The sequence below is a fragment of the Phoenix dactylifera genome, chromosome 11 (genome assembly GCF_009389715.1).
Source record: "Phoenix dactylifera cultivar Barhee BC4 chromosome 11, palm_55x_up_171113_PBpolish2nd_filt_p, whole genome shotgun sequence".
In the NCBI taxonomy this organism is placed as follows: Eukaryota; Viridiplantae; Streptophyta; class Magnoliopsida; order Arecales; family Arecaceae; genus Phoenix; species Phoenix dactylifera.
This window is the reverse complement of record NC_052402.1, coordinates 25,127,714-25,199,249: the sequence shown is the minus strand read 5'-3', so window position 1 is coordinate 25,199,249 and position 71,536 is coordinate 25,127,714. Positions and strand designations below refer to the sequence as shown.

General features: G+C 38.7%; 3 protein-coding genes across 3 annotated transcripts; all 3 read left to right on the top strand.

The window, feature by feature from the left end:
* The first annotated feature begins 11,182 nt into the window (after positions 1 to 11,182).
* On the top strand, positions 11,183 to 38,730 carry LOC103710517. Its single transcript, XM_008796260.4, has 22 exons — positions 11,183 to 11,737; positions 13,017 to 13,079; positions 13,486 to 13,557; positions 13,697 to 13,804; positions 13,914 to 13,994; positions 14,318 to 14,371; positions 14,481 to 14,606; positions 14,722 to 14,811; positions 14,962 to 15,081; positions 15,167 to 15,283; positions 15,748 to 15,864; positions 16,127 to 16,183; positions 16,528 to 16,602; positions 16,701 to 16,778; positions 26,224 to 26,375; positions 30,497 to 30,746; positions 31,279 to 31,402; positions 31,778 to 32,124; positions 32,252 to 34,004; positions 35,585 to 35,835; positions 37,760 to 37,853; positions 38,399 to 38,730. The coding sequence occupies exons 1-21, from the start codon at positions 11,492 to 11,494 to the stop codon at positions 37,829 to 37,831; spliced, it is 4,353 nt and encodes a 1,450-aa protein (XP_008794482.2). The 5' UTR covers positions 11,183 to 11,491; the 3' UTR covers positions 37,832 to 37,853; positions 38,399 to 38,730.
* A 2,179-nt stretch (positions 38,731 to 40,909) lies between these two features.
* On the top strand, positions 40,910 to 45,145 carry LOC103710533 (pentatricopeptide repeat-containing protein At2g22410, mitochondrial-like). Its single transcript, XM_008796288.4, has one exon. The coding sequence runs from the start codon at positions 42,950 to 42,952 to the stop codon at positions 44,978 to 44,980; it is 2,031 nt and encodes a 676-aa protein (XP_008794510.3). The 5' UTR covers positions 40,910 to 42,949; the 3' UTR covers positions 44,981 to 45,145.
* Positions 45,146 to 54,392: 9,247 nt separating this feature from the next.
* LOC120112563 lies at positions 54,393 to 55,697 on the top strand. Its single transcript, XM_039132146.1, has 2 exons — positions 54,393 to 54,961; positions 55,097 to 55,697. The coding sequence occupies exons 1-2, from the start codon at positions 54,393 to 54,395 to the stop codon at positions 55,695 to 55,697; spliced, it is 1,170 nt and encodes a 389-aa protein (XP_038988074.1).
* The last annotated feature ends 15,839 nt before the right edge of the window (positions 55,698 to 71,536 follow it).

Genomic DNA, 71,536 nt, shown 5'->3' with positions numbered 1-71,536 from the left:
CTTTGCTTGGAGCTTATGCTAAAATGATTTCAAGTGAAATTAGTGCAGATGATGGAGCCCTTCACTGCAACAAAAAAGGTATGTAGTACTGGTCAAAACCATGGGAAAAAATATAGAAAATCGTTGGTAAAACCTAGATCAATGGTTGGTAAGCCGCAACAATAGATGCCATCATTAAAAGCTATTGTCATGGTTTTGATGATCGTTAGTATGAGCAACTCTATGGTAACAGTCTTCAATCATCATACAGTGATGGTTTGTAACCATCAGTATAACTTGTTGCAGCAGATACAACCATTGCATAGATGCAATCAAAATTAAATATTTTTTTATAAATTAATGTTGCATCTATAATCGAATTTTTTATATATTAATGCTAAAAATGAGTTGGATATTACCCATCTAAGATCTTTTAGATTGTTGCCTACTACTTAGCTACCATGATAACGTTAGCTTCTGCTATGATGATATAATTTATTATGGTTATTCAAAACTTATTCATATTATAAAATATATTTATTTATATTATGGTATTTTAACATTAATAGTTAATTATTTTCATGAAAAATTCTTTTTGAAAGAAAATAAAAATGAACTGCTTCATTTTATTCTTTATAATATTTTGAAAACCTTTTCATTTAAAATATTTAAAAATATCAATAATTTCAACATATTTCTATAATTGTATATATTTTTTAAAAGTTATTTAAAAATAGATAATTTATGAATTTTCTTATTCATGTTGTAATTAAAAAGTAATGGTATTTGATATAGAATATTTTTTCTAAAAAATTATATAGTTGAACCATATTACTATTAAAATTTATTAAATATATGCAGTATATTTTTCTAAAAATTCAAATACATATTTAGTGATGAAATATTATCATCACAAAAAATTCAAATTAGTCTGCAATGATACTAATTTATCATAACATAAACCATAAATAATTAACAATAAAAATTATTCATTGTACAATAATGTATATATGGTAAAATTTATTTCATCGACAAGTAGTCAATATTCTACAATAAAACTATATAGATTGTTAAATAAGTTCTTTTTAACTAGAAAATATTATTCTTGCAAGGTACCATCATAATATAAATTTTTTTAGCAATATCTATAGATAAGCATTATAATATTATAGATCTTTTATGATGTTTTTTAAAACTATCACCACAGAATGCAATTTCTTGCGGCGATTATAAGATGCCATGCTATATATGGACTAAAATTACTACAATATTATGTATCTTTTTTGATATTTGTTAAAATCATTACTAGAAAGCATTTATAGTAATATATTTTTTGAGTGTTACTAAAATTTCACCACTATAGACTATTTTCTTTTGTTGTGCGTCTATATTAAAACCCAAAGCTAGGATGGCCTGAACCTCTAAAAAGAGGCCCAAGTGGCAGAGTTTGAAAACTTGAGAGGTATTAGATGTATGGTCCTGATAATATTGAATCTATTTTATGCAAAGCACCAAATATCATAAATTAGGTCCTCTAGACACCCCCTCCCCCTGCCCCCACCAATTTTCACAGATGAATAAAATCTTCTCCTTAAAATGGCAAGATGGCCTAATTGAACCAAAACATAACATTTTTATTTTAATTACATTTAATGATGAATTTCTTGGATTTTTCCTAATAGTGTCGTTAATTGTTGTCCTTTACACCCAAATTTCATCCTAAACTTGTCCTACCATCAATCAGCCTTTACCCGTGGCCATGCACAAAATTCTATTAAGCACATTATTAGAAGGTTTATACTTATGAGATTGCACCTACCACATGCCTTAAAAAGAATCCCAAAGCATATCTTCATCATGATATGTCCTTTTGATTAGGGTCATTCAAAGCTAGATCGTATTCTCCAGCAACCTGCATCTAGCCTTATTTTCACTACTCCCTTTTTGGCTTAGGTGTCACTATAATTATATAATCTCTATTATATTATATGCACTTTTGCTATCCTCACCCCTAATTTCACAATCCTTAACAATCACATGCTCTCATCCTTTGTCACACCCCTAAACTTTTGACATATGGCACCCTCTCTTTCTAACATCTCACACCTTCTAAAATATTTCCTTATAACTAGTTTGATTGACTCTATCCTTCTCTCCTTGTGCATGTGTAGCTAATACATACTCCCATTCTAAGCTAGTCCCCTTGCACCTTAATTTAATAAGACAAAGGAAAAAATTATTCCTAACAACCTTGCTCTCTCATTGCCCATTTAAAGATGTTTTGTGTTTGGCATCTCTAATCTTATAACCTCTCTTTCTAGATGACTATCTTGACCCCCAATTATCTCATAATACCTTGTGACCCTTATCTAAACCTCTAGATGTAGCACGGTCATGGACATGGTAAAGAGCATGATAAAAAAATTCAAGTTTACCTTTATCATTATGGAGTGAAGCCTTAAAAAACAATTGATATATCTTAAATCGGGTTCCATCTAAGGCTGCTCCTAAAACACCTTTTAAAATATAGAATAGATGGAAACCAAGTTTAAGACATTTGCACACATGTAATTGTCAAGATGTAGAGAGGTTCTATAATCCATACCTAAAGAGACTAGATGCAAGAGCAATAAGTGGTTTTTCATTGGCTATGCAATTAATTTTAAAGGATTCAAGTTTTATTATCCCTCACACACTACAAGAATCGTTAAGGCTAGAAATACAAAATTTCTTGAGAATTATAAATCCAGTGGGAGTAAATTTCCTCGTAGGATAGAATTTGAAGAAATAAGGGAACTATTTGTGGCATCCTTCAAAACATATGAGTTGGTAGCTTTTCAAAGCAATCCTTAGGGTTTTATTAAGTAGCAACTAGTTCAACAACAATCACCTAATGGAGCCACCCCATGAAAGAACTGGTAATATGAAAACTACTGTTCAAGATATACATGAAATAATGGAAGTAAGGAGATCCTCAAAAATTAGAGGCCAGCAATTTCTAGTGATTATATTATATACCCTCATGAGTCTAACTATGATGTTGGACCTAAAGATGATCCAAATTCATTTTCACAATCCATGAGTGGAAAAAATTCTACACTTTGGTATAATGCTATGAAGGAAGAGATGGAATCCATGATAGAAAACAAAGTTTGAGATCTCATTGAATTACCAAAAAGAGCCTCAATCATTGGGTGTAAATGGGTCTATAACATCAAAAGAAACTCATCTAGTAATATTGAATGATATAAGGCTAAAATCATAGCTACGGGTTTCACTCAAAAAGAAGGCATTAATTATCATAAAACCTTCTCTCCAATTCCAAAGAAAGATTCATTTAGAATAATCATGGTACTAGTATGTCATTTTGATCTAGAGTTACATCAAATGGATGTGAAAACAATATTTTTAAATGGGGATCTTGAAGAAGAGGTATACATATGTCAGCTTGAAGGTTTTCATAGTGAGAATGCTGGTCACTTAGTTTTACAAGTTAAAAAAATCTATAAATGGACTAATATTTTACAATGTTGTTTCTTCATATGGTTTTACAACAAACATCATTGATCAATGTATATACTTTAAGCTCAATGGGAACAAATACATCTTCTTAGTCCTATATGTGATGATATTTTACTTTTAAACAGTGATTTGGGCTTATTGCATGAGACTGAACAATTTCTCATCCAAAACTTTGAAATGAAAGATATAGTGAAGCCACTTATGTTATTGGCATAGATATTCACAGGCATAGAGCCCGAAGAACATTAGAACTATCTCAAAAGGCCTATATTAGAAAGGTTCTAGAAAGGTTTAGGATAAATGATTGTTCACCTATTGCGACACTCATTGTTAAAAGGAAAAAATTCAGTTTGAATCAATATCCCCAAAACACATTAGAACGATAACAGATGAAAAACATCCCTTATGCTTCTACAATAGGGAGCATAATATATGCACAAGTCTGCATTAGGTCTGATATTGGATATATGGTAGGAACGTTGGGTAGATATCAAACTAAAATGGCATAGGGTTATGATTGGGAGAGTGACTAGAGGCAAAATTTGACATCTTCAATTTAGATTAGGATTTGATTAGAGTTTGATGTAAGATCTTTTGAATATTATTAGTTATTTAAGATATTAAAATTTGGTTCTAGTTATTTAAATTAAAGTTTGAACATTGGTTATTTAAATTTATTCTATTGTTTGCTTTGTGATATCATATTGTGATGCCTTGCATGCTAGTGGGGAGAGTTTTCTTTGAGTATGCTACAATTGTCGTGACCTCCGGCTTGCAATCTCAATTCGGAGACATGACATCGATATAAAGTATATGGTTGTTAGAAAAAATATTAAAAAATAAGAAGTGGCTATTGAGCATATAAATACTGAGTTAATGATCATTGATCCTATGACTAAAGGTTTGCTGGCTAAGCTATTTAGGGATCATGTATACCATAGGGGGCTTGTTGGCTTATTTTGAGTTATTACTTTTAATTCTCTAATTGTTATGTAAATTTATAAACATATTTGGTTAATTAATGACATGATGTCTATTGTGCATATTAAGTAAATTTACAAGATCACACTCCATTCAAATCAATAAAGTTGGACCCTAAATGATTTATAAGAAGGTCATTTATAAAATATCATGAGGTACTCAATTAGAAAGAGTTATATATTGTAATACATGGAAGAAAGTTGTCACTTAGAGAGATTGACCACCATGGTTCGTGTATAGAGAATCTCTATTTGGATAATAGTTACATAACTAACTAATTAGTTGAGTGATAATGAAATGATTGTGGCCAAGTATTGTGTTAACTATCACTTAAAAGGATTATCTAACTACGTCATATGGGTCAAGTTGTAGAATATTGGATATATCCCTATGAGACTTAATATGGCCCACATATATATAGTTTAGTTGTCGGATAATTATGGATGGTAGGTAATTATCCACTATCTCTAGTTATGGCTAAGAGAATTTTTTTGATAGAAGAAAATTAATAAGATTTTGGTTATTTGATAAGGATCCCTAGCTTAGCCTATTTTTTAAGCCTGTAATATTCCATCGGTTTTATAGCTTTTACGGAAGCATAGATTAGAAGACTCCTTATTTTTAAATCTTTTTTGCAGATTTGCATAGAAAATGATATACTTGGATCAAATATTTGAGCAATTATGGCTGGAGGTATGCATTACCAATATTACTGTTGCATAAAAAAATATTTTCTTGTGATATTTTCTCACAGAACCCAGCCAATCATTGATGAAAGTATGCACATATGCTAGCTGTAAAGGGCCCTACCTGCCTCCCTGAATATGTTCTCTGGTGGAGATGTTTAGTGACACTCGAATATAAAAAGTTTCACCTTATTTGACTCATTAAACTATGCGTGCGTCATTTGATTTATTAAAAATTCAATTATTAGTTCGAGGATAAGCTCTTCATTAAGGTAAGGCGCGTGTCTTGCGTGTCATTGAATCTTATCTTAAAAAATTAGTTTCATGGCTTAGCCGAGCGGAGCCAACTTCACCTTGATTCCTGAGATATCCACAACCATGTTTTCTACCATATTCTACTCTTCGGACTGATATCAGCAATAGCACTTGTAATCTTCCCATGGTGACGTGGAAAAATCTTGCAGTCTTTTTGGAACCTTGGATTATTTTAAGGCAAAAGGATTAAAAATCTTTCAGTCCTTAATGTCGGATTTACCTGGCAACATAAATTGAATGGTATCTAGATTTCATTCATTTAATGAAATCCAGGTGGGTCAATGACCTTACTCTGAAAAATAATCTATTGATAAAAAAAATATAAAAATAATCTATCATGATCAAAAAGAGATCTCATTTTCATATGATTTTAACTTCCAAGCAGTTGATTAGAAGCAATGCCAACCCAATGCTGAAAGCAATCCCTCAAGACTTGGCATATCCGTATAAGGTTCAAAGATGCCAGGTTAATTTATTAGTCAATTCGATGGCCATCTCCCTCAAATTTGATCCGTGTTTATCTTTTCAAAACTGGTGGCGGAGCACAATTTCTCTCCTGCTACTCTTCCCTTGATTTAATTCAGATTTAGGCTGTATTGAAGTGTAACGGCTGCAAGAGTTTTCCATGAATTTTCTTTTGGGAGGGCCCATGGATTCCTGCACAGGTCACATATTTTGGTTGTTTGTGGGAATTTAATCCAGATTGGAGGTCCTTTCTGAATGGATTTGACTGATAAATACAAACGAAAAATGGAAAAAATAGCTGATTTTTGTTTAAGAAGATCAGCTTATGTGTTTAGTTATTATTTCAAAATTTTTACATAAATACCCTTCTAAAAATTAAAATTTACATAAATACCCTTTGCAATTTATATTTATTTTTGTACGCTCATAAAATACTGTTTCTGCACAAATGCCTCTAATATAACGGTTCTTCTAACACTATTAATAAAAATCATATTTATTTTAATTAAAAATAAAATAGAATTTTGAAATTATTTTTTTGTCCTCCATCACGATCATCTTATAAATGTTTCTTTTTGTACATCTATCCATTAAAAGTATTTTAGTCATTTTAGTTTGAAACCACTAATTTTTTAACTGCACTAGATGACGTGGGTACATATGCAACAATAAGAACAAAAAAGGCAGAATAGTGAAATAAGTGTTTACGAGGATATACATGCAAATATCAATTGTAGAAGGGTAATCATATAAAATTCGATATTTATGAAGTATTTATGCAAAAAATCCTATTATTTTCTAATGTAATACGGCCAGCAGTATACTTGAAGATGTAATAAAAATACGCACAGCACTACATGCACAAGTATGTGTAGATGCGGCAGCTTGAATTTAGTCCTTAGTGATCTAAAACTTGTGGCTATATGCAAAACAATCACACACCACCCATAATTAGCACAGGAGAACAAGAGAGATCAGAATGGCCATAGAGAATTTTAACTCAAAATCATTCCGGATAACTATAGATACAATGTGTTCTCCAATAAGTCCTATGCATTGGTGACATGCATACGCTACCGAGCTCAGGTTGTGTCTATAGAATTTTATGTGCAAGAAGCCTGCATCTTCTCATAGATATTACGTGCAAACAATGTGTATGCATGATATATGAAGACATGTACCAAGATTTAATTACTAATTTTTATACTATTAATGATAAAAAATAGAGCAATGGAACACATGTATGTATAATTACCCTCATTTGTAAACTCCATGTACATATAAAATTCATACACAAACGACAGTTCTTGAGTCTGGAATGTCTAGTGGCCTGGTTCCACTATGTACATCCATGAATTGCATGATGTACGGCAGCTGATCAATAGCGTCTGTATAATTTCTCTATGCGAGTCATGTTTATGTTTGCCCATGCGGGTGCTATATCCGCCGTCCATGGTCCGCAATCTTATTCTGGAGCGTGAAACTTTTATCTTATAAGTTTGAAGATCCTAATACTAGATCCCCTGCTAACCCAAACGAGAACACTTTTCTATCTGGCCGTCGGTCACTCTATCAACGGTTATTTCTATCTTCCGTTCTGGTATGGCGGATGTGGGTCCTGGCGTCCTGCATACGCGGACTAGCTTCCTGCTTGCGAATTATAATCGTACGGATTTGGAAATCGTCGGCTTTAGGGCCCCACCGGTTTTTCACTTTACTCGGGGAAAATCCCAGTGGGGCCTAGACAGTTTTTTTTTTTTTTTTATGACGCCCAAGGAAAAAAAGGGGCCCATAAGGTACGAGGTAGTACACCAACACAGATGATGAATAAGTAAAGAGATAAAGAACAATCTCGACGAAGCCTGATAGTGAAGTAAAAGAAGGATGATGACGAGGAACACATTGTCCCTTGAAGATGAGGGTAAATCTTCATAAGCCCATCATTTGCTTCAGTTAGAAACAAAGGTACGAGTAAAGCAGACTATCAGAAGGCTCTTTGATATGAGGAAGCAAGAAGGGTCATGGAGTTATTTAGGCATCCCTATTATAGAAAGGAGACTACGGATGTTGGAGTGCCTCAGCATGGTGCAACACATCCAAGAGCGGCTAGAGAGCTACAGAGCGGCTTCGTTATTCAAGATGGGTAGGCTAACGCCGATGAGGTCGGTCTTGAGCTCTACGCCGATATATCTCATGTCCAACACAGTCATTCCGAAGACTGTGTTGATGAGGATTGAGTGGTTTCTTTGAAACTTCCTATGGGACTCTTATGGCGGTGGTCGCGGGATGCATCTGTTGGCATTGGAGACGATCTACCAGGCAACTCGCGAGGGAGGGCTAGGCATCCAATCTTTTCTTATGAGGAAAGAGATGTTGCTTGCTCGGCATGCATCAGACTTGTACTTGAGCTCGGTGCTTTTGAAGTTAGGTGATGACTGCCTGCTATAGACCGATAACAGCAGGTGGGGTAGCTCAGAATGGCCTTAGGTGCACCTTCCTCTGGCGGAAGATCTACAGGTATGTGCCCATGGCACTGATTAACACTACGTGGCTAACCGGTAATGGGTGTAGTGTGGATGTGTTGAAGAACCCTTGGGTGGATACTCTTTCGGTGAGGTTCTGGCGGACCATGGTCAACGTTGAGGCTGTAGGCGAACTTCGGGTTTGCGATCTTCTCTGCTCGGATGGAGCAAGGTAGGATACCAACCAAATTGATTATTTATTTGGAGAGAACCTTGCAGAGCCAATCTGATCGCTGCCAGTTCTGGAGAGTTTTAGTCCAGATATGAGGGTTTGGTGTACGTCCTGCAGCCACAGAGTCAGAATGAGAGATTTATAGCCCCTTCAGAGTGAGCAACATCCGAGGCAGAACTGTGCTTGGATCTGGAGGGTTGATCTTTACTTAAGGTTTGCTCTGTTCCTACACAGCTTTTAAAAGTGTAGAAGTTTTCTGTACATATTTTAAAGATGGAGAAAATTTTGCAAAGAATTAAATATAATAGAAAATAGATTGCACAGAATTTAAACTCGTAGAAAATTTGCACAGCTTTTAAAGCTGCAGTATGTTTCTACACAAATTTTAATCTGCAGAAAATTTCTGCACAGTTTTTGAAGATGCAAAAAATTCTATAAAGATTTTAAATATGTAGAAAATTTTCTGTACAGTTTTTAAAGTTGTAGAAATTTGTTTGCACAATTTTTAGAATTATATGACTTTCTTAAAAGACTGTTTTTTGTAAAAAAAAAAAAAACCTTCTGAATGAAGTTAAGGCTTTTAAGTTTCTATACAATTAAATTAAATCTAATTCTATGTTATCAAATTAAATTTTGATAAACAAATATATATAGCAATTTCTAGTACAATCAAATTCACGTTCTTAGACTGCTGGAAAAATTATTTTGTCTAAAAATTGCTATATTTTTATTTTATAGAAGTATTATAAGTAAATAATCTATTAGAATAAAACCAGAAGATTGAAAAGAGCTTGCCTGAATCGAGGCGTATGACATACACTGCCCTAAAAACGTGATTTGCCCCCTACATGCTGGTTTGCAGCGATCTCGTCTCAAAGTATAACAACCCGACTCAGCCTGATCCTCCTCAAACGAACACGATCGTTGGACAACTTGACTCGACCAACTTCTTCAGTTGCTCAAAAAAGAAGAAAAGATAGAAAGCAGAAAGTTAAAGAGTGAAAGAACTCTCTGTCTATAGAATAAACTTTCGGAAGACAGAGTACGAGGGAGAGAGAGAGATTAGATTTGAATTAATCTTGGAGGAGTTTACTTATAGACTCTATCTAAAGACTGAACAGACACGATGCTTCTGAAGATATGTAATATATTAGAAACACCGATCTTTTCGGAGATCAAGGTTCTCTTTCGATAGAGTCATCTCACAAAAGATTATTTAAAAGCATTTAAAACAACTAAAAGTTTAGAGATAAAAAAAATTAATTTTTTTAATAAAACTCCAACACAATACTAATGCCTTTTAGTATTCGCTCCATTTGCACCTTCTCGGCCTGAAGCCTCACTTATCTTTTCGTTCTGATTTCTTTGTCTGCAAGTTGCACCAAGCATGCCGGAACCATGCGCATCTTTTTATGCAATGGATGAAGAACATAACGAAAAAGGCATATAGCAGCTGATTTAAAATTGAATTTTCCAATGGTGTTAAAAACTTTGGCAATCAATATTGGACCATCTGGATACTGGTTAGGAGGGAAGGTGGACAAGTCCTTCTGTTTGCTCTCCATCTAGTTAGCAAATGCAGGGTGAAATTTTTTGAGCTCTCCGCTGCTTTTAGAGTTTCGTTTTTTTTTTTTTGAGTTCTCTGTTGTTTTTAGAGATTTTTGAGTTCTTGATGTGATCATGATGATTGTATATGGTGTTTAGATTGCCGCATTGATCTATCAACCATCTTAAGAGCACATGAGATACATATGCATGGGTAGAAATACAATCATATTCACAAGTGAACTGTAATTTTTCCTTGAATGCTTGGCCTTTACTCTGGATACTGTAATAATGAATTTAATGATTATTACTACTTATCAAAGACTAAGCAACTTCACATGAACATGGGCAGTATGCAGGCCCTGCACCTCGACTGGGCAGTTATGAATTGAAAACACTAGCAGAAACAAGAAAATTCTAAAATTCAGTGGAAAATCAAAATGAGGAACCGGCCGAATAGTAAAGAGTTAGAGTCACTGAGGAGAGCCCATGCTCCGTGACATATGTAGATTTTTAAGAGAGTGCAGCTTCCACCAGACCACGCATGTATATAGGGAGGCGAACAGTGCTGCCAACTGGGTTGTCTTCTTTGTGGCTCACCATTCGGCAGGTTTTGTCTGAATGGACTATGTGTTGTTGCTAGAGGTTTTATGCAGTCTTTTATTTTCTGATTTTATTGGCCACATTCACACTTTCCAGATATGAGTCGCCGTTGTACCCAAAAAAAAAAACGTTAGAGTCACAGAGACCCTCAAGCACTCTCGGCCGGATCTGGAGTATCGAGATGGGCGGCTGGCTTGCACGCCTAAAACTACGGGCCTAAAAAGTTTTTGGGTTCTGGTCGAGTTAGACCAGAGTGGATCATAGAATTGAAAATTTAAAATTATCTAAATTTTAAATACATAGGATCAGATCAGATTAAAACTCAAAAATCCAATGCAGCCACGAAAATAGAATGGACCTAACTTTAGAAGCTATCTAAGCTCCATAGATCTCTAAAATAGAATGAATCGGGTCAGACGGGTCACGAATTAATCCCACCGATTTGCAGCCTTGGTCAACCGTCCCTTGGGGTACAAGTACAGCGATGCCTACTGTCAGATCTGGGGAAACAAAAAAACAGACGCGATATAATGGTGGTTATCGGATCCAATCGACCGCCGGGCAAATCTTTGTCTCCTTTTAGATTCGCCGGATCTCTCGGCCGCCGGAGTTAGGGTTAGGTTGGACGGGGGGTGTTAGGAGAGATGAAGATGGTAAAGTCGCAGGTGTGGCAGCCTTGCAAAAAGAAGAGGTCTTGACCCATGGAGAGGTGGGGAGGACGAGAAGGAGAAAGATTTGGTTTGTCGAAGGACTTTAGGGTTGGAATCCAGGGGACAAAGATGAGCACGGTGGGAAGAACGAGGGTGGGGAAGTACGAGCTTGGGAGAACGCTCGGGGAGGGGACGTTCGCCAAGGTGAAGTTCGCGCGGAACGTGGAGACGGGGGAGAGCGTCGCCATCAAGATCCTTGACAAGGAGAAAATCCTCCGCCACAAGATGATCGGCCAGGTTCGGCCTCTTTGCCGAAAAAAAAACCTCGACTTTTCTCTTTATATTTGGATTTCTGTTTTAGATTTTGAAAGGATGGGAGGATTTAGCTTATGCTTGGTTATGATTCTTTTATTACTATAAAGTCAAGATAAAAACCAAATCTTTTTTCCTCTCCTGATGCTCTGTTTTATAGGTTTGTCATGTATTGATTTAATTTTTTTCGTTAATCCTTTTCATGATTAGTGTCTCGCTTTAGTTCTCTTGTATGCTTTGTTATGTTAAATTTGTTGGCCTTGGTTATTTTACGATTGGACTTTAGTTATATTATATACCGACTTAAAAATGATAGAAAAGATTACGTGATTAATATCATTTGTTTTCATTTTTTTTCGTGACGTAAGATCTTTGTTTTCTTTTCTTAGGCAATCAAGCTTCTGAAATCAATTAGGCTGTCAAGCTTTGATAATAATCGATCTGGTGTTTGTCCTGAAGAGGCTATTTCTCGAAAAAAGATTTTGTAGTTTCAAAAGAGAAAGATAATTATTTTAGAATGGCCATTCACTAAAGCTTTCTGGACAATAATTTGTTTTTAAATTGTTTTTTTATTTGTTTTTTCTTCGTTGTTCTATTTGGAAAATATATTACGTGGTGATCATCTGTTTGTTATCTGCATACACTTTTTACTTTTTACTTTTAATCAGTAAGAACAGCCGGAATAGAAAATTACTTATTAGTTATACATATTTCATTTTTTTCTAGGGATTCTCTTTGCTATATAATTCTTTCTTTGCTTTTTCTTTCTCTTACCTGGTCATATATTGTCAGCTTTCTCACGAACAATATTTATGTTTGTCAGTACAGTATCCCGTTGAAAATTGAGGGATGAAAGCTTCCCAAGGATTAATTTTGAGTTAGATCAGTTCTTTTTCTTGCATAGTTTCATTAAATTGAGGTACAAATCTTGTAAGTGCTGTATTCTTGCAGTACTCTGTATTTGACATCTGATAGATGGGTTAAAGAAAAAGAACAACAAGAGACACACTTTCCAATTCTACTTTCCAGTCTCTCCTGTTTGTGTTATTTATAAGTCTGTTCATTTATACTTAAGCTGTATCTGTTATGATATTTCAGAAAGTACAATCTAACCTTGTTCTTGAAAGACCCATTACTTTTATGTATGGATCTCTTTTTAAAGTGTCCAAGTTCTTGTGGATGAGTTACTAAGTAGCCATTCAGTCATAGAGATTTTCTTCCATGTCTTACAGGTTAACAATATCTACTAATTTGTTTGTTATAGATAAAACGTGAGATCTCAACCATGAAGCTGATAAAACACCCAAATGTCATACGGATGTATGAGGTGAGTCTTAAATCTCATCTTCATTTGCACTTTCATAAAATTGTGTTGGCAGTTCTCTATCCACCAGGGCTCCAGCTAAAACTTTGGTGGACTGGATGCAGAAAATCCTTTAAATGCTGCCTGATATTCTAAAACTGGCTTGCTGAGAAAAAATTTACTTTGCTTATCTTTTATGTATAAAGTTTTTCAATCTCTTACATATTGTCAATCGTCTGTGGAGTATCTGTATCTGATATTTACCATTTTCTCTTGATGTTAAATATGTATCCTGGATTTTGTGTTATTTTGTTATATATAACAATATTGTGACTTGGGGCTTTAGTTTGCATCTTTCTTCATGACCACCTGTCTGTCATGTCATCAATAACCTGCTTTATAGCTGTTTAAGTGATCATTGCTTGTGTAGGTGATGGCCAGCAAGACAAAGATATACATAGTTTTGGAATTTGTAACTGGGGGAGAGCTCTTTGACAAAATTGTAAGATGTTCATTAGTATCACATTTGGTTACACTTTCTGGTGTCTGTGGTAGTTCTGATTGAGTTTTAATTTTTAATTTTTTGTTTTTTTGTTTTTCCTGGTGTTCTTGATACTGATGTTCCAGGGTTTTTGCTTTAGGCTTGTCATGGAAGATTGAAGGAGGATGGAGCCAGGAAGTATTTTCAACAGCTAATCAATGCTGTAGACTACTGTCATAGCAGAGGTGTCTTCCACAGAGACCTAAAGGTAAAAGATGATTTTCCCCCTCAATTTAGTAGGATTGCTGAATCTCATGATCGTTGCTCGTACTAACAAATACTTCACTGAGCATTCTAAATTGGTTTTGGTAAAACAGCCAGAGAATCTGCTGTTAGATTCAAAAGGGGTGCTCAAAGTCTCTGATTTTGGACTAAGTGCATTACCTCAGCAAATTCGTGTAAGTTAAAAATTCTTCATTCTAACCTCGTTTTGTCAGTATGGACAGATTCATTTTGTTTGAGATCATAATTTCCTTTTGTTTCTGTTTCCACTTTTTGTGTACTAGGAATTTCAAGTTTTTATATGATTTGTTTTGTTGTTAACTTCTCATATCTGTGCTAGGCATTTCTTGCTACATGATATAAATTTTATGATTGCCTTTGTATGTGATGCTTTTGTGCACTTGAAACATAACTTGAGCAAAGGATCAATTTCAGTAGATCTTTCATAAAAGAATTTAGACCAGTGAATATTAAACTCTCCTGAACCTTTCCACTGCAGGAGGATGGGTTGCTTCACACAACATGTGGGACTCCAAATTATGTTGCTCCTGAGGTATAATCCACACAAGGCTGAGATTTACAGACTTGTTAAATTCTTAACTATTTTTGCCCATTTTTTTGGTTCATTATTTCTTTTCTGATATTGGATTGACCTTCCTTAGGTGATTAATAACAAAGGTTATGATGGGGCCAAGGCAGATCTTTGGTCATGTGGAGTCATCCTTTTTGTCTTAATGGCAGGTCACTTGCCTTTCGAAGACCCCAATCTTATGTCTTTATATAAGAAGGTGAGCTTTTGATACAGATGTTCTATTGATATGATGTTTAACTAATTATGCTTTGCACTAGTCTATCACTGTTTGAAGAAAGTTCATTGCTGACTTGTTTGGAGCGTCGATGCAGATCTTTAAAGCAGAATTCACATGTCCTTCTTGGTTCTCTACAAGTGCAAAGAAACTTATCAAGAGGATTTTGGATCCCAATCCCCTGACTGTAAGTCATGTTGCTCCAAGACCATGTTGACCTTTCGAGGTTTTGATACCTAGGCATGGATTACTTCTCATTGGAAATGGCACACACAAGAAACCTGTTATGTCAACTTATTCAATTTCATCTGCCTGATACAATGTGGGCTTTTTGCAGCGCATTACAATTGCTGAAGTCATTGAAAATGAATGGTTTAAAAAAGGATATCAACCACCAATTTTTGAAGCACCAGATGTTAATCTTGATGATGTGGATGCAATTTTCAGTGGATCTGGGGTAAGTTTTGGTCATATTCCTCTGATATTGATATTCCTGAAATGTGTAAGATTGCATTTTCTGCTTTCTGTTCTTCTTTGTGCAGGACTCTGCAAATCTTGTTGTTGAGAGACGAGAAGCAGCGCCAGCCTTAATGAATGCTTTTGAGCTTATTTCGACATCTCAGGGTCTCAATCTTGGCACCCTTTTTGAGAAACAAATGGTAACTTGTCTTTTTGGTTGCTTGCATATTTTCTTATCCATTGATTCTAGTTTGCTTAATTTCCTACTCGAGAAACTATTTTTTCCCTCTGAACTCTCTGAGCATCTAACCCTGAACTTTGAAGTATACCTAGTTTATCATATAAAACAAGTGAGTAGAGGTTTTTGTTGTTTTATTTTGTATTTGAGTGCATTTGTGTGTTGCATCATGTTAAATTCTTAGTAGTTATAATTGTGCATCATTCCTACAGGCTACCCTGCTTGATACTATCTGCTCCGTGGATTTTGTTGTTCATTTAGTTATAAATTTGTAGCCTTTGCAGAGCAATATCCAACAAAATGACCCATATGCTTGTTAATACAGGGGACTGAATTTTTTCTAATTAAGCATTGGCAAGTTGTTGGGACCTCCATAACCTCCACCTCTCTCTCTAATCTGTGACTTACTGTAAGAATGTTGAACAGGGCACTGTTAAACGTGAAACGAGGTTTGCATCAAGACTTCCTGCGGATGAGATACTTTCAAAAATTGAACAAGCAGCCACGCCTCTGGGATTCAATGTAGAGAAACAAAATTACAAGGTCTGCTTTCCACAGTCGTAGGCCCAATTTAACTTCCAGTTTGGAAGGAATTACCTTCTTAGTTAAAACTCACATCAAGTTAAAACCATATATTATATGTGAATCAGTACTTTGTTGGCTTTTATGCTAGTTGAGTCAATGAATTCGTTGATAGCATATTCGCTGTTTACAACTTTTTTCTTACATTTTTCCACTCAATACTATTTGGACTCAACCCTCATTGGTTCTATATAATTATAAATGCAATTTTCATGTATACCAGTTAAAGCTCAAAGGGGAGAAAACTGGAAGGAAAGGTCATTTAGCCATTGCCACAGAGGTACAGATCTTTGATCATTTGTTTATGTGTTGTTTGGGCTGGGGGTTGAATCTGCTGGTCAGTAAGAATACAAGTTTTCACTAGTTGCAGATGCCATTCAATAAATATTTAGATGTAAAACAGCCTTAGATGCATGCAAATCCGTTAATGCTGCCAGCATGTATCTTGACATGCCTGGTGTGCATCTTGAGGTGCTAAAGGCCTCAACGAACATTTTGTGGAAATACATTACTACTCTTACTGTCCAGTGGAGTCAACCTATGTAATAATTCTTTTTATTCATTCATTTTTGATGATGCTATGCAAAACAAAACTGGAAATTCTTCTTCCTTTTTCTTCTGAAGGTTTTCGAAGTAGCGCCTTCATTATACATGGTGGAGCTTCGTAAGTCCAAGGGCGACACCCTTGAATTTCACAAGGTAGGTGGAAGAACTGTACTAGCCAGGTTTTTATTGTGTCCAGGTTTTTTTGAGATATCGTCTAATCTACTTCGGCGACATTTTTATTTTTTGTCCAGGTTTACAATAGCCTCTCAACAGGCCTAAAAGATATTGTCTGGAAGCCACAAGAAGAAGTCAATGGAACTAATGAAAATTAGATTTTCAATTTTAATAATATAAATACTGTGAGTGAAATACTTATATATATTCTCATGGCCATGAAATGTCGATTGGACATTGGTCTGTATGATGTTGGTAGGTGCAACATTTCCGTGTTAGTATTGACAAGTCTATTACTGTGACCATTCAGAAATTGTAGGGGATGCTGGAGGCCTATATATATGATGAATGATTTATGCTTTTATAGCATCTCTATTTTGTTTAAGTTCATTATGCTATTGAAATGAGCAATAAAAGAAAAGGCAGCAATCGGATGTAAAGAAATATAACAGGTGGAAAATTCAACTAGACCGGGCACTCATTCTCATAAAGCCTTTCTAATGTTCTGGTTTTCTGACTTCAAAACTCTACTATCCAACAACCGCAGCCACAGCACGTTATGTTGATGGCTTTTGTTATCAACTCTCGCAGTGCATCTGCTGTTGTGTCAGGTTGCCTTCTGGATTGTGAGGAACTTAAATGTGCATTTTTCACTATTTATTCATTAAATATTCAAATTCATTGATGTTATATGTTACAATGACTCTGGCTTCTGACTATGTTGATCTCTCTCCAAGGCATGTTCTCCCATGCACCATGTGTCATTATTTTGAATTCTTTTCCATCTTTGCTGGGATTTTGCAAACTTATCTTCCCCCTAGGCAGAGCAGTCTCAAACAACGGGCATAATCATGGTCAAACAACTGCTCATATTATATTTTCAGCAGTCCTCAAGACATCAACATTTGTAAGAGAAAGTGAAGCAAAGTGTATAGCACCGTGGCTGAAATATTTCATGCAAAAGCATGTCATCTGATATCGTTTCCTTCTCACATAATATTTTGCGGCGACAGAGCCAAAATGTTTAGCATTATTTTGGTATGGTTTTTCATGACAACGATGAGAATAGCCCCAGTGATCTGCCATATGAAAGCAGCTCATCAGACGTGCATCTATCTATTATCTGTTATTTAAATTGGTAAATTAGATTTTATCATTTTGGTTGTGGTCCAGAGTCACATTCCGTGCCTAGATGGGATAGCACCTGCTATATGTAACAGGTGAACAATTTCGTTATATGAGGAACTGTTGTCAAATCATGAAAGGATAGGGTATGCTAAACTCACCTAAGAGGGGATCATTGCAATTCTTGAACTAAGATGGTATCTCATGCTATTATGGTTTGAGTGAGGAAAACAATGTTGTATAGTTTGGGTTTTGTATTAGTTCGGGCACAAGGCCATATCAAGTCTAGTGTCAGCATCTTGTCCATAAGCAAGACCAGTCAAAATTTTAAATTGAAGCCTTGTCCAAAGGATTTTGATAGTCATTCTTGCTCCTAAGAATATAAATCAGGGTTACCTTGAACCTGCATGGTTGAAAACCTTATATTCAACTGTTTCATATATGGCAAAGTTTTGGAGGGAAACAAATTACTTGGAACCCTGTTGAGAATATGGTTTTGATGTAGTCAAACATAGTCCTTGGTCTTGCAATTTAGTTCATAGTTAAAAAAATGTTAGGATCTTTAAGGTAAAGCTATTGCATATATTCATTCCAACTGTAGTCTTATCTCAACTTTTCTCTCTTTCTTTTGTACAATATGTAATTTATCTAATCATTTTATTTCTTTATTTTCATAGCAATATATTAGTTTAAATCTTTTGATCTTTGGTGGCTTTGTGGAACATGGAGGTGAGCAAAGAAGTGATATTGCTGATGACACTATTCATATGCTTTAAATATTGACTTTAATTTTTAAAATTGATATAAATTTATACATAAAATAAAAAACAATATTTATTATACAAATATTAGACTAATAAATAAAGACTCTGTTTGACATTTGGCTTTTGTTAAAATGGCTAATTGTAGCTCTAACAAAAAATTATTTAAAAAAAATCATATTCATGATCGCATTAGGTTGATAATTACTAATTTTATTATAGTGATAGGATTGGGGAGAAGGAAGATTTTCTTCAATTTGCTCAACTCGAATATCTCAAAAAAATAATAAAAAAAGATGGAAGATTTGCGAAAGTAGGGCTTAGATCCTTTTTTTTTTTTCATTGATGATAAAAAAAAGGTGCACAACCCTTTATTTGTAATAGTGAGGTTCGTCCTTGCACAATTCTGATCGGATTCCTCTTTCTAATTTTAATAGAATTTTTTTTCTAAAATAGACATTACTAGTAGAAATAAACTTGAAAAAACTAAAATTTTTCAGAAGGTAGATCTCAACTTTTACATCAACTTTTTCTTTTGTTGCTCCACTTGATTCTTTTAGGATGGAGAGATATGCTAGGTCAAGGTTTTATCCAAAATTTTTTTTTGGTTTGACTGGCCCATTTTAAACCCCAAATAATGAAATTTGGGCTTGATCTATAGGGACGCTGCTCTATAAAAGGCATGGCGCCATAGTATAGATCTCAAAAAAACTAACCATTTTTTTAAAAAAAAAGGTCATCTCATGCAATCGTCGTATGACCAAGTTGTGGCCTTCCGAAGTTTGGTCCGCAACTCGGCTTCCTAATATGACAGATCTTGCTCTTGTACCTTGTTCAAGCTAGTTATCTAACTTTTCTGCATCGACAATCCCATCATATAAAGGGATCTCGATTCAAGCTTTAACTTTTAAGGGTTGAAAAGAGAGACTATGCATAGGTTGCTCATCCTCCTTGCTGGATTGTGGATCTTCATCTTCATACGTAGAAGACAACTGGCAACAAGAGTTGCTGGTGTTTGTGCTGAAGATATCGCCAATCTAGAGATGATCTCAATGAGTTGGGCAATCTTTTTCTTTAGTTGTGTGAGATGTCCCTTCATTTCATCATCCATCAAGAAAAAACTAATCGCTATACTCGCATTTATTTTTCAATGTACTTGAAGCACGAATAGCCCTTCTCTTGTTTGTTTATATTGCTCACACATCTAGACCCTGAACTAAGGCCCTCATAGATGTAGAGGACCAATGGTTTGATATAAACTTGATTTGATTAGAGAGAAGAAAGATTTTTCTCAACTTGCTCAACTCGAGTCTCTCAAAAAAAAAAGATGGAAGAATTGCAAAAGTCGAAATTAAGTCCCTTTTTCTTTCATTGATCATAAAAAGAATGAGGTACATAGCTTCTATTTATAATGGTGAGATCCACTCTTGCACAATTCAGGTCAGATTCTTCTTCCTAATTCTAATAGGACTCTTTTTTTTCTAAAATAAATATCATTAGTAGAAATAAACTTGAAGAAGCTAAAATTCTCAGAATGTGGAGCTCGACTTCTAGAACTCCTCCTAGATGGCGTACTTGACCTAAATGCCTGTGTGCCATCGAACATGGTGGATTTGGTCCTCAAACGCCTTCCACTTGTGATGTGGTTGGTTCTGAGGCTCCTGCCGCTCTCGAGCCTCCTGGAGGATTTGCTAGGTGGTGATCTAAATAGGAGTCAAATTCTTATTTTTCATGCGGGTCGAATAGGGGAGATTTACCTCCATGTCAAGCTTCATTAAGAACCCTAGGTTTAGGTACGCATGCTTTCCTAATGCCATTCTGCTTTCGTCAATCTCTCTCCCTCTCTCTTATCTCTTATCTCTACTCAATGAAGGAGGTAGAGAAGATTATGAATTGGGTCATGGGTGGCAGCGAAGGAGGTGTAGAGGATGCGGAAAAGAGGGCACGAGAAGAGAGAGTAGGGGGGTTTTGGAATTAAGTGGGATATAGGATATTAGAGCCTAGAATTTTGGATGCAGAGAACTTCCGACGATGGTAAAAAACACAAGAAAGAGACATGCTTCCGGTTAATAATCCTAGCTATTCTTTTGTCAATCAACAGTCCAAAGAATGTGCTTGGATAGATAGAAAGGAACATTGTAGCAAAATCTTAAAACCTATGTTCCAGGATAAAATCTAGACCTGCTCAAGGGACAGGCCAAGCCATGTTCAGGCTGTTCTCCGCCCAATGTATCACTTAATTTAGTTAGGCCCGAGCTCAAACCGACTTGACTTTCGAGCCTACTTCCCAACATGACTCTTTTGAAGTAAGTCCTCAAAAGAGTTCTAACTTAATATAATTCGGCCAAAGGAATATTAATAGAGTGGAAGATGATGGTGATTGGTGAGGGATACACCGAGAATTTTCTATCAACTCCTGCACCCAAAAGAAAGCATTCCATGAGAGTAGTTACTATTGATAGTGAGAGAGACAATGATGACGATAATATTCCAAATGCCAAACTAAAGATGACAAGATTTGAGGCCATGGTATAAGAGATTAAACAATAATGTGATGCTATCCAAGAGGATGTAACCCCTTCTTCGAGGTGTTTGGTTCCACAGAGAATGCATGACAAGAGAAATCTGGAGGCAAAAGAAAGCTCTTCTAGAGACCTAGTAGCTCGATATCTAAAAACTTCTGATAAGAAGGACAAGACTTCAAGGAACAAGGTAACAGCATAACATAAACTAAGATACTCAAACACTGAAGATGTCCAAGAGAATGAATCATATGATGGTTATTAAATATCCACCAAGAAAGAGATGCCAAAAAATAGGAATATGAAGCAAATATATTAGCCTCACTTGGAAAAGACCTTGAGCTTTGCATGAAAATTGTTTGTGATATTTCTCAACAACAAACATCAAAAGAGAAGTCAATAAAGGAGACAATTCTATTGAACAACCGGCGGTTTAACATATTTGATGCAAAAAAGTATGAATTATGGTAGCCACTCGGACTCATGCACCATTTGTTTATATCTAATTTGGTAATATAGGCCGTAAATGCAAAATGCATTGATTATATGATTAAGTATTACCTTTTCTCTCTGTGCCTACACCATTATGATAGAGCACAAATATTGGTAGAAACCAACTACTACTCTCAAGAACTTGACTTTAAAATAATGTAGATGATTTCAAGCTTTGGACTTAGGTGTGTTCTGTCATATGATTCTACACATGCATTACCTTCTATCAAATGCATACATATACTAAAAACTTGAAATTTTAAATTTGGGTAGTAACTATAGTTAAAGTAAAATGTGATGAAACCCATATTTTTTCATATATATAAGGGTTACCTAAATAGCAACTATCCTATAGATAGAGTAGCTAAACCTTGCTCGATTAATGTAGTCCATTCAGGGAATGTAAAGTGTTACAAGGTAATATGCAAAATAAAAGGAGGAAGTCTGGGATCCACTAAGGAGAACAGTCGTGGTCCATGCAAAATATTAAGTAGTTTCATAGTTCTTCATTGATGCTGGAAATATCCTCCCCCTATGTATATGTGCCTAGTTACTAGTACAAAATGGATCGCTGCAAGCAAGCTAAAACTATTTTAATATGACTTGAACTATTATTTGATTGTGTTATCAAATTTCAAACTAGTTTTTTGGCCTCATCATGACTGGACTAAGAAAAATCTCATGAACAAAGACTAGTTTCAAAACTAAAGGGTTCAATGTTAGATGAATCAATATCTATTGATTGATGTTTTCCAAAATGGTAGTGGGCTCACGATTGAGAAATAGCTCCTAGGCTAGTATGTACCAAGGTGTGAAAAATTATTGTAAGATATCTTTAAACCTTTATTAACAGATGTACTAAATTTGTCAAAATATAGGAAGAAATTTAAAGACAGGAACTTATCTTTCTTATCCTTTCTTCTTTCTTTTTTTTTTTTAATTTTGATCCTGAGAAACAAACATAAATGGAGTGAGTATTCATTGCAACAATAGATAATTATATTTTAAGAGGGTAAGAGCTCTGTATATCGTTCCTCAAAATCACAAAAGTTAAAACTCATTTAATATGTTGCTATAGTTAGTGAAATTATCTTAAGTGTTTTAATGAGGCCTTATACTCCTTCACAGCTCGAAGGATCCTCTCCTCGGCCATGGCTGCCCAAGCTCTGCTGCCCGTAGCCCCTTCTCAAACTCGGCACCTTGGAGCTGAGCTGCCTCAAGTTGACCTTTCGTGGCCTCCAGCTTAAGCTCCACAATCTTGAATTTGGCCTCAGACTTGGCGCCTTCTTCCTAGCCTCGCGAAGCATCTACTTGAGCTCTAGAGAACGATGCCATAGGGTTCAACACCTCTCCTATATCAGGATAGTTAGGGCAGCATTCTGCAAACAGAAACCAAGTTAGTGACGAGATCGAACTAAGAAAAAAAAAATCAATGAGCACAACTTGGAAATTACTGTGAAGACCACCATGAAGGCCCCTCAAACAAGGCGCCCACTAAGTTGCTCTCCATCTTGCTCCTATCTCTAAGGAGGATAATACCTCGAGCTAATTTCAGTGCAACTCGGGTGTCAATCAACATAGAATTCAAGGACTTCATTGACCACCCAGGGTTGTGGATCTTGGAATCAGATGTCGTGGGTTGAGGAGGAGGCAAAACCTATGATGCAACGAGCTGAGGAGATGGCTAGATCTCTACCTCGAGCTGCGTCTTGGCCTACGGAGCTGTAGTTGTGCCCTGACCTACCTATGAAGTCGAGGTAGCTCGAGCTTTCTTGGCAAGCAAAGCTGACCTGTGCTTAGCTGCCTTCCGCTTGGCAGCAATAGCCTTCGTTAATAATGTCTTATCCAATCCCATGTCTATACAAAAAAAAATACAAGTTTGAAAGCTTGTCAATTATAGCTCGGATAATGAAAGATAATGAAGGTCACTACCCTAAGTCCTGGCCACACTCAGCCCTATGTTCATTAGAGTCTTAGATGAAAGCAACCTCGAAATGACATGGGGCCTACAATTCCTTCTGCTTGTCATTAGAGAGGCTTAGGATTTGATTTAAAGCTTTCTTTGAAACACCCGTGTTGAATCCCCAGAGTTGCTCGGACAAGACAAAGAAGAGGCTACCTTTCCAACTGTGGGCCGAAGAGGGACTACTTTTAAACAAACAACAACCCTTTAGAGCTCAGCAGTATCACCAGCCACACTTGAAAGGGTGCTCTTTCAAGATAAAAAAGAGTCTTGAAGAGCGGTGTGTTGGAGACCATGTAGAGCTAGGAAAGAAAGGAAATATATAATAATCCATCATGAGTTGGGGACTAACTAGGTGGGAACAATGCGAAACTAGTCCAGAAGAAGAATGATGAAAGAAAGCAAGGAGAACCATAGCCTAGCTTCAAAGATACTTCGTATAGATAGACCAAGGCAGTTGGCCCTCCCCTCAGCCTTGGTCAACCTAAGCGAGACGCAATAGGAAATGAAGCAACTTCTCTTAAACCTATCTAAGTCCTTTTGGTCCAAGACAGTCTCCTCAGTACCTAGGCCATAAGGGATCTCCTGCTAAGCCGCTTCCGAGCTATCAAAAGATTGACCCGATGAGGAACTTGAGTCACTCATCATGACTCCTACAACCAGGAACCAATAGAAAGCAAAGAAGAAGAAGGAGAAGGTGGGGGAGGAAGAGCCTGCCGGCCTAAATGATGCTCGGTTACTTCGAGCTAGGGATGCCTATTAGGAGTTGGAGAGCCTAAATCGAGCAACATGTGACCTAACTATAGGCTTGGAAACTCTCCAAATAAGGCAAAGTTGCTGAAGCCTGCCTCCTTATATAGAGCCCTAAACAACTCAGATCTAGGCATCTAATCGATTCCTTAGCCTAACGAGCTCCATGGGAAGGCAAAGCGATGTCGTGGAAATCCCGCTAGACTTTTAATGCTGCTTCTACAAGCTTCTTGATCGGACCAAATAGCTTGACCCAAGTCAAATTAGCTCACCAACTACTTCCTTCACCCAAGCCAAGGAAAGTAGCTCAAATTTAGAAGTGTGGGGCAAGTGATATAGCTTGGATTTGACATCCATCAGATCATAACTATCAGCTTGGCTAACCAAGAACCGGACGACAGATGGTTTGCATAATCAACGCCCTGGTGGATCTGTGAGCAGATAGCATGGGTGGTTATGCTTAGTGCAATCACAGGGGTACAAAAAGGATGTAGCAGCTCATTTGCAGATCTCGGGGCTAGATTGTAATATCCTCTTGCCCTCCTGTGTATCGTTCACATGCTTAATAATTCAAAGGGCCTAATCAAGTTGCCAAATATACCTCGCTCTTGGGGCACGTCATTATACCGATCCGATAAGGGTGCAAATGGGTCAGATCAAACTGGGTCATAAATAACCCTAACCTAACTCGATTCTTTATTCAGGTTGTAATATTGGGCCAGATCCAACCTAATAGAAGATTGGATTGGGTCGGGTTGGGTTGAGTCCACGACTAAAATTTCTACCCAACGGATTATTCGGGTCAGGTCGGGTCCATGTATAATCCGGCCCCAATCCAAAAAATTCGGGTTCGAATCGGGTCCTGGTCAGGTTTAGATTAGGATTGGGTTGGATTCCTATACTTGTCATTCTTTGTATTTAATTTTTTTTTGCAATGAGTGAAGACTACGACTATACAAGTGAAAGTGTCCAAGCATCAAGGATTGATACTATTACAAACTAACCTAATAATGATAGACTCAACCTTGTTAGCTGCAAGAAATTTTTTTTGTTCATATATATAATACTTGTTTTTGAGTAGAAAAAAATTGCATCTATGCTAATACTTTTTATTCAGCAGTGATATCTCTTGAATTTGTTAGAATACGTCTACTATTATTTTTCAAACATACTAATAGAAAAGCCTGTATAGGCCAAGATAAGGAATAAAGTTTTGATAATGAAATATGACAAAGTTCAACAGCTGCAAAGGACTCATCATGAATCTATCTTCTTCCACATGGCAAAATTATACTCTCTTTTGTCTTTATTAGTATGAACTTCCTTCTTAGGGGATCAATGTTCTTATTTAATATAACCAACCTAAGTCTTAATGTAAAATTCATACCATTCGAAAGTATACAAAAAGTCAGTCTCTTGCATTTCTTTCGTCCTCTAACATAAGAAGAAATTAGAGGAATAAAGAGTTAGAAACCCTTAAGCACTCGTACAAGCCCTAACGATGTACCAGATTCGGGTCTGGCCAGGTTGTAAGGTTGGAAATCCAAAATTACTTCAAAAATCAAACGGGTTGGGTTGAGTCGGGTCGGGTCGGGTCGGAATTTTGTAAATTCAGACCTGATTTGAAAAATAGAATGAATCCAATTTTACAACTCGATCCAGCTCCATAGATTCTTTAAATCGAGTCGAATTGAGTCTAAGCGAGACGGGTCGGATTGGGTCACGGGTCAATCCAGCCGTGCCTTACAATCCAATAATCGACGTCCCTGCCATCCAAAATCTATTAAATGAAACGAATGCATTTCCCCTTCGCGGGTCGTCGACGCCATGCTTGGACGGTTAAATTTGATTGGCAGACAAATGTCCATCTGTTTTACGGTGGAGATGGCGAAGAGGTGCGCGGGAGGATTCGATCAAACCGCTCCCGCATCTGTGGGCGGCGCGGTATAAAGTCACCTGAGGGGAGCGTGCCGAGGGATTCGCTTAGCTTTTCCCCAATTCCGAGAGAGAGAAAACGCGAGGGAGGGAGAGAGGGAGCGAGAGAGAGCGCGGGATGCGAGAGGAGGTGATAAGCTCGGGGACGGTGGATCCCTTCGTGCTCGCTAGGTCTTCTTCTCCTCCTCCGACTCCAGCCGCGAGGTAACACCAGCTTCTTTCTCTCGGTCTTCTTTCTCGGAGGCGTTGCTTTTTGAGGTGACTTTCTTGATTCTTGTGAAATTACTGTTTGATCTCTGCTGCTTCTGGCCTCAATCTCGGGACTCGGGCCCCAAGACGTGTTCCACGGCAGGGATCTCGGTTTTTGCCGTTTTCCTGCCCCAAAACCCTAGAAGTGAAGGTAGCTCGGTCATATGTAGCTGGTACCGAGTATTTCGTGTGTTTAGGTGTGATTGGTTTGACTTTTTTTGAAGAAATTTTAGGTGATGGATTGACAAGCCCTAGTTTGATTAACTTGAGCGAGGATGTGAGTGGCTTAATGGGAAGTGATTCAAAAGTTGCGGGATACTTGAGATATTAACTGCAAAAAGTTTGTTTTTCAGGTAGTTACTGTTAATTTTGATGGGGGAATCGGGGATTAAGCATGTAGGAGCTATGCTGGTGGCGTATAGGGCTTCTACGGTTTAATTGATGTTTAATCAGATACATTTTTTTTTTTATTGGAGATGTCATTACAATTTTACCGTGGACATTTTCTTTAATGGAAATGCCGGATTTAGAGCTTTCTTTATTTAGATTAAATGCATTTCTTATGAGTGCTCTTTCCACGGAATGAGGTTTCTAAAGTGATATATTTAGTGAAAGCATTGTTATAGCTAGAATCTGATATGTCGACTAATCAGTATTGATTTTCTTTGTGCAAGTAAGTTCTTTAAGACAGCTGCAAAAAATTTAGGTTACGCTGCAAAGAATTCGATTGCTAGTGGTTGACTAGACAGAGGTGGTTCCCTATAAAGTTACTGATGAGTTTAATGCCTTGTTATTTCATCTTGATATTTTTATGTTGAGGGGTTCCTTAAGTGGTCTGTTTCTCTGCTTGCTTTACTTTTTAGCTGATACTTCTTCCCTCTTTCTCTCTCTCTCTCTCTCTCTAAGTTGCATTCTCTTAATAAAATGTAGGTTTGAGTTTTCCCCATCTCTCTCTCTCAAAAGGAAAAAGGTAAATTTCATATCCTGCTATAATATACATTAGGTGATAAAAGTAGCTTGTAGGTCTTCTCTAACTTGTCAATGGTTCACCTATCGTATGAACTTGCAAAAGCGAGCATTTTATTTATGTTGCTGCATCAAAGTACCAGCTAGCTTGTGCCCATTCCATGGTCCCATTCCATGTGGCCTTTATTTGTAGAAATCTTGCTGCAGATTCCAAGCTAACGTAAGGCTAAACTAGCATGGTTGTCGGGAAGGCTTAAGATTTCCTATTTAACATAAACAGTCTGATGACATATAAAGTGAGGGATGGTATGCTATGAATAATATTGCCCCGCTGAAGCTTCTTCGACAATGCGGAGGAAGGTTCGAGAACTCATTTCATTAGGAGTTCTGGTTCTGTCATTTTTGCTCCATGTTTTAGATATTTAGTATAAAAAGAGGGGAAGCTTAAAAGAATGAAAATTTGAAGAAAAATAAAAGAAGCCATTATAAATTCTTGCACAAACTTTTTGGGCATCTTGTGTTTTATAGGTTTTTCTATTTGTTTAGTTTTGGTATTTGTAAGCTGAAAATGATGCTCTCTCTATATAAAAATCATAATGTATACTGTGTCTAAGTGAAAATCATAAAGTAAAATTGATCGCAAATTCATTGTGTCTGGCAATTGTGAATATTTAGATGCCTAGTGTATTGAAGTCTTTTTCTTCATCAATTTTCTTTGAACTTTTGAACATCTAGAACTTGGGCAGATCTTTCTGATATTTTTTAAGTGAAGCACTGAACACGTGTGTCTATAGAACATATTTTTCGTTTATGTATGAAGCAAGCTGTTATTCTTTTAGATGATGATGTCTTGTATTTGGTTGTTTACACTAATCTTTACAAAGTGCTGTATTAAGGGCCTCTCCCGAGGACTCAATCTGTCGAGGGGTTTCGATATGTTTTGGTTGGCTTTGGCCAAGAAAACTTGCCAACATCACTTGATATTCGACAAAGGGGGTTCTTGTGTATTGGCAAGCTGAAACCAATCTATTTTAGCTGAAACTTCAAACCACTTAGAACACACCAATAAAACAATTCTTATTTCTCTCCTGTCTATGCAATGTCCATAGCTCTAGAGTTCAATTTTCATTTGTTATCTGCATATTAACGAACCGTTACTCATCTGCGAATTGATTTAATGAAGTTAACTCAATATTTCTTTTGGAAAATCAGGGCTACTACTGTTGTATGTAGTAAGAGATGTTAAATTGTGTTTTCGATCTTTGAAGGAATGTTATCGTGCGCTCTTTTGGAGTTTATGTTCCCTTGATGACAAGGTTAATTTCTAAGAATAGGATGGCGAGATATTTGGATATGAAAGAATTAGCTTGAGAAGAAATTTAGACTTTATTTCCAGATCAGTACTCGGGATAAGTTTAAACAGAGAATTAGGAAAAAGAGTTGAAAGAGGGCTATTTTTAGGTTCATAAGATTAGTGGTCTAAGGGGTGGAGTTCATGAATGCTTCTTTCTGCTTATTGTCAGAATTGTATTCATACCATATTAGAAACTGTGGAATGTGGTATAGTTCATACTTTAGACCTAGTTTGGTTGGATATTTTAAGCTCTGATGTAACACTACTTATGGCTTGAAATGTGGGCGAGAAAGAAAAAAGTTTGAGGGACAATAAAGGGAAAGGTATTACTATAAATGTGGTAGTAGAAAAAAGGTGACAAGTGTAGCTTTCTTTAGACTCAAAATAATTGAAGTTTCTAGTGAAGCTAACCTGTCTGTTTATAGCAAAATTATGCTGAACAGTTAAACATCTACTTCAATCCCTTTAAACAATCTCTACATGGTAAAATTGAACTGTCAAAAACATCAGGTAATAGTTTCGATTTATAAGTGAGTTAAAGAAAAGTCTGTATGGGTGCCCCTTCTTAAAATTGAAACCAGTTTCTTGTTTGCTGTAAAAAACAAACAAAAGTACCCACCATTGAGCTTTTAGTCCCATTTTGAATCTGAACTGGTACTAATACAGCCAGGACCTAGATTAAAACCTCCATGTGGGGGAACCGCGAACCATGGTTCCAACGTTGGGAGCAAAATGATTTTTTGAGTTGGTTTAGTAATTATGGTCTAGTTCTCATCTTTTGTTGGTTGGGAGTGTGAGAATTCCTGAGTATTCATCTCTATTGCCCTTTGGACATGTTTCGTACTTATTGGTTGTATTGTGGAGTGGTTTCTTGGTTATAGAGTAGTTTATAAGGAGTAATGCAGATTGTAGAGCCAGGATGAAGCCATGTGAAGTAGAAGCTACAGATAAGGGATCGTAGGTCATTTACCACAATAATTTAGCAAACTAGAGCAATCCGTTTTCCATTAGGAATCAAATATGAAATAAGCTATTGATTCAGTATTAGTTTGTGTAAAAGCTGCGACTTCATTAGAAAGTATAATCTAGTCTAAAAAGGATATTTCTGGCATTTTCCAAATGAAAAATGTTGGATTAGAAGATTCACCTTAAAAATTTAATTGAATTTACTTTTTTTTTATCCTGCATAAATTCATATTAGAATGTATTATTCAAATTGCTCTCTGAGGGCACCGTATTAACCCAGGAGAGTTGTTTACTCATCCTTATGGATTCTAATTTAATATTAGGTTACTGAATTAAAGCTTTGACATGTTGACTGAAATGCAGTATTAATCAATCTAGCAGTCCACTACAATGAGATATTTTCTTGACTCATCTTAGCATACAAATTTGACTCTCTGACCTTTAACCAAAATATCTGATCTTTTGGTTGACCTGAAACTTGACTCCTTGAACGCTGACAAAAGGTGCAGTCGACTCAGGGAAGGATCTTTGTTCCCTATCAAGAGAGGAGTTGTTCAACATAAAATTGGTCCTCTAATGCTTGAGTGACAAATTGATAATGCCCAATTTTTTACAGGCTAGTTTGCTTCTTTTCTTTTTCCTTCCCTGTGATACAGGAAGGAAAACCATTATCATGCAATAAAGGGTACTAGTTTCTAGATGTACTTTATGTTTGGATTATATTCTGGATACATGACTTATCACACTATTCTTCTTGCTCACACAAAGCATGATACTTTTTATGCCTCAGCTCTGCTGGAGCATCCTCATCTGCTGCTCCAACCAATGTAGCCAGCATAGATTGGCAGGGTAGTGCACATGGTTCCAAAGCAGGTCCTTTGTCCTCTATTGGTCCCCAGCCCCTTCAGACTTCTTTGAGCACAAATGCTGGTGGCTCTGCTCTGGGCTGCTCACAACCTTCATGCAGACCATGGGAAAGGGGAGATCTACTTCGGCGTCTCTCCACATTTAATCCTTCAAATTGGTTTGCGAAACCAAAGGTTAGTGCCAATATTGGCCTGATTTTTCAAGTATGCTTTAAATTGATTACATAATCTGTAATTTCCTTCGCGAGTTTCCTTTTCTTAATCCATGCATTGATAAGCACTATTTTGATGTGAATTATGTATTTCTTAATATTTTTATATTAGATAGTGTCAAACTGATAAATACTTGCTTGCAATGATGCCTGGACACTACTATGAGGAACAAGTTTTCTGATATATGATTATGTATGTGTACATGCTTGATTATGCGGTTTGTATGCAAATAAAGATGTATGCATTGGTATTGAAATGGAAACATATCTTCTGAACCAATGGTAGACCTTTTTTTATATACGCACTCATGTATACACATGCATGCGCACTTTTGTCTTCAAATATGATATGTTTGCACATGTCAGCATCTTCAGCTACAGTTTGTGCAACCAGATCCATATTTTGTGTATATTCATGTCAGTATTCTTGTTTTAAGTATGTTCACTTTCCCTGTTTTTCTGTATTTGAAGGCCTTAATGTGTAAAACTTGCAGGCAGCCAGCTCATTGGCTTGTGCCCGAAGAGGTTGGATGAACACTGATATGGACAGAATTGAATGTGAATCATGTGGTGCACAGCTCACGTTTACTACAGTAGCATCCTGGACACCGTCTGAAGGTATGATTGTACCATGATGCTAAATCTGTATCATAATTTCCCCAGCTGCATTTACCAGGCTGTGAAGGATATCTCTGGTTTTCATTTACTGATCTAAGTTTCTGATCGCAAAGTTGTACTTTGACTAATTTATGAATCAAGAATTTTTAAGGCAGAACAGCTTGTTCAATATTATTGAATAGATATTTAGGATGCAATTTGCTGTCTAATATTGTTGATGCCTTATCACTTCATAATAGGTCACGTTTAGGACTGACCTCTGCATTCTTGCTCTATTTTAGCATAAAGTTAATCATTTTTCCTCCTTCCTTCCTTGCCAACCATTTCAGGCAGCCTTGCCAACTTACTAGTGCTGTCTTGTTATGTTATTTATAGTCGATCATGCTGGCGGAGCATTTGCAGAACAGCTTGATGCAGGCCACAAAGTTACATGTCCTTGGAGAGGAAATTGCTGTGCTGACAGCTTGGTGCAGTTCCCTCCAAGTCCTCCGTCGGCACTTATTGGGGGTTATAAAGATCGGTGTGATGGGCTTTTGCAATTTCATTCCCTTCCTGTAATAGCTTCATCTGCAATTGAGACTATGAAGCTCACAAGGAGCAATCAAATTGATCGTCTTCTATCACAACCACATACATTTTTATCTGGGGAATCAGGCTGTAAAGCAGATAGCACACCAGGGTTAGAAATATCTCGAGATGATGCCTTTTGTAGCCATTCTCATGTATGCTGTTCTATCATTTCTTGATGTTTTGCAAGTTGCTATTATCACTCATTACTTCATTGCTTGATCTAGACTTGCAGCCTTTTACTTGTTTCAATTTACTTCACTTTCATTTATTTTTGACTAGGCGCAGAAGCTTATAAGCTTATGTGGGTGGGAGCCTAGATGGCTTCCAAATGTTCAAGACTTTGAAGAGAATTCAGCTCAGTCTGCTAGAAAAGCGTGCCCAGTTGGCCCAGCTGAAGATGAACTTCGTCATTGTCACTTTCCTCGACTTAATAAGAATGCATTCTCTGTCTCGGCAAAGAAGGATGCTGGAAAGAAGTTGAAGTCTGCTAAAGAATCTTGGCGCAACATGAGGTCTCCATTACTAGATTGCAGCTTATGTGGGGCTACTGTCAGAATCTGGGATTTCTGCACTGTGCTTCGTCCTGCACGTTTTGGCCCTAATGCTGATACTGATCCGGGCAAAAAATTGGCATTGACACGTGGAGTTAGTGCAGCCAGTGCAATCAATGGATGGGTTGCTGCTGAGGAAATGGAGAAGGGACAGATAGAGGGTCGTGATGAAGCAGCAACAACTGATGAGGGGAAATCACTATCAAATGCTGGTGTGGATTTGAACCTCACAATGGCCGGAGGGTTACCATCCATTCAGTCTGGCATTCCGGCAACATCTGAACATTTTGATAACGGCGGAATGGGGAGAGATCTAATGATTGGCCAGCCTACTGGAAGTGAAGTTGGTGACCGTGCAGCTTCATATGAGTCACGGGGTCCGAGCACTAGGAAACGCTGCCTGGAGGAAGGCGGAAGCACAGTTGACAGACCCCAGGACAGGAATCAACAGGTTGACAGCATAGAAGGGACTGTTATTGACCGTGATGGTGACGAAGTTGATGATGGCACACAGGATTCAGATGGCCCCACTAAACGTGCTCGTGGATTTGATATCTTTAAATCTTACCATCCATCATGCAGGATAGATTCTTCTGGTGCGGGTCCTAGTCGTAATTTATGCTTTGATATAGATATAGATGTCAATAGAGTTGATTCCTTTAAAGAAGGGAGTGATGTAGCTGTTGGCCTCCCATCCACAAGAGATTCTGCTCGGGCATCCTCTGTTATTGCAATGGATACGATTTATCATAGTCCTGAGGAAGATTCTATGGAAAGTGTTGAGAATTATCCAGGAGATGCTGATGTTGTTCAATTTCCCTCTCCAAGCATGCAGAGGAACCTTGACATGAATGATGCATTGGATTTAAATTACAGTAATCAAGCACAACAAAGCACTTGTGTACAACCTGCTGCTGGAAGTATTGCCAGAGAAATGGGAGGCAGCAGTACAAATGAGGGGGAAGAAATTCTAAATGCAGAAACAGTCACAGCTTATGCTAGGGATAGGTTTAGTTTAGGAATTAGTGGAGGGAGTGTTGGTATGGGTGCGAGCCATGAAGCTGAAATCCATGGAGCTGATGTTTCTGTGCATAGAGCAGATAGTGTTGTTGGTGATGCAGAACCGATCACCGAAATCACCGGGAATCTGGGGCAGACTGGGGAATCAGCTCCAGGACCTGGACTAATGGATGAGTTTGTTCCAGAAGAAGCTGGTAGAGAGGATCCTGTTGGTGATATTCAAGAAATGATGTTTCGATCGGTGGGAAGAGCTGATAGTGGTTCAAAAACTTATGGTTCAACCAAAGCTGATTCTGTTGAAAGTGGGGAGAAGATTAGCCATACCTTGGGTCAGGATAGCAGTGCTCGTCCTTCACTTTCTTGTAATGCAATAATATATTCCAGTTATGAAGCATCCAAAGAGGAGGTGACTCAGACTGGCAAGGCATCTGCCGCTGATGATTTTGCACTCCTAGGATCAGGTATCTTCGTCTGCTAGATTTTTCTCCATAAACATTTTGAACTTTCTTAAACTATCTTGCAGGGATATTTTTAACATGTGTACTTAGATGGATATGTGCATAATATTTACTTGGATTGATGTCTTAAGCAAGTTCCAGATGTTCAACTTGGATCAATATCATAAGCAAGTTCCAGCATGTGGATATCGGGATAAACACATACATGTAGGTGCACATTTAGAAGGGGAAGAAAACATTTGAGATTTAACAAGAATTCAAAGAGGTTTTGAAGGACAGTTTGTAAAATTAAGATCAATTAGGGATAAATATGGAATATTGGAGTTGCTAAGCAATTGGGCTCTATTCTTTTACAGTAATATGCCATTAGAATGTTTTCCTTCAAATAATGTTTTGCTTAAAAAACTAATGGCAATTTCTTTTAGTATAATGACATTCTAATGGGCTCGGTTTCCTCTTTTTGATATAATTAGATATGGTCAAATCTCCACAATTCCTTGATTGTTTATCCTAGTTTGTATTCATGGTTTGCCGTACCAGCCCGAATCGGATGATATGGGGCATACCGTACCGTATCGGTACTCGGTACGGGTGGCACACCGACACTCGGTATGCCGAAATGTCTCGGGCTGGTACGGAGCATACCGTACTATATCAGTACTTGGTACGGGTGGCGCACCAACACTCGGTATGCCGAAATGATCTCGTACCATACTATACTAACACAGTGCTATTGTGGCATCGGTACGGGGTCCGGTATCGAAATGGCAAATCTTGTTTGTGTTAATTGGATTTATCACTTTTAACCATCATTAAATGTGCATGATTGGCCTATTGTCTCTGAACCATATCATGTATATATTTGATGTTTATTTTCTTTTTCCCTTCTGCGCGGAGAGGGCTATACTGGTCATTTGATTAATGTGTGCCACTATTGTCTTCATCTACTATTCTGCATTTGTAAATTCCTAAGAATTCACGAAGGACTTGGATTATATTTTAGTGTTATTATAATTGTATTACCACTTGGTGTTATCATAGTCTTAAACCTTAATCGCAAATGACTTGCCTTATCTCTCTTCTATTGTCATCTTCAATTCAAGCTTGATTTTCTAAGTCAAGGAATTGTTTCAGGTTATGTGACACTAAAACATCACTGTTTTTGTGTGACTCAGGAATTACCATAAGATTGACTATAAATGAGTTGTGGCTAATGCTAGAAGAACTCTCATGGATACTCTTGTTTAGCTTCAGAGAGTTTAAATCTCTATATCATATAAGAAATATCTACAAACTTTTATGTGTTTTATCAAGGCATTTATTAGATTTTTGTCTGGATAGTCTAAGTCAATTAAGGTGGTGCTTGCATGTGAAGTCATCTTGGGGCTTTCTATGATATCTACTTTTCACATCTTGCAAGAATGTGTGCGCCTTTTTAGGTAGATGCGCTGGTCCAATATTCATTGAAAGAGACAATAGGGGTTTTTTCTTGGTCCGTTGTCACCATTTTTATGCATGATAATTGACTTTCTCCTCTGATCATAGTGCTTGTAAATATTCTGCTATTCATTTTGTAGGAACAGCAAATGGAGAAAATGATTATGAAGCAGGAGCTGGAGAATTTGATCCGATTAAGCATCACAACAGATATTGCCCTTGGGTAAATGGAAATGTTGCAGCTGCTGGTTGTGAAAGTGACAGTGGTTCAAGTTCCAGCAGTACTCTAGCTCTTTGTGGTTGGCAGCTTACACTGGATGCCCTAGATACTTTTCAATCCCTTGGGCATGTTCCCAATCAAATGATGCAGTCCGAATCTGCAGCTTCTCTGTATAAGGTAAATTCTGGCTATCTGTTTAGCTGTTGTTCCCTGAAAGGCTTTATATTTTAATGATTTGTTTGTTTTGCAACGATTAGTTAAATTTTTTAAATTGAAACATGGTGGTTCTTTCATTTTTTTTTTTAATTTAGTTTGTAAAATGCATGCATGCAACAAACTTGGAGAACACCTTGCTTGCTTGTCAAGCTGATGGTAGGAAATGCTTGCTGTAACTTTTTTCCACTTTTACGCACCCAATTTAACGTGTCTGTTCATATTATATGATACATACTGCTGTTTCAAACATATCAATCTCCTGGTCCATGTCGGTCTCTCTTGGTTTGATATGAACTGATAAGGACCCTACTTACTTTTTTTGGCAGTTTGGGCTTATTTTGGCCTCCTTTTATGTGTATAATGTGCTTTTGGAGGCCTGATCTTAGGATCAAACATGTTGGTGATGCAAAATCATTGTTCTACATGAATAGAAGTGTGAAAATCATCTTCCTGTCCTTAATGAGGAGACATCACACTATTATTAGTTCATATGTCATTAATTCATGCATTTATCTACATTTTGGCAAAAATCTGATTTGTCGATTTTTATGTGTTGTTAATTTTATTAGAAACTACAAAGAAGGATCCATAACAGAAAAAATTAATTTAAAAGTGTATATGAATATCAAGAAGGAAAACAGCCATTTGAAGGAAAAAAAAATTATATTATCAAAAAGATTATTATATAATGTGTTATTTGTTCTGTTTTACTTTATTAACATGTGACAACTGAAGTTCATATGAATAAGATTTTTTCTTTTGGTATATTCATATTTGAATTATTCTTGTGTAGGTATCTTAAGTATGAAATTTTACTTATGTTCATCATTTTCTAGTCATACTGTTACAATTCAGTATTTTAAATATCTTAAATTTATTATTTGTTGTTAAGGCATAGCATGGTTTTGTTTCATGGTATATTACTTAAAATGTTGCTTGACACATGAAACGGCACCATGGAATGCCGTACCGGTCCGGTCCTAGACCGGTACCGGAACCACTAAAAAATCGGTATTTTTCGGTTTTTTAGCCGAACTGGCCGGTACGGGTGCGTACCGGCCGGTTCGGAGCCCGTACCGGCCGGTTCGGACCGGTACGATTTTTTTTTTTATAGAACCACAGCGCCTCGCGTTGTGGTTTTTGAAACCACCGCGTACCGGTCGGTACGGTACCGGTACCGGCCAGTACGTACCGGACCGGACCGGTACCGTACCGGTCCGGACCGCCACCGGTACGCCGACCGGTACCTGTACGGCGGACCTTGAACGGCACATTTATGTATGTGATGATTTATTATGCTTGGATCTCATGGAATTACTTTTAATATATTGTTTATTGCATAAAACAAAGTTTAATCCTGTTAGGAAGAAGTTAGAAGTGGTGTAGATTAAGAAAATAACCTTCAGGTAATGTACCCATGAATGCTTGGATCTCGTTGTATCAGTTGTCAGTTTGTGTTTCTTCATGTTGGCAATATCATCTTTTTGTTTCTGTTTTACTGTTATAGGTATCTGTAGCTTTTTCCAGGTAGTACTATTTCTATGAAGACAATCTAGTTGGAGTAGGGATTAATTTTACATTTTACTAAAGGAGAAGTAAGGATTGGAAACCACTATTCTGCATAAAATGTTCCTAGATTTGGGAAGGAGCAAAACGAAACAGATGTAGGTAGTAATATATTCAGTTTGCACCCAAGCGCACTGCCTCGGTATTAGGTATCATAAATGATTTATGTTGTACCTTTTGTCATGCTATAATCAGATGTTGACATAATTCATTCCATCATCTTTTTTTTTAAATTTTACGATATATTTTTGAAGAGCATTTGATAGTATCCAAATGATTTTTACTCATTTACTCTCCATGCGCATTTCCATGGGAACAGGATGATCATGTAACTCCTAGCCAGAAACTTTTGACGCGCCATTCCGCAACTAAAAGTCAGGGAAAGCACTGATTGAGACATAACTAAGTGCTAGGTATGTGTATATATTTTGATTTTCCTGCAAAATACATGATCAGCTCTTGCTTAGATTGATAAACAAATTAACTTTTTGGAAGATGTTCCCGTTTTCATTCTTACAAGTATCCTTTCATTATCCAGTTCTGGTCAGCTAAGTGACTAAAAACAGTTATCCTTATAGAACTTAGTTAACTGCAGTCATCCTGAGATGTAATTGGATATAATTTTCTGTATCCGAGTCTTAGATTCCTTGGTCAGAAACTTGTATTTTCAAACGTATTTTGCAATATCTTCAACATCTATTATTAATTGTATAATGGGCATCGGGCTGTGCAGTTTTCTGGGGTGAACCACATACCAGATACCATGCATAGGTTCACATATCGAAAAACACACACTACCAGTGTCATCCAAAATATGGACCCTCTGATCAGGTGCATGGTCTGTGTGGCTATTTAACGAGATCTTTGAGCATGCATTATGTGCACAGCTGTTAGGGAACTGACTGTATATGAGGAAGAAATGATGGGTTGAATTACTAACTGCTTATTGTCCAACCAGGTTTGTCAGCTGGGTATCTGCAAGAAGTAGAGGCAGAGCATGCAACCGAACGAAGAAGGGGAAGAAAGCACTGGCATTTGTTTTCTTCATCTTTATTTCTTTCTTATGTTGAGGGTCAAAGACATGATAAGATGCTTTTTAGTAGATAAACTGACTATATTGTGTATTCTTAATGAGACACTCCCTGTATCTTTCCAGGGCCATGAGTAACATACATGGGATTGTGCTCTGAACCAGTTCGTTCTAGAGGCCAAGGCCAACAGATATTCCTTATATATCCTAAGTTATCTTGTGGAGAAACTAATGCATGTCTCTTGTTGTTGCTCGATTCCAATTTCCTGAGTATGTGACCGATTTCTGCATTTCCGATGTTGCCATCCATGCGCATGCAGATGATTCTACTGGACGATCCCCATGTAAATTATTGGAGTTTTATCTTGAGGATCACCGGAGAATCTGCAGCGGAAGTTATGGGGATTGGTGTGTGTGTGTGTGTGTGTATATATATATATATTCATATATAAATTTTCCCTCGTCTTCAAGAAGGGTCATCAGGTGTTGTCCTCCTGAAAATAGCTGCTACTGTGTTAATCTGTGACATTTGTGTGATTATTTTAGATGCATGCTCATGCCACGAGGTGGCCTCTTATTCCAATGAAATCTTTAGAGCCACAATGAGAGCTTCAACAGGATGCCACGAGTGCCAAGTCAGAAGGGCCTAGATCCTCCTGCCACCTCCAGAAAACATGGTACTCCATCTATTCCTCCAATACCCCTTGCTCTCGCTTCTTCGCTATTTACAGGAGGGTCATCAACAAGTGCCCCAGGCTGCTAGCTTCAAGCGTCCGAGAGTCCGGGACCAGCTCCGGCCCTGCTGCTCTCCCCCAAGCTGCAGTATTTGATTGGGCTGGGGCCTCTCCAGGGAAGAGGCTGAGGAGATGGTGCTGAGATGCCCAGGGTTATTCAGTTTCAGCATATGAGTATTTTGTTAGGGAAATCTGTGGCACACTGGAGGAGCTGAAGGAATTCTCTCAATCTGTGGAGAAGAGGATTGAGCCTAGGCATCAGGAGATGATGGTGAAGGGGCTGAAAAGCACTGACAAGGAGTTCCAGGTTAGTTGTGCGGGAAGGTAGTTAAAGATGGGTGCTCCACTCTGCTGTAAACAGCAACTCTCGACACTGAAACCAGCTTACAGGATCCTGTTCCTTTGGATCCTGCGGCTCGTTCCCTACTAGATGTTCACTGGTTTTACTAGGCAGGGCATGTTGGCTAGAAGCATGCGGTTTCTCTGGTGGCTATGATACAGTAGCTTGACGGGTTGGAAGATCTGGATAAAGCTTCCACACCCTCCCCAGAAGTTAGGAAACCCTTGCTCTTCTTTGTGATCGTTTGGTTTTGTATATGAAATGACCTTTCAGCATCCACGGATAACGTTGTCTCAGTACCTATTCACTCTAAATAAATATTAGATTCGACAAACTGAAATTTCATTTCAAAGACTACTAGCTGGTAAATGAATCATCTTCACCAGATAGGGAACGGCCTAGGTGTCGATGTATTACCAGTAAATTATTTATGGTTAAATAAAGTTGGATGTTTATCAGGGTCCATGGGTTTTCATTATCCATTATGGCACAAGCCACAGAGCAGCCAGCAGCTTGATGAATCCATTAGGTTGCCAGGTCCCTGCAGAATTATTGTCACAGAAAAATGCAAAATACGTTTGAAAATACAACTTTATGGTTTGTTCAGTGTCATCTAACAAATATTTTTTTGGAAGAAAATAATGAAAAAGTTTTAAAATGGTTAGAAACTAGCAATCAAGAGGGGAAGGATGATTCGACACACAAAATTCATGCATTGCAGTCAAAAGTATATTAGAATTGCCTGGGAAATTTATACAAGTACATAAATGAGGTTGGAAGCTGTAGCAACTAGAACCACAAAACAGGAGCAGGCACTTGCAAGAGCAACTTCCTTCCATACGCTTGTTAAAAACAGGCAGGCTCTTTTGCACCCTCTGCATCTATCAAACAAAGCTAGCAAATATAGACAAGCAAAGACCATGTAAATTATTTTGTTAGGTTATTTCCAAGAAAACTGAAAAAATATTTACCTAGATGATCTCAGAGTTCATTAAAGCTTTCGATTCACCTCTTCTTTTTTTTTGTGTGTGTGTGCGTGTGTGAGCGTGAATCCATCATAGATGACACCACCGAGTTTTTCAATCCTAAGCCTTTCAATCGCAGTTGGATTTATGGTCTGACAACTCAAACAGCTCGGTCACAGCTCCCCTGATACAGCTTTGCAATCATCAGTCCTACATGAGAAGATAACCATGCAAAACCCAGCCCAAAACGAACCGGGCCTGGTCCGCTTGACCGGCCTGGGAAAACAAAAATATCAGCCAAGGCCCACTCGGCCCAAAAGCCACTTTGATCCAAACCAGAAAATGTGAAATGAAAAAAACAAAATCTGAGAAGGCCTGCGACTCAAGTGTGCCACACGTTCTTTGAAGAGGCGGACTACCGATAGGAGTTTGATGCCGAGAGGGAGTCCGAAGCCTCCCTCCGGCTCTATCTAAGGTCGTTGATGCCTCCCTCTAGTTCTATTACGCCTAGTTTCTCCGCTACGGGTGACCACTACCGCCGGATTCTCTTCCGCCACTTTCTGACGATCGGTCCTCCCACCGGCAGCTACCACACCTCCTCCTCCTCTTTTTCTGTTTTGCATAAGAAAAAAAAAAAACCCCATATTTTCATTCTCTGTCTTACTTTTTTTTTTTTTGCGCTAAAGATTCGCCGGCTGATTATACTCATGAGGTAATTAGTGCAACTCTTTTTTAAATTTATCGGCAAATTATAAAATATTTTATAAATCAAGTTATTCATAATTTATGAATTTGATGCATAGTACTTATTATTGAATATATCTTTTTCAAAAAATATTAAATGATTCATGATTGAACATATTAATTTTGATATAGATTAGGCTTAATTTATTTTGATGTTATATGATTTTATATATTTTTTGATTTGGAACATGAAATATGTTTTTAAGAAATAGAGTTCTGATCCAAGATGGCTTTGGACTTGCAACTAGACTATATTTTAATATCTTGCCGGTAAGGATTATAAGTTGGCACTTTGATACTTTATCAGCAAGGGTTATACATTAGCACTCAATATCCTGCAAGTGGGGGTTATATATTGGCACTTTGATACACTTTCAGTGAGGATTATATATTGGCACTTTGATACTCTATCATTATGGGTTATGCATTAGAAATATGAAAATTTCTGAGCTTATTATTTGGCTTAGCTACAAGGTATAAGTGTAATCATAGTTCATGAGATGAACTTGAGGTTTTTGAAAGAATTGGATTTATGAAGGAAAATTTGAATTTTTTAGAAAGATTGGATTCACATATATGATGTTTTGATAACACTCCATGTCTAGATTTAGTTTTGAATTGAAAGATTTTATATAATTACTCTTAGTAAAATTATTATTATTTTATTATCTAATTTATCTAGTTAAAGAATTCATTACTTGCTGGGTTATATAGCACATTACTCGGTACTTTATTGTTTTTATGGATTCGAAAAATTAGTTTGGCCTGAGATTTTGCTACGGAAGAGCAATCGGAGGCAGTGTTTTGACTTCTTATTCTTAGTTTAGGATTTTACTGAAGTTCAAGACTTTGAATATTGTTGGATTTTGTAAGACATTAAATTTTGAATCTTAGTTATTTAAATTTAAATTTTGAACTTTAGTTATTTAATTTTATTTTCGCTACATTGTGTATGATATCATGATGGAATTCGAGTTGTTTGCTGCATCCTTAGCATGTAAATTCGAGTCGGAGATATGACGAATGAAATGCTAACAATATAGCCACTTTTTGACCAACACTTAGAATTGTTGTACATGAACAACAGCAATGCCCTAATCTAATTAACCACCGCTGCAACTTCTATAATGATGTAGACTTCAATTGCCAGCCTCTAGTCTTTCTAATTTTTGGCTCTCTAGTTGACTCCAAGTACTCCTTACACATTATTTGGTTCACGACTGGAATCAAAATCGGAATCAGAATGGATTGAAATGTAAATTAGAATAGCCATATTTTCCAAAACTTTGTCTTGTGTCGAGAGTTAGAATTGAAATAGAATTTGAATACTAGGAGGGAATCGAGATTAAGTTTTGGAGAATTAGGACATTTTCATTTTTTTCTAAAATTAGAATGAAAATGAGACTCCTTCCAACCTAACAACTAGAATGAAAATAGTCATTCTTATTTTCGTTCTAGAGGCCGACTCCTTCCAACCAAATATGCCTAAGATATATAAGTAGCGGGTAATTTCAAAGTGAAGCTGTTGGGTCTCACCAATCAAGCCAACCAGCCATCTATGCAGAAGAACCATTGAAGTATCCAACGCCTTCTTAGAGTTGTTGGGAAATGATTCAGCCGAAATCTCCAACCAGGCTGTGGTTCCCGGCTTTTATATGCTTGGTGCCAGACTCCGCGCTCATGAGCCAGGTTTCAAATGCGTTCGGCAGCAAACCACGTCCGAAAAATAGCCGTTGGTTCCCGTGCGGCTCCCGCCACTTGCTCCATCCTTCCAAATCTCCAAACAGAAATCCTCCCCGGATTCAAATCCCCCACCCACCAAACCCTCGACTCACTTCTCCAACGATGCCCCTCCATGAAGCTACTCAGGCAGCTCCACGCCCAGCTTGTCACCAATGGACTTCTCGGAGAATCCCTCACCCTCGGGAGGCTCATCGCCTTCTGCTCCGTCTCCGACGCCGGGGACCTCGATTACGGCCGCGAGGTCTTCGAACGGGTCCCCGAGCCTAATAAATTCATGTGGAATAGTTTGATCCGAGGCCATTCCAACAGTGATAACCCAAAGGAGGCCCTTTTCCTCCACCGCCGAATGCTGCGTTCTGGCCTCTTGCCGAACCACTTCACTCTTCCTTTCGTTCTCAAGTCGTGCGCCAGAGCGTCGGCTCATATGGAAGCCCTGATGGTTCATGCTATGATCTTTAAGCTCGGATCTGAGTCACAGATCTTTGTAATGAATGCCCTTCTCCATGCCTACTCATCCTGTGGGTTGATGTCTTTAGTGCGTAAGGTGTTTGATGAGATTCCTTACAGGAATGTCGTTTCTTGGAATTCAGTGATTGGTGGGTATTCTCAGTTGGATGATTGCGGGGAAGCATTTGCTCTGTTCAGGGAAATGAGAGAATCGGGTTTGGAGCCTGATGAATTCACCCTGGTTAGCCTCCTCTCTGCTTGCTCACAAATGGGGAGTCTCAATTTGGGTAGGCTGGTACATCATTACATAGTGGTTATGGGAGCTAATATTGATATGATTTTGGGGAATGCCTTGGTAGATATGTATGGAAAGTGTGGAGATTTAGGTTTGGCTCAGAAATGCTTCGATGGGATGCCTGTGAGGAATGTAGTTACATGGACATCCATAGTCTGTGCTCATGCAAAACATGGGCTGATTGATGATGCTAGATGTTGGTTTGATAGAATGCCTGAGAGGAACATAGTATCTTGGAATGCCATGATCTTTTGCTATGTTCAAAATGGATTATGTCATGAAGGCTTTGATCTTTACACCCAGATGCAAGATTTGAGAGTGTTGCCCGATGAGACGACTTTGGTCGCTGTTCTTTCAGCTTGTGGCCAAAATGGCAATTTGGTCATTGGAAAGAAAATCCATGATTACATCTGTGCAAACATTGCAAATCCTAGTGTCACACTTTTTAATTCTCTTGTTGACATGTTTGCGAAATGCGGTTATAAAGACACTGCCTTGGGTCTCTTTGGCAGGATGCCAGAAAAGAATGTGGTGTCTTGGAATGTGATTATTGGGGCCTTGGCGATGCACGGTTGTGCATTTGATGCCGTTGAACTCTTCAAACGCATGGTCAGCAAGGGCTTTTCACCTGATGGGATCACCTTTACTGGTTTGTTATGTGCATGCAGTCATAGAGGTCTATTAGAAGTTGGACAGCACTACTTTGAAGCTATGACTGATGTTTATAAGGTTCCACATGAAATTGAACATTATGCATGCATGGTTGATCTCTTGGGGCGAGGAGGGCAACTTGAGAAAGCAGTTCAATTGATAAAATGTATGCCAATGAAACCAGATGTTGTGATATGGGGTGCTTTGCTTGGAGCTTGCAGGATTCATGGCAATGTGAAGGTTGGAAAGCAAGTGATGAAACAACTTTTGGAGTTGGAGACAAATAATGGAGGACTATATGTTCTCTTTTCAAATATGTATTCTGATGTTCACCAGTGGGAAGATATGAAGAATCTTAGGAAGCTTATGAAAGAGAGAGGGATAAAAAAGGATAAGGCAACTAGTTTTATTGAAATAGATAATAATGCCTATAGGTTTTTAGTAGAAGACCTGAGACATGAAAGCTCAAGAGATATATACTGTATGCTTGATCAATTAACAGACCATCTGATGTCCGTAGAATGTCTCTCCATGCCCTCTGGAGCATTTTTTGATGTGGAAGAATGGCAAGAATCTCTATGTGTCTATTGAGTTATTCATTATTCTTTATAATATTCTTTGATATTGTGTTAAAAAGGATAAGGCTCCTGCTGTGATGAACTCCAGATCTTGTTGTTGCTCAATCTAAGCAGGTTTTCTCTTCTTTATGACAAATGATGTAATACACTGATTTAATGAAATGTTTTCTTGACTGAAGATACCAAGCAGCCTATTTTAGAAGAATAATAGGTATATTTTCCAGAGATGCTCGTTTCCTTCTTAGAGCCACAATCTTGAGACTATGTTTGGATGCTGGACGAGCCCTAGTTAACTTCATGTCATCCAAATATCTCTATCTTTTTGTCAGTTATTTCGGTCAGTGCTGAAAAGCAATTTAACTCTCTCTCTCTCTCTTTCTCTCTCTACCTGTTCACTTCTTTCATATCTCTCTCTCTCAAGTGGAAGCATCGGCAACTCACATAAGATTCAAATTTTGGTTGGTTTAAAACTGAGAAGAGGAAGAAAGGCCCACAAAGAAGTTTTCAAACTAAGGAGAATTAGTTCAGGAAGCATCAAAGAAAATGAGCAGTTTGTTTACCTTGTTTGACATAAATAATCTATGTTAAAATAATGCAGAAAATAGCCTGTAAAAATGCAAATCCTTTGAACATTTCAACCGGTAATCATTTTATGTTTTAAGATGAAAATTATCATGAGTTCCATTAATACTTGGTTTTGTTTAGGATTTTCAAAATGAGATGGAACTAAATCTTGTCTGGTCTGGGTTTATGAATGGTTGAAACAAGACTATATAATGATAAGAGCGACCATTGATTCAAAGTTGGTCATATGTCTAAAATATAATATTAATTGTGTATAATGAAATTTTAAAAATAAGATTATAATGTGTTTGTTTTCTAATTATGATTTAGTTTGGAGGGGCTTGATGCAATGTGTCTTATGCTGGGCATGGATATGTATTTTGTTCAAGAGTAAAAATCATATAAATAGTTATAATTCTATCTCATCAATCATGTCTATTTTGAAGTAGATTGGATGAAATTGTTATTTGTCTTAATTTATTTGTCTTTCTTCTATGTTTTCTTAGTCATATATTAAATAATGAGTATGAAAAATGCATATATGATATAAGAGTATTGCTGGACTTATTGCGGATCACCTTAGCCACTTTGGGCAGATCTGGACAAGGTTCGAAAGCATGATCCACAACATCAAAGGTCTATTTATGTATCAAAGTCTCCTATAGTGCTTGTTTGGAGAGCTTTTTTTTTTAAAAAAAATTGGATAACTTTTTGAGATTTATAGCATGACACCAATTTACAGGCCTATTAGGCTCCGAATGATCTTTTCAAGGCTATTTAGACCTATGAAATGTGTGTATGAACAAAAATTTATCGTTTATAAATTTTTTTAACTAAGTAGTATCTTCCAATCTAAAAAGAAGTGAGTGATGTGATAGAAGATAGAGATGACATAGAAGTCAAGGTCTATTTGTAGAGAGAGAGATTTTGACTTTTCAGAAATTTTAGCAGTAACCATAACTATTTCATAAAAGTTCTAGCCTCTTAACTAGAACAAGGATCAAACCTGAATTTTGTTAAAGTGGCCTTTACTAGTTTAAGTAAAGGGATTGCAATAAAATCTATTATTGAATTAATGAAATGTAGGGAGACTCAAAACCCTACTTAAGCATTTCTCATAGTTTCTTCATTTTTTAAGACACTAAGTTAAGTGGATTAAATGAATTGCTTCCTTCTTTCTCTGATTGGAACAAGTGGCATCAAAGAAATGGATCTTTAATTAATAACAAGTATATAGTTCAAACTTGGGAGTAGTACAAGCAAATAGAGAAAAATTTTGGTGCTCTCCGTGCATTGAAGAATAAAGGTAAGTATGACTGCTGATTCTATCTCAACAAAAGATGATGTAAAAGGATGCCTCGCTCAACTAGAGGAGAAAATAATATATTCATATCTAGATTAACATTTTATCTTGATTGGTCAAGCACAAGTACTTCTATCACAAAGCTATCTCCAATGTATGAGAATGATGATCCCTCATCCAGTAACAAGAAGGTTCAACCCAAGGGTACTCAAGTTCCCCCTTCGAAACTTGACTTTGGATTTCTGTATATAATGGAGTAGTGAATGCTAAGAACTTGGACTACTTGGACCAATTAAAGATCTATGTTCTTATAGACAGTTATATCAGCGTCCAAAAAGTAACTTTTGCCCACTCAAAGCTTCTAGCCACACCCTTACTTGATTGAATTCCTATTTGAGAAACAATGCTTTTTCTGATCTATCATGGAGAAAAATTAGATCCTTAATCAAAAAGCAATTTTATCCAATTGATCATAAAAAATATTGGTGGATCAAGTGGCTAGACCTCTAATAGAAGTATAATCAATCTAGGTAGAACTACAAGATCGAGTTTCACAAGTAAGCTATTTCTTTCGGATCTCCATTAAAAACCAAGCAGTCTTTATCAAAGAGGTCTCCATGAGAATATTCAAAAGAAGTTAAAGTTCTTTGAAGTAAAGAATATTAGTGAAGTCAACAGGAAGGCCATGGGGATTGAGGAGAATATGACGAGGAATGATAGGAAGGGCAAATAGTCAAAAGAATTAGGACAAAAATGGTAGTAAACCGAGCCACATAAGGAAGCAAGATAAGAACAAGACAATACAACTTAGAAAAAATATTTTGAGTATCATACAAAAGAGGTGCTATAAACTTTATTCTTAGTTGCAGCCTAAAAGAAAGAAGTTGGAGGGTCCTAATAGCAAAACAAGGTGATCTTCAATGAAGACTAAGGTTGAGGAATTGCTTGCATTTAAAGCAGGCTAACTACAAACTACGCATGATGGCAAGAAATCCTGAGGCAACAACTGGAGCAGATGCAGAGATGCGAAAAATTATTTCACTCAAAGAGTCAGGGGAAGTAGAGTACCATTGGTGCAATTATAGATCCTAGCAGCTACAAGAATCTTATTATTGAAAACCTAGTTTGGAAAGCTAAAGCTAAAGACTATGCCTCATCCACATCCTTATCCTCTCAACTAGATCCAGAAAAATGTCTAGTTGAAGATCACCATGCAGTATACTTTCAAATTTACAACAATCGAGAGGTACATTGATGAGGTGAAATGTAAAGTGGTTCCCTAAATGCATTTAGTTCATTCTTGGAAGCACCCATCTAGGAGATCAGGATGCAAACTTCTACAGACAATAGTGAAAGTGTTGATTAAGGAAGGATGGGAAAAATTTTTTGACTAAAGTTGCCAATACACAAGCGAAATTGACATTATTACTATTATGCAGGCAAAGGGGCTAGTCAGTGCCTACAAGAAATTCATGTTGCTGATGGTGAGGGACACCGATGTCGCTCAGAATAGATGGATTCCTTTGATATAGACCATTAATTTTATTCAAAAGTTTAGATTGATTAGTTACTAAAAAATTTCAAATCTATTTTAAGAGAGGGCTGCCACCTAGTTGCGCCATTAAGCACAAGATTCAACTAGTTGGAGATGCACCTTTGCCTACCTAGCCTTTATTTTAACTCAATCATGGAGAACAAAAAGATCAATAGGAAGATCTCTAAGCTGATGGATCAAGGCATGATCAAACCAAGCAATCCACCATGTGGGTCGTTTGTATTGTAGTTCTAGTCCCAAAGAAAAATGGTGGTTAGTTGATCTATACCAATTATCATGCCCTTATTAAGATCACCATAAGGAATAGATATCTTCTACCTCAAATTTATGATCTACTAGACCAATACAAGCACATGTGCTATTTCACTAGCTAGACTTGAAATTTGGCCATCATTATGTTCGAGTTCATGAGAAGGACACCTAGAAGATAACTTTCAAAATAGGGCAGGGCTTGTCCGAGAGATTGATGATGCCATTTAGTTTATGTAATCCCTCTGCTACTTTTATGTGATTCATATAGGTGCTTTGATCTTGAAGGACTTTTATTACTATCATATCACTGTGCTGAAGAAGATGGATTGGGATAGGGTGTAGCCAAGGCTACAGTTGAAGAAATCTAAGTTAACACTAATTTTAAGCCAGAGTCTTACTAGTAAGCAAAGTACAGGATAAAGTAATTCTAATACAATATAAATAAAGATAAAATAGAATTAATTGATATATTAAATGTCATTTTTTCAGTGTACAATTCAACTTATTTATAACTAGAAAATATAATAATTGCCCACTCTTAATAACAATTTGTATCTAGCCTCTATCTCTGGCAGTTTTGATAATTGGCACTGGTTATTCTATTGCTACATATATTTGTCAAAACAATCATTCTGTACTAACTATTAGACTGATAATCATATCTTGTCAACCTTGACCTATTATTAACCTCCATTCAGTCTATTCCGATATGGTGTGTGTTAGCCATCTCGTTTTAATTGGCCTATAGTACGATCTTCTGTACTTGGCCTTATCTTTAGGACCAATTCGATCAGCTCTCCTTATATAATACTCGTTCACACCGGTTTATTCTTTTTATCAGCCATCTAGGCAATCATATTAGCTTTAGGCCTTGGCTCAAAGATTGGGAGCACAAACTGATTCTTCATTAGAGCTGCCATGTGTATAGTAATCCTCACGAGTTAGGATACGGTATAGCACCAGACATACCAAAGAAGCTTGTTTGTCCTTTCTATCTTTTCAAGCATGCCAATAACTTATTAGCTGATAGAGAGGGGTGACAGGCCTTACAGCTAGATCTGCGGGCATGCCATTGACGTTTGAGCAACCAGAAATGGGATAATTGAAGAGAGGATAACGAGAATAGTGTAGATTCAGGTATCTTGACCTTCAAAAATTTATACCACTATCGCAGTGCCATTTGAAAGAAGATAAATTAGGATAGAGTGTAACTTGGGCTACAGTTAAGAGATCTAAGTTAACACTACTTTTAAGTTAAAGTCCTTGTTATAACTAAAGTACAAGTTAAAGAAAAATTAATGTAAAAATGAAATAAAATTAATTGATGTGATGAAGGCTTTTTTCTCAGAGTATAACTTTACTTAGTTATACTAAAAAATATAATAATTTTTCACTCCCAATAATAGTCCATATTTGGCCCCCACTTCTAGTTATCCGTCCACTATATAAATTCATCAGAATGCCTACTCTGCAACAACTGTTAAACTGATACTCATATCTTATTGGTCTTGATTTGTTATTAACCTCCATTCCGCCTATCCGGATAAAAATTGCATTGATCATCTTCCTCTAATCGGTATATAGCATGGTCTTCTACACTTAAATGTATTTTTGGGAGAATCGGTTAGCTCTCTTTACACTACTTATTTACCTCAATCTATTTCTTTTATCAACCTTCTAGGCAACCACATTAGCTTTAGACCTTAGATCAAAGCTCGAGAGCCCTGTTTGATTCTACTTCAAAGCTGTCATATATACAATTATCCTTGGATATTAGGATCTGGTGTAAATATATCTTGATAATATCCTGATGTACAGAGAATACAACGACACTCCTTTAACTTTGGGCGAGAAACAATTTGATCCCAAAAGTCTAAAACCAATTAACCTTTAGAAGTTTTTTTTCATGTTAATGTGGCCCAATTGTCCATCTACATTAAGAAGCATTACATATTAGTTATCATGTGATCATCATGTGAAAACTTAACGTCCCCACTATTTCTATGATGCTCTTTCCTCTTTAATTAGAAGTGGTTTTCTCTGTCTCCTCCTTCATCTCCCTCGCCGGCCTCCACCTCTCCCTCTACCCAAATCCTCACTGACTCCATCCTCTACTCCACCAAGATTCTCATCGTCACCAATAGCTTCCTATCCCTTCCCCACCTCTTCCTCTGCCATGCGCAACTCTCTCTACAATATTGATGCCTTTGTCATCTGTCATTCCTTCTGCGACGACCCTACTACTATCCTTACTTGCTTTGTTGCCCTCTACCCAGCCACCATGATGCGATCATTGCAGACATCACCGGCGACAGAGAGAGAGGAAGGGAGGGAGGGAAGTAGGTGGAGGTGGTAGGTGTGCGTGTAGTGGCATCATCGATATCAATGACAACTTTCTCTCACCATATGCTGGCACTTTCTCCTCATATTATGGTCATGGTCACCACCCATAGAACAACCACAAACATGATAGAGACCACCATGTCGAACAATGCCTAGACGAAGAGGAACCCCAAGAGAGCCTCATCACGGGCCCAAACCACATGTTCAATGGCTATACAGAGAAAGCTTGAAGAGATTGTTCTAGTCCCAACATTGTGAACAATCAAATGCAAATGAACTGAACTAGGCATCCCTTACAACCCATCACAAGATATCACCCCGTGAGCTGCCAAAACCTCATTAAGTGCCATAGTAGATGGCCCTAGTAATGATGATCAGCTTCTGGAGGAGGCAAGTGAGGACAAGATGATGTCGAGGATGGAGGTGTAGAAGAGGATGTACCCTAGGATCACAAGGGCGTGGGTAGATGGGAATAAGGTGAAGAGATAGAGGATCATTGTTGCATCTTGGTAGTCCAAGTCAAGTCCCCAATAGAAGATCTGGAGATCAACAACCTGATCTCACTCACTGCCAATATCATCAGTGTCGCCTTCAACATTTAGGAAAGACAAGATGAAGGGGAAGGAGGAGAATTTTGAGCCCTAGGGCACCATAAATGACAAAGACGTGGACATGCATAAGTGATGAAGGATGCTTTGGAGGAGGTTAGCCAATGGGAGAAGGGACAGTCATCAGTGGCAGCATCAGAGTTGGAGAAGTCATCATCAAGGGTACCAATGCAGGTGAGGTGGGGGAAGGGACTGAAGAAAGATTTAGCTAATAGTTTTTTTGGGTAAAACTCTCCTTAATTTTAGAGGTGATTGTATTTCACTATAAATAGGAAACCTTATGTGAGATACGGGCTGAAGTCGGCAGCCCCAGCCGACTTCAGTCCCGTTTTCCTTCTTTGGAAGGGCCGGAACAGAGGATCGCGAACGCGATCCTCTCCGGCTCCTTCGGGAGCGATCGAGGCGAGAGCGCTGCGGGCATCCCGTGGCCCCTCCCCTCCAGCTGATCCGCGGCTAATCCGGCCGCGGACTACGCTCGACCGCCGCGATTCACGCGGCAGAGAGCCGTTACCAAAGGGCCATAAAACCCTTTCTTTTCCTCCTCCCAGATCACCCGAGCCCTCCCTCTCCTCCGTCTCCTCCTCCTCTTCCCTCCTTCCCTCTTCCTCCTCTCTTTGGTGATCGGCGTGCCCTCCCGGCCGAGTGCTATCCGAAACCCTGTCGCGAGTCTCCCCTATTTTGAAATCTTCTTCCTCTCTGGAAAAGCACCGCTGCCGCCGCCGTTTGACCACCGGATCGAGCAGCCGCAGCCGAGACCTCCCTCCTGCCGCCTCCGTCGAGCACCGGTAAGCCTCTTTTGGCCCTTTATTTCATGATTTTTCTTCTGTTTGGGCCCCAAACCGAGGTCATCCTCGGACCCTCCCTTCACGGCCGAGCCACCGCGGCACCCTGCTGCCGGCCACGACCGCCCTACCGACGGCCGCGTCCCTCGCAAGCTGCCGGCCAGGCCACCGTCCGGCCACCCTGCCGCCCCCCCCCCCCCCGGGTCCTTTCTTCCTCTTCATCTTCTTCCCCTGTCCGTGGGGGCTTGGGGAAGAAGAAGGGCCCTGTCACGGGTCCTGTTCACTGCGGGCCCAACTTGGGCCCGGTTCAAACCCGAAACCCAAAACAAAAAAAAAAAGAAAACCCGAAACCCAGTTCAGATCCGAGCCTGGAATCCAAACCCGAACCCGAACCCGGAACCCAAAACCCAGAACCCGAAATCCGAACCCATTTGGCCAATAAATAGAATTTTGCAGTTAAGCCCTTGGCAGTATATTATTTCACAAAAAGGATCTTATGTAATTTGTATTTGATCCCTAGAGGAAAGATTTATTACATAAAGGTCCCCAACTATATTTGTTTGGTCCCTTTACTCAAGTTTTATTATAGAACAGTACCCTGTAATTAAGTATTAGTTCCTCCAATAAATTTTATTGCATAAATGAACCAATTAGAAGCCAACCTTGGGGGCCCTATCGGGCCGAGTCTATGCGGGCCCATTGGGCCGTGTCCGATATGGGCCCTATCGGGCCATGCCCATTATGGGCCAACTCTGGGCCCTGTTGGGCCATGTACAATAGTATTATTTTTTTATTTCTGCTTAGCTCTGAAATTAACAAAGAATTAATTAAAATTAAAACAGGTGAACCTGATCCGCCTATCTGAAGTAAGGGTTAAGCGAGAAGAGGTAACTAACTTAATACTTCAAGTGTGATTTCTAAATTATTTGATAAATTGATTATGTTTTGACATATATTTTGTATTCAGTAAAATGGGTCAGGCATGTTAAATTTTATTTGAAAATTCTGTTATATGCTCTGAAATCCGCAAAATATAACTGGATAATTTATGAAATCTATTTGTCTGTATATATGCATTCTCAGCATGGCTATGATCTGTTCTGTCCTGTTCTGGCCCCGCCAATGGGGATTATACGTTAGCCCTGTCGACTTGTATCTATGAGGAACCGATTTCGACACCGTACCACCGGTGATTAGAATAGTGGTATTTGGACACCATACCACCGGTGATTAGAATAGTGGTATTTGGATACTGTACCACCGGTGCTTAATAATAGTGGTGTTTGGCACCTTGTGCAACCCATGCCACTGGGTTTACGTGGCTGTAGCCTATCATGTTGAGATTCTGGTATCAGATTTTTGGAAAAATGATAATAAGTTTTGAAAACAGTAAAACGATGTTATTTATGATTTATTCCAGACATTATCCTGTATTTTAATCTGATATGCTCTGACCCCACTTTGGGGTATTTTGTTGCTTACTGGGTTAGTGTAGCTCATTATTTTATTTTCTCTGTTTTTCAGATCCAGAGGCTTGATCGCACGGGATTGGAGAGTGCGTTAGATGTTCCGATGATTCCATCAGTTATTGGTCCTTTAGTTAGATTGATTAGAGTATTTGATTTACGTCAGCATATGTTATTTGAAATTTTGTAAGACTGCTTTTGAACTTCTGTATTTGCTTTGATATGATCCGATGCCTAGCACGCCTGTGCAGCCCGCCGTGCGGGCGTGCGGCGTATGCCGCGCCTCAGGCTCGGGGCGTGACAGATTTGGTGGTATCAGAGCTCAGGTTTAAGATCACTAGGGATTGTAACTGAAACAATTATATTGAGCCTAAGTTTTAGTATTCGTAGGATCCGTCAGAAAGGTTGAGAGATGGGTAGGAACCAGATAAGGGGATAATGTTCATTTATTTTATTAACTATTTCGTATTATTCTGTTTGGATGATTTTATAACATCTATATATTTTTACTGAATCAGAATGCCGCCTCGTCGTGTCCGTAGCCTGAATCGGATGGTCAGGGGCTCTCAGGGAAGAGCCCCTACCAACCAAGCTGGCGAGGCATCGCATAGCTCAGGACCCCAGGGTCAATCAACTCCAGAAACTGCCGCCGGAAATCAAACCCGGGTGCTCGAACTGATTGAGGAGGTCGTTGGGTTAGTACGCCAACAGAGGCAACAACCTCAGCAACCAATCCAGCAAGTCGTTGATCCTCCGGAGCAAAGAAGGAGTATAGCTGAATTCAAGAGAATGGCTCCTTCAGTTTTTAAAGGCACCACTAGTCCTCAAGAGGCCGAAGCCTGGATAGATGAAATGGAGAAAGCCTTCAGAGCAATGGAGTGCACTGATGAAGAAAAGGTCAGATTTGCCACATATATGCTTCAGGACCGAGCTCATCATTGGTGGATGTCTGTGGAGCGCACATTGGCATCTGAGCAGGAGGCACTTACCTGGCAGAGGTTTCGCACAGCCTTCTACTCCAAGTATTTTCCTTCAAGTCGCCTTAGGGAGCTAGAGAGAGAATTTCTAAATCTGTCTCAAGGAACTATGACTGTGGATGAGTATGAGGCAGAGTTTGACAGGTTAGCTCGGTTTGCTCCCACCCTCGTCATAGATGCAGAGTCCCGGATGAGGAGATTTGAAGAAGGATTGAAGCCTCACTTACGTCGGGGTTTGGCCGTAGTGCACTCAACAAACTACGATGACCTGGTAGGCAGGGCCAAGAATATGGAAATTGTCTGGAAGGAAACACAAGATTCAAAAGATAGAATACAAAAGAAGAGGAGCAGAGATGATGATACTCATAGTGGACAGAATTCTGGCAGGACAGCAAAATTTCATAATAGATCCGAGCAATCAGAAAAGCAGAGATCTTATGGAGAGACTATTCAACAAGAGAAGCTTAAATGTGAAGCATGTGGAGGCGCCCATAAGACAGAACTTTGTAGACGGTTGTCCGGCGCTTGTTTCAAATGTGGCCAACAGGGTCATAGGATAAAGGAGTGCCCTTATAATCAGCAAGACTCTCAATCAGTTCAGAGGCCTCAAACTACAAGAACCCAGCAAGTGCAAGCTTCTCCTACTCCGGCTCAGTCAGCTCAGCCTTCTTCTTCTAAGCAGCAGATAGGAGGGAGACCGTACACACAGGGTCGTATTTATGCACTGACTCAGCACGATGCTCAGGCATCCAATACTGTGGTGTCAGGTACACTACCGGTTGCTTCTGTTTATGCTTATATACTAATTGATTCTGGTGCTACACATTCACTGTGTCATCGATATTTGTGCGAAAATATGACCTACCTTGTGTGCCGTTAGAGTATGATTTGCATGTTAACACTCCTACCGGAAGTGGGAGGATTGGTAATCAGGTCTGCAAGACTTGTCCAGTTCAGATAGTAGGTAGAGACTTGCCTGTTGATTTGATAGTTATAGATATGTATGACTTTGACATAATTCTCGGTATGGACCGGTTAGCGTCACACTTTGCTACCATTAACTGTCATAAAAAGCGGGCAAAATTTTAGATCCCTGGAGACACTGAATTTAGCTTTATAGGTAGTTGTACTTATACTTTCCTTTGAGTTCTCTGCTATGCAAATTAAGCAGCTTGTACGTGTGGTTGATAGAAAGGAACAAATGTTGAGGAGGCACACAATTCTTTATGTTAAGATTCAGTGGAGCAATCACTCAAAATGTGAGGCTACGTGGGAACTAGAGAACAAGATGAAAGAAAAATATCCGGGGCCTTTTTGCAAGCTAAGGTATGTTAAATTTCGAGGACGAAATTTTTCTAAGGAGGGGAGAATGTGAGATACGGGCTGAAGTCGGCAGCCCCAGCCGACTTCAGTCCCGTTTTCCTTCTTTGGAAGGGCCGGAACAGAGGATCGCGAACGCGATCCTCTCCGGCTCCTTCGGGAGCGATCGAGGCGAGAGCGCTGCGGGCATCCCGTGGCCCCTCCCCTCCAGCTGATCTGCGGCTAATCCGGCCGCGGACTACGCTCGACCGCCGCGATTCATGCGGCGGAGAGCCATTACCAAAGGGCCATAAAACCCTTTCTTTTCCTCCTCCCAGATCACCCGAGCCCTCCCTCTCCTCTGTCTCCTCCTCCTCTTCCCTCCTTCCCTCTTCCTCCTCTCCTTGGTGATCGGCGTGCCCCCCCGGCCGAGTGCTGTCCGAAACCCTGTCGCGAGTCTCCCCTGTTTTGAAATCTTCTTCCTCTCTGGAAAAGCACCGCTGCCGCCGCCGTTTGACCACCGGATCGAGCAGCCGCAGCCGAGACCTCCCTCCTGCCGCCTCCGTCGAGCACCGGTAAGCCTCTTTTGGCCCTTTATTTCATGATTTTTCTTCTATTTGGGCCCCAAACCGAGGTCATCCTCGGACCCTCCCTTCACGGCCGAGCCGCCGCGGCACCCTGCTGCCGGCCACGACCGCCCTACCGACGGCCGCGTCCCTCGCAAGCTGCCGGCCAGGCCACCGTCCGGCCACCCTGCCCCCCCCCCCCCCCGGGTCCTTTCTTCCTCTTCATCTTCTTCCCTTGTCCGTGGGGGCTTGGGGAAGAAGAAGGGCCCTGTCACGGGTCCTGTTCACTGCGGGCCCAACTTGGGCCCGGTTCAAACCCGAAACCCAAAACAAAAAAAAAGAAAGAAAACCCGAAACCCAGTTCAGATCCGAGCCCGGAATCCAAACCCGAACCCGAACCCGGAACCCAAAACCCAGAACCCGAAATCCGAACCCATTTGGCCAATAAATAGAATTTTGCAGTTAAGCCCTTGGCAGTATATTATTTCACAAAAAGGATCTTATGTAATTTGTATTTGATCCCTAGAGAAAAGATTTATTACATAAAGGTTCCCAACTATATTTGTTTGGTCCCTTTACTCAAGTTTTATTATAGAACAGTATCCTGTAATTAAGTATTAGTCCCTCCAATAAATTTTATTGCATAAATAAACCAATTAGAAGCCAACCTTGGGGGCCCTATCGGGCCGAGTCTATGCGGGCCCATTGGGCCGTGTCTGATATGGGCCCTATCGGGCCGTGTCCGATATGGGCCAACTCTGGGCCCTGTTGGGCCATGTACAATAGTATTATTTTTTTAGTTCTGCTTAGCTCTGAAATTAACAAAGAATTAATTAAAATTAAAACAGATGAACCTGATCCGCCTATCTGAAGTAAGGGTTAAGCGAGAAGAGGTAACTAACTTAATACTTCAAGTGTGATTTCTAAATTATTTGATAAACTGATTATGTTTTGACATATATTTTGTATTTAGTAAAATGGGTCAGGCATGTTAAATTTTATTTGAAAATTCTGTTATATGCTCTGAAATCCGCAAAATATAACTGGATAATTTATGAAATCTATTTGTCTGTATATATGCATTCTCAGCATGGCTATGATCTATTCTGTCCTGTTCTGGCCCCGCCAATGGGGATTATACGTTGGCCCTGTCGACTTGTATCTATGAGAAACCGGTTTCGACACCGTACCACCGGTGATTAGAATAGTGGTATTTGGACACCGTACCACCAGTGATTAGAATAGTGGTATTTGGATACCGTACCACCGGTGCTTAATAATAGTGGTGTTTGGCACCTTGTGCAACCCATGCCACTGGGTTACGTGGCCGTAGCCTATCATGTTGAGATTCTGGTATCAGATTTTTGGAAAAATGATAATAAGTTTTGAAAACAGTAAAACGATGTTATTTATGATTTATTCCAGACATTATCCTGTATTTTGATCTGATATGCTCTGACCCCACTTAGGGGTATTTTGTTGCTTACTGGGCTAGTGTAGCTCATTATTTTATTTTCTCTGTTTTTCAGATCCAGAGGCTTGATCGCACGGAATTGGGGAGTGTGTTAGATGTTCCGATGATTCCATCAGTTATTGGTCCTTTAGTTAGATTGATTAGAGTATTTGACTTACGTCAGCATATGTTATTTGAAATTTTGTAAGACTGCTTTTGAACATCTGTATTTGCTTTGATATGATCCGATGCCTAGCACGCCTGTGCGGCCCGCCGTGCGGGCGTGCGGCGTCTGCCGCGCCTCGGGCTCAGGGCATGACACCTTACAACAATAGAATGGGAAGAAAAATAATTGCAAAGATTTTAACAGCTCAATTGGAACGTTGGAGAGATTCCTTCTTTGTTTCCAATAACTCTACATCTTTCTTATTGGTTTCCAATGGCTCAATATATTCTTTATTGGTTTTCAATAACTCTGCATCTTCAACAGCATTTGACAGATTGATAGTTTTCTTTCTTGGAGAGAATTGCATGATTGATGGTAATTGCATGATTGTTTTCAACAAGTCTGCATCTTCCTTATTGGTATCCAACAGTTTTACATTTTTCTTATTAGTTTTCAATAACTCTGCATTTTCAACAGCATTTGACAGATTGGTGGTTTCCTTTCTTGGAGGAAATTGCATGATTGATGGTTTCCTAACATCTCCCCTCAAATGAAGCTTCGAGATGAGGCTTAATTTGTGGCAATTGAACTCATATGCTGGCCGATCCAATAGTTTTGTAAAAATATTTGTTGTTTGGAGTTCGGATGGAACATGCTTTGTGCGGAGTAGACCTTGTTGGACTTTTTTCGAATGAAATGAAAATCAATTTCTATATGTTTGCTACGGGCATGAAAAATAGGATTGGCTGCCATATGAATACACTTTGATTGTCGGTTAGGAGGAGAGGAGGATGTTGTGGAGGAATGCCAAGATCACGTAAAATGTAGGATAACCAAAGTAATTCAGTGACAGCATTGGACAATGATTTGTATTCTACTTCGAAGCTGGAATGGAAGATGGAAGATTGTTTTATGGCTGACCAAAAAATGATATTGCTACCAAGGAAGGTGCGGTATCCTGAGGTAGATTGTCGAGTCTCCTTGTAACCGGCCTAATCAGAGTCAGAAAAACCATAAAGGTTGAGAGCCGAGTGGCGGCGAAGGTGAAGTCCAAGAGTGATGGTGTCGTGCACATATTTGAGGATCCTTTTGATAAATTGATAATGTCCTTGCGTTGGAGAATGCATAAATTGTGAGACAAAGTTCACACTATAAGAGAGGTCAGGTTTGGTAAATGTAAAATATTGTAAAGCGCCAACTATACTCCGATAGTGAGTAGGATCAGAAAATGGGGTGGTGTCCGTGGAGGTCTTGTCCTTGGAAGACATGGAGGTGTTCATCGGCTTACAACCCTCCATTGAGCTCGCTGAAGAATGTCTAAAGAATACTTAGACTGTGACAAGAGCAAACCATTAAGAGTACATATAATTTGAACACCAAGAAAGTAATGAAGAAATTCTAGATCCTTTATATCGAATTTTTTATGAAGATCAAGAGTAAAATTTTGTAAAAGGGTAGGATTGGACCCTGTCTAAAGAATATCGTTAACATGAGAAGGGGTATTAAAGTGTCACTCTATTTTTTATAAATAAAGAGTGAAGGGTCAACAATGCTATAGAAGAAGCCAAATTTTGTCAAAAATGAGCTAAAATGAGCAAACCATGCATGTGGTGCTTGTTTGAGACCATATAGTGTTTTGTGTAATTTGCAAACATAATTTGGAAAGTGAGGATCAATGATCGGGAGGTTGTTCCATAAAAATAGTTTCTTGGAGAGAACCATGTAAGAAATAATATAAAAATGCAAATATCGGCATGATAAATATGGGATGAAGTTCAATATCCCAGAAGAGGAGCTAGTATGATTGCACTTTGGAAAGAAAAATTTGACAAGGAAATGAAAGAAATTGAAAGCAATTCAACATGTCCCTTTGAAAAAACAGAAAAAATGCCATCGTGCTTGATTTGCCATCTTATATGAAGATGTACTCTACGACTCGAAGTAATTCTATTCACTCATGCTAGACCAAGAATGGAAACCAATGCTACCAGTTATGGTTGAACTATAGATGGAGCAGGAAAAACTATTGGCCAACATAGAAACCAAGCATGGAAGAATTATTTTTTTGGATCAGATGGAAGGGTCAACTTTCTACAAACTCAAGTGGTTCGACCACAATACAAGGACCAAGAGTTTCCCTATCTCTAGTTTTAATTTAGCAAGAGCTAAATTTGTCAAGTAGAAAAAGCCCTAATCCAACAGGATAATCGAACTCTCTATGTTAGTTGGATAGGATTCAAAAGCTAGATCTATTACGTCCAAGACCATTTTATTCATCAAAACTTCTAGTAGGTATAGCTTCCACATATTATGTCTGTTTGGGGCATATTTTCTAAAATTAGATAGCTTTATGAAATGTACAGTATGACAATTACTAATAGACTAGTTGAGCTCTAAACAATCACATTTCAAGACTGTTTAGATCTCTAAAATGCCCAATAAAATCAAATTTTATTGCTTTTAAAATCTAGCTCCAAATTTTTTTTATTTTTTTGTGATTATTTTCACGAGTCAGTAGTTTTAGAAAAAAAATGTAATTTCGTCTAATTAGAAGAATTTGACCTAAATTTCATAAAGACTATTCTCATTATTTGCCCTTATAAATAGAAGGATTGTAATCAGCTATATTATAGAATTAATAAAAACTAAAATCTCTACTTCACAATTATCTTATTTTTTATTATTTTTTGAAAGATTTAAAGAAATTACTTTCTTCCCTCAACTAGATCAATAACATCAAAAAATTAATATTTTATATACGATCCAGTGGTCTTAAGAAGTACAGCAAGCACTAACTTTTTCCTGTCTTTGGCCCGTGAGCCTATGGCGTATCAAATACGGATAGCAAGGATCTTTTTGTGATGAACCTCATCTGAATGGCTAAACCCGAAATGAAGGAAGATCTGGTTTATCTTGATAAGTGGGAAAATTTGGAGGGGCTAAGATTCTCAAGATATGGTATCTTTGAATTAAGATATCAAAATCTTGATTGACATAAAAAATTTTAGATTAACAGCTACACTTGAACATGAATTTCAAAATTTATTAATTACAAAATCTATTTAAAAATAAAAAATAATTAATTTAAATATATTATCATTATATCTCAGATTTTATCAGTCCTTCGTAATCAGGCTGGGATTTGATGTATCTCGCTGGGCTGCACGGCCCATTCCAATACAAACAAAATGAAAATCCGGGTTTGCAGCGGGGTATCAGAGGAAGGTGGCGAGAAGATAGCCATCCACTGGGAGAGAGAGGAAAAAAAAAAAGTTGGCGCTGACGTCAGGGAGACAGACGCAGACGGGTCGTCGTATCCGTACAGGACGGGCGGCGTCCGGCGTCGGGAGCGGCGCCTCGTGGGGACCACCTTCTGTCGGCCCACTCCCTTCCAATCTTGACCGGCGATACCAAACGCCAAAATGAGAGCGATCGTGCTGGGGACCACCGGAGTCTCTCCTCCCATCATCGCCATTGGTCGGAGCCCCTTCTCTTGAGGCGCCTCAGGTCCACGGCACCTTTCGATTATAAAAAAATTAGAAGATAAACTCTTGTTCATCTCTCCCTCCCATGTAGCTTCCAATGGGAGGATACAGGATACATTATGGTTCTAAATACGGTTGACCTTCTAAATAATTATTTTTTAAAAGCAAAAAATTGATATTGAAAATGTTAGTTTCTTCACTTAGATGAGAAGTATGAGTTTAAAGTGAGAGAAACTTCTTCTTTTTTATTCTGTATAAATACCGAAGAATGTACGAGTTCTTACATACTCTCTCATTTAAGCTCTGCACTGGCATCATCGTCGTGCTAAGAGTCATGAGTGGCTCAATGCATTTGAGGGTCTAAGGCGAACTCAAGGATCCAATATAAATGTATTTGGATGCCTCAATGCATAAATAAGAAAAAAGATAATAAATTTTTGTAAGTAAGAGATATGTCCTAATATAAATGCATTTGGGGGCCTCAATGCATTTATAGTTATAAGGATACGTAGTATTTGAGACCCTCAATACATTTAGGGGCTTCAATGCATTTGGACACTCACCTTAGAACTTACTATAATAAATGCATTGGGGGGCCGAGGCATTAAGCGACCGTTTCAGTTGCCTAAGGATTGAGCCGGCCCTGCTAAAAGTTCAATATACCATTTATAATAATCTAAAAGATAGCCAAAAGACATTATTTAGATTCTTTGGTCTTATATAAGCACTTAAAATTTTTTTGGCAACTAATTAATGTGGGACTAAATATATACATACACGAGTCCTCGTATAGCCATAACTCTACGGTGATAGGAGGGAGTATTCCTTAGATTTGCTTTTTTCGATCACACATGAATCTCTGAACTGCCATGGCTATATTATAGATATTTACGAAGTACAAAAATAAGTCTAGATTCCCTTTTGATGTGTGCTACCAAGCGAAGGGGTTTCAAGGGGGTGACATGGTTTTGCACCGTTGTCCCCCTATCAAAGCAGCGCGAATATTGGTGGGGCTGTCTATTTTTTCTCTGCTCCTCCTTGCCTTTTCCCTCCCCTTCATCTTTCTTGGGTTCATCAATTAAAAAGTTCTTCCATGATTGACTACAATGCGTGCCATTATATATAACAAGCTTGTGTTTTGGGAGCCATGTTACCTAACAATTATCAATTCACCATTGTCATCTGCCTTGGGGTTTCTCCTTTGGAACAATTGATAATTGCTAGGCTGGTTGTGGACAGGGTCCATCCACATGAAGGGGTGATTGGGGTATGAATTAAAGTTGTAGTTTTTTTTGTTTGGTTGAAGAATTTAAGGAACAAAGCTTACAAATGAGAGGCCTAATTTTGCAATCGAATTGATGGAAATCTTCTGCAACAAATTTTGTTAGGATTTAGAATAGCTTGCAATAATAAAGAAGAGCTGATCATTTGGATGGTGATGTTAGAATCTTAGAAGTGGCAAAAGTGGGGCATTGAGAGAGATTGAGCATTTAAAATTGGACATCCCACAAACTCCAAACCATGCCATTGTGTAGGTATGACTTGACAAATAAATGATGGAATAAGGGCTATAAATTTAATGTACATTTGGTTGTCCATTTGGGGAAGAGGTAACATGGATGGATAAATCGGTCCTATGTGCCACTTTCTTGGTTGGTGTCATGTGAGAAATTACTTTGGCATAATAAACAACAAAGGTGGCGAGCCTTGTTGCAAAGTGTGGAGTCCTAAAACCCTAGAGCTCGTAGACTAGCGCGAAAAGAGAGAAACTAAAGAAACAGATGGAGGAAGAGAATTGACGCAAATTGGTAGCCTAAAGGAATTGAGAGTCTAAACTTTTGGGTTGTCATTCTTATAGGGACTACAGATTTAGAAATGAAAAATACGGTTAAGCTAGCAGTTCTCTGGCCAAAAAAACGATTCAGTGTAATATCTTGATTGTGGTGGTTCAAGTACTCATTCTGGGATTGAACTTAGGTCTCATAGCAATCAAACCCCACTACATTAGTAGAATTGGTTATAATTAATTTGAACATTAACGCTCTAAATTAGGAAAGCCTTGAAATCTGTTTAGGCTAGGAATTCAATTTATACGGTGTAAGAAAAATAGAAAGGATGCTTTGATTGGAAATAACATTCTCTTAGGCTGTTTAAGAGATATTCTATTTTGATGTTAAAAAATCTCAAATTTCACCATTTTTGTGAAGGCTTGGTCAAGCCATCTGGATTTGGCCTAGCCAATGAAAACAAAATGTGCTTTCCATATGATGGTAGAAGATTCCCATCGGAAGTTTTCTTTCCCTCTCCTTCCATGGACTCTGGCTAGGAGTTGAACTTCTAGAGTCGTCGAGATCGGACATAACCCTAGAAAAATTTCTATGAAAGGAGAGCCACTCCACTTCATCTTTGAAGTCCAACCACCCAACACCATCAACCTCCGCCCCCTTTCCTTTCTTTTCTCCTCTTGGAATCCGTCGATTAAATTTATTGTGCTCATAGGAAACCATTGCCGAAACCTTATGTAAGTGACCTAGTCACTTTTCCGTCCCTTATATAAAGCCTCTACCGTTAGCCAAGTTCTCCTTGGAACAAGCCATAGAAAAAGATCCCCTATTTTGGAATTTATCTCCGATCATGTTTTTGTCTTTTCCAGCGATCCTTGTGGTTGACACTTGTCGCCAAAATTTTGGTTGGTCTTCTGCTTCCAACTATTAGCCACCACCAATAGGCCACCATTTCTCCTCGTCTTCCTTTGTTTTGCAAGAAAAAAAAAAAAGCTAATAAAAGAAAGGAATAAGAAGAAAGAGAGAGAGGGGGAAAAATACTGCCCTCTTATTCTCTTTAGTTTCTTTCTCCCTCTTCCATCTTTCTCTCTCTACTATCTCTCCCTCTTCCTCTCTTTACTATCTCTCTTCCTTTCTCTTGTGATTGGCGAATCTAGCAGACCCTTCTTCCATGTTCAATACAATCCCAGCCAGCCTTTCATCTTAGGAACCTAATTTTGATGGGGCACTTAGTTCAATCCTATGCATTAAAAACTTGGGGTCTCTATTTTGAACTTAGTCTCGGCTAAATATTGATAAAATATAATTTGAATATTAGGTTTTAAATAATACTCATAGGATTAATTAGATTTGTCTGCTCATCGTTTCCACAAAGATAAGTAATGATCTACATTTTCTAGATATTTTATTTATATAATGATATTTTTGACATCAAATAAATTATTAATCAATTGATATGTGATGTATAAATTTTATGAAATTGTGTTTTGAACAAAAAATAAATATGTACTTTTGAAGTAATAATTTTTAAAAAATTATTATGTTTATTGAACTTACATTGTGTATGTATATTTTGGTTTAATTATGGTATATCCACTATTCTATAAAAGAACCCTAATACACATCAGATTTGAACTCTTAATCTCACTATACTATAGGCCCAACCAATTAAAGGTTATGTATTGGCAATCTAACTATTATCGAGTTTATTGTTCTATTTCTAACCCGTCATAGGGTACAACTATGGTATTCTAGCCTACATCATAGAGTATAAATGCAGTATTTCATCTCACTCTGTAGAGTATAAGTGCGGTTTTGTTTCTACTTCTTGCCTAACAATACGGTATAAATATGAGTATAGTTAAAGACTGCTAAGTTGAATGTAATTTATTTCAACCCAGATTATAAATATGTATATGAATATTTGAAATATATTGAATTTTCTAAATTTATATTTTGAAAAGAAATTTGTATATGAATATTTTTATATTGATCCATGGTAATTTGTATTTGACTATTGTACCTTATGTTATTACATGAATTATCTAATTAAAGTATCCATCCATTTTTTCTTCCTTTACCAATTCAAATACTTAATTACAGATGTGGATACTGCTAAAAGAATAGGATTAAAAGCGAACTTCGACAGTATGAACAAAGTTTAGATTTAGTATTATTATTATAATTTTTTTAGAAGACTATAATTCAAAATTTAATATATATAAGAATTTTTAAATTTATTTATCAGTTAAATTTATTAATTAAGTTAATTTTAGATTTTTAGTTACTTAAATTATTTTCAGTAGGATGCATTTAATATTATATTAAAATGTTGTACGTTAGTGGAGGAAATTTTATAAATAATGCAATGATTGTCGCGACCTGACCTATGATTTCGGATTGGGCGCATAATAATTATTTTGGTGGCAATATTATTGTAAGAAATTTGTGAAAAGAAAACCCCTTGAAACTTATTCTTTTTTTAAGAAGCATCAGACCCTGACAGATCGGGACCACTAGACACGTGATTCCTCTTTCCAAAAAAGATATTTGAAGCTTATTTCCCCTCAAAATTCTTATCATAGTATTGTGCTTATCTTTTCATGTACTATTTTTTTAGTCATGTCACGTTTTCTTTCGGTGAACGATTTGGAAGCATGCGATAGGCTCCTCAAATCATCCCTATCCCTTGTGTCCACGCTTTGTCTCCTTCGTCAAACTAAAGGCTTATGATAGAAGCTAGCCTAGTAAATAATAACAAAGTAGCTAATGGTTAACATGACAGTCAATGTGCATCAAGTTGCCATCAACTTGGTGAGAACCAGTACCAAAAGAATTTCAGAAAAATATTTCTTTGGATAATTTCAGAAAAAAAGAGGTCTTTTGCTCTCCTTTCTTAATTATCTGAGTAGGTGGAGATCCTTACTTTTGGTTTAACCAGTGAATTGTGGTGTTTAATTTTCTTTGGATGATAACTTATCTTCAATTTGGATTGTTTGTACCTGATGGTTAGAAAGAGCAGATTTGCTGTAATTTTTTATCCAACCTTGCGAAGTTTCAAAGATCTTGCCGAGCTAGTATCCACTGCAAACGTACACCAATTGGAGTATTGTAGTTTGATATGTGTCATGTGAGTGATCTTTGTATATTTGGGAGGCAAATTTCTAAGGCAGTTTATCAAACACTGTAGCAAGGGATCACTTTATATCATACCATGCTTGAAAGAATTATGCAAAGATCTTGCCGAGCTAGCATCCACTGCAAATGTACAACAACTGGGGTATTGTAATTCGATATTTGTCACGTAAGTGATCTTTGTATATTTGGGAGGCAAAATTCTCAGGTAGTTTATCAAACACTGTAGCAAGGGATCATTTTATTTCATGCCATGCTTGAAAGAATTATGCAAAGTTTATAAGAGGTGATGGCATATCGAGGAATGCATGTGTGGATTCGCATATATGAGTTTCAACATTCCAATTTTGATTCTCTAGAACCTTTCAACTTGACAACTTCCCTGCAGTGCTAGAGACAGCATTCTTTTATCTTGCCTTCAAATTTCTTTCAGCTGTACAATTTTTCTCTTCTTGGGCCCAAACCATTTGTATTATATTAAGGCTTGTCCTGATTCACTTGTATTTTAGTCTAGTTGTGCTTGTAGCTGGTAGCAGGCATTATGGGAGGGCTCTAAGCCTGTCTTTAAGCAAACCAACAAGCATCTTAATTTGGATGAGTTGCTGGCAACCTCTTTCATTGAGGAATATATCTTCTCTCCTCAGGCTTGGCTCCACTTGAGGTACTTTTGGTTGGCATTTTCCTAGACAAACTTTGCCTTCATATACCTAATAAGGGCCCTTTCTTGCACAACTTATCCCCTCCAAAATAACCAAATAATATCCAGTGACCATAAGATAAAGATTGATCATTGCAGACATTAAGCTATTAAATCCCAATGTGGACCTCCATGCCATTCCTAATGTAGGGCCCGTGATCCTGCAAATGAAATGCCGCTTGTCGCCGCACATGGGCGGGGGCTGCACACAGTTGCGAATGCTGCCACAGCATCGAATCCTCATCGGTTCGTCTTAAAGAGATCAATATGATCGATTATATTAAATTATAGACACATGGAATTGATACTTGCCTCCATGTTATTAGTATTCCACCAACATTTGCTCCAATTAGCACTTTATTTACTAGCTCCAGCCAAACATGGGCTGGGCCATAAATATAAATAATGTTGCTATCAAATCTAAGAAGCCTAATTTTATTGTAAACTGAATTGATAACTGTGACTGCCAGATTTCATGCAGATTTAAATAAAGATATTGTGACAAAACCTAATTATTGAAAGCTGAAACTAATAGATGTGGAAAGTTCAAACAATATTTGATTATCTGGAAGGAACTTTGGCCTGATTGGAAATGGCTCTTATTTGATGTCCATTTCTTTTTAGAACTTTTGACATGAATCCAAAACCTTATCCCAGAGCAGTCTCCTGGCCATGATGCGGCTGGATTTAACTTTTTGAATAGTTTGCACTCACCTTATTCCTTTCTTTTCCTTTTTGAAGACCTGACTAGATTGCGATATCATGTCCCATTTAATCTGATCCATGAAAACAAATAAAATATCTAGTGCCCCTAATGGTTAATCCTAACCTTAGTAATTATCGGCATTACAAATAACTAGCCACCTAATTTTTTTGCTTTTGAGAATATTGTTATACTCTTCTGCTTTAAAGCTCTCTCTGGTGTCATGTAACTCATACTGTACGCTCAAAAAACAAGACTGGTCTATTTCTGGCACCCAGTTAGCATTAAGGATCAAAATTAAATTATCAAAAACTAAGAAGCTATGAAGTTCTATGCTCAACTTAATAAATCATTCTTTAAATTGGTCCTGCATTCATGGTTAGGTTTTGGAAGATAGGGACTAGAATGTGAGAAAGGACTAATTGGTTGCACATGAAGTCCCTTGTTGCATATCCAGATAGTGTAATTAGAGAGCTCCCCCTACCATTCAAAAGATTGAGTGCAAATCTGGCCAGGAGATTGCTCTGGGATGGGGAGTTGCATTAATTCATTACAGCAAGTTGAGTGCAAGTTAATTTTATTGTAAACTAATTGCTTGGGAGTTACCTTCATTATAGTGACATATAAGAAAATCAAAAAGATAATTCAAATACAAAGGTCGTCAAGGATTCTTCCTCTATCAAAATAACTTCATTACTTGTAAATTTTAGTTTTTCCAAAAGTTGAAAGGAATCTCAATAATTTAACACAACTTTCTAGGTTTATCCTGGGTTTCCATTGTCTTTAATGTCCAGATTCATCCCATGCCCAATTTGTTATAAGTTAGCTTTAGATTCTCTAGTAGTCATTGGAGAATGAGTCATGCTGGAAATAGGAGAAAAATCCTTAAACTACAAAAAAGAAAAATCCTTCCTTGCCTATTTTACCCAATTAATCAGATATCGTCATTCTTATTTTCCCAAGCAATTGAATACCTCCTTAAGATTATGGACCCTCAAATCACTTAGTTCATCTTAAATCTTTTTATGATTATTCTATCTTTATGATTTTCCATGCTACTTGATCATTTGATGGGAGTATCTCTAATTTTTAGCATGTTTAATTTATTTCATGCTTAGGCTATTTACTCTGTGTTGCTGGTGGTCCAAACCGAGAACGATTGGCACAGCGGTGTGAACGGGGTTCCGTTTGAGTTGCCTTGGTTGGTGTTGATTGCGCTCCACGTTCCGCCGGGAAACCTGCAAGCAAGCCTCGCACCACCACTGGGGTAGTGGGGGCCCTCCGACGATCAAGTCAGAGGAGATTGGAGGAGAAGGAAAGATAATAGTAGCAAGTAGGAGAATGCTCTGGAAGTTCTTGCTTACCCCCCCTTCTCCCCCCAGCCGATATATACCAGGCTGGGGGGTCTTTCAGGGGGGTTCGTCATCGTGGGGCACGATGGAGCTGCCACTGACACGGCCGTTACAGGGCGTCGTGGGGCAGCGCTGGGTACGGCCGTGACAGGGCGTAGTGGAGCTCCGCCTTGTACGGCTGTTACAGGGGATCGTGGAGCAGCGCCAGATACAACCGTTGCAGGGAGTAGTGGAGCAGGAGGTTGCGGCGTGCCTCTGGGGAATAGCCTGTCGTTGTCGAGAGATGTCCGACTCGGGGTCGGGCTGCAGAGACGAAGATGTCCGACTCGGGGTCGGATTGCTGGATCAAGGGGCTGCCGACTCGGGGTCGGGCTGCGGAGGCGAAGATATCCGACTCGGGGTCGGATTGCTGGATCAAGGGGCAGCCGACTCGGGGTCGGGCTGCGGAGACGAAGATGTCCGACTTGGGGTCGGATTGCTGGATCAAGGGGTAGCCGACTCGGGGTCGGGCTGCGGAGCCGAAGATGTCCGACTCGGGGTTGGATTGCTGGATCAAGGGGTTGCCGTGGTCTTCCTGGGCGCGCGTGCCGGTCACGTGGGGCATGGTGGCTAAGTTCCCCCGTAACAGTAGCCCCCCACTTCCGAGCCTGGAACCAGAAGGGGAACGGGTGAAGGGAGTGATGCTTCGAGATTGCCGCCATCCCTCGGAGAGGCGCGCGCGCTTCGAGCTCCCCGCCTTCTTTATGGCGTATGGCGGTTGTTGCTGACCTGGCAGTCTGAGGATTTCGGCGGACATCCTTCCTTAATGGCGTCGATTCGCCTTTGGGGCGCGAGCGACCCTTCGGCAGCCAGACGTCCTCTGGCGTCACCGAGGCGTCACCCACCTTTCTGCCTATTTAACCGGGGGCCCTCCTCCGTCCGCCTTTCTCTTTACAGACATCTTCGAGTTTCTCCTTTGCGCTGCCGTCATTGCCGTCGGACTGTTCGCTTGCTCCTCCTTTGACGCTCTCGGAGCCGTTCTTCCTTCTCTTCCGGTGAGTTGCCCCATTCTTCAATTTAAGGCTCTCCATACTTTCTCCTTTTGTATTAGGGTACTCCAGTCGTTCCGGTCCTTTCCCCCTTCCTGACCCCGTCCTGACCGTAGATTCATTGGCCATTAGGGATGGGCGAAGTGAGAGCAGACCGCATTAAGTCGGAGCTGGTCGCTGAAGACCTAGATAGGTTCGTGGCTCGATACCACCTTCCCGAGGCCTGCAATGTTACGCTCCCGGGGCCTGAGGAGAGGATGTCCCATCCTCCTCCAGGGAAGGTCGCCATCAATGAGGGCATTCTTCAGGCTGGGTTTCGCTTTCCCCCCTCGGACTTAGTTGTGCAGGTGCTTCGGGGTTTAAGAGTGGCGCCGACGCAACTGGTGCCGAACTCATGGCGCGCCCTGACGGCCTTCCAGGTTCTCTGCCGCATGTACGAGGTTCCCGCCACCCTGAATGTCTTTTGGGAATGCTACGGCCTGAGCGGCCACCCCCAGGACAAAGGGTGGTGGTGCTTTGCGGTGCGGCGAGGGTGCGGCCTCGTCAAGGAGGCTCCTTCCTCCATTCACGGCTGGAAGGAGCGTTTCTTTTTCGTTGACGCAGATCCCTCTTGGGGAATCAGGGCTACCTGGGAGACGCCGATGAAGTCCCCGATTGGCCTATCGAGGTTGTCGAGGGAGGAATCTGATGGCGTCGCCGTCTTGAAGGGGTTGGTTGCCGAGGGCCGGCTCCCCCCGGTGGCTTGCCTTATTTCCGAGGATACCTTGGTGAACGTTGGTCTGAGCTCGGTCCCCACTGACCGTGAGCCCGCCACCATTTCTTTTTTAGCTCTTTTCTCCTCTTTCGTCTCGTTCTTTCCTTCAGTTTCTCAACCTCCGACCACCTCGTCCTTTTTGCAGAGATCGACGACGTCATGCGGTCGGACAAGGCAACGGCTGTTGGTAGGACGTCCCTACTGGAAGCAGTCCGGAGGAAGAAACGAGCTCCTCCGAGCGGGGCCCCACCGGCGAAGAAGTCCCGCCGGCAGGCGACTCCGACGCCGACAGACGGG

Excerpts from the sequence above, each read along its gene's own strand:
- LOC120112563 (XM_039132146.1), top strand. The coding sequence starts at position 54,393 with ATGGTCAGGGGCTCTCAGGGAAGAGCCCCTACCAACCAAGCTGGCGAG. Across the intron at positions 54,962-55,096 it reads TATGAGGCAGAGTTTGACAG|GGCCAAGAATATGGAAATTG; the intron begins GTTAGCTCGGTT and ends CCTGGTAGGCAG.
- LOC103710517 (XM_008796260.4), top strand. The coding sequence starts at position 11,492 with ATGGAGAGGTGGGGAGGACGAGAAGGAGAAAGATTTGGTTTGTCGAAG. Across the intron at positions 13,995-14,317 it reads CATTACCTCAGCAAATTCGT|GAGGATGGGTTGCTTCACAC; the intron begins GTAAGTTAAAAA and ends TTTCCACTGCAG. Across the intron at positions 14,372-14,480 it reads CAAATTATGTTGCTCCTGAG|GTGATTAATAACAAAGGTTA; the intron begins GTATAATCCACA and ends GACCTTCCTTAG.
- LOC103710533 (XM_008796288.4), top strand. The coding sequence starts at position 42,950 with ATGCGTTCGGCAGCAAACCACGTCCGAAAAATAGCCGTTGGTTCCCGT.